The sequence below is a fragment of the Cavia porcellus genome, unplaced genomic scaffold (genome assembly GCF_034190915.1).
Source record: "Cavia porcellus strain 051 isolate PalLab524CR breed Dunkin Hartley unplaced genomic scaffold, mCavPor4.1 scaffold_53, whole genome shotgun sequence".
Classification (NCBI taxonomy): domain Eukaryota; kingdom Metazoa; phylum Chordata; class Mammalia; order Rodentia; family Caviidae; genus Cavia; species Cavia porcellus.
Window position 1 is genome coordinate 3,432,643 of NW_026947536.1, and position 72,089 is coordinate 3,504,731.

At 41.6% G+C, this 72,089-nt stretch overlaps 1 long non-coding RNA gene across 1 annotated transcript; it reads left to right on the forward strand.

The window, feature by feature from the left end:
• The first annotated feature begins 24,505 nt into the window (after positions 1–24,505).
• LOC134475076 (uncharacterized) lies at positions 24,506–54,310 on the forward strand. The gene is made up of 3 exons (XR_010046032.1): positions 24,506–24,619; positions 53,572–53,671; positions 54,217–54,310. It is a non-coding gene; the product is annotated as an uncharacterized LOC134475076 (long non-coding RNA).
• The last annotated feature ends 17,779 nt before the right edge of the window (positions 54,311–72,089 follow it).

A 72,089-nucleotide genomic window follows, 5' to 3' on the forward strand; every position in this document is an offset into this window, starting at 1 on the left:
AGGGGCCCAGAAGACAGATTCTCCAGCATGGCAATGGTGTAAGGCGCAGTCGGCCCAAAGGTTGTAACTGCATTTTTAAGTTCTCTAATCTGCTTTATCTCAAAAGGCTCCCATACATTGCATCCCTGGCCCATAGCTACTTGTACAGGAAATATCTCGTAGGGGCCACTATCTATCCCAGGTGGATGTACCTCATGAGACAAGCGTCCCCCCTGCCAAAGCCGCCTGTGAAAATACCGACCCGCCGGCGGCGGAGCATAAGACGGCAGCCGTGATTGGGCGGAAAATGGGGGCCCGTGCATCACTTCCTGTTCTGGCGAAAGGGGAGAGAGCTCCCAGGCGGCCGCCTCGTGGCGAGGGATCGCCTCCCTCTCACGCCGGGGAGCGCTCAGGAGCTCTCTACTCCTCCGCAGACCAGGTTGAGCAGAGCGCAATTCGCGGCGCGACGCTGGAAAAGAACCCTGCGACTCCTTATTGAGCGACTTAGGCTCCTGACAGCTGGTCTCTTTGGCCTCCCTGCCATTCAACTTTCCCTCGTCCTCGGAGTCAGACGACTCCGAGGCTAGAGCCCCGTCCTCCTCCTTAGCATCCTTGTTCCCCTTGACAGACCCCTCTCGGGAGCTCCCTGACTGGGCCTGCTCAGATACCCTGCGTACTTTTGTAAGCTCTTGAGAGCTTTCTCCACAACCACCCTCGCTCTTAGTGTTGCTACCTAGCATGTTTCCCATTTTTTAATATGTTACTCACCGCGTGAGGCCCAAGGAATCCGCCACTTACGCGTGAGCCTGAGGGGAGTCTAAAAGCCCTGTAGGTGCGCACCACCCAGAGCCCAGGCTTATCCCCAACTCACCTGTCTCGCAGCTCTGTACTGGAGCGTTGTCCACTTCCACGTCGCGGGGGTGATCAGTCCCCGGGCGGGCCTCCAAATGTCGATGTCCGCTCCCGGCCGGCAGGAAGGACACACGACAAAGTCTGGTAGTGGACAACCTTTTCTTTTTATTTTCCTTCTCCGTACAGCCTGCCCTGGGTTCTCCCAGCTGAAGCCTCCTTTGGTCCGCTCCCCGCGGCTCCTTTTGTGCTTCAGTCTGCCCCAAAGCCTCTACCGGTCCGCTCTCCGCGGCTCCTTTTGGGCTTCTACTTCCGGGCTTCTACCTGGCTTCTACTTCCGCCCAGGGGTGGCACCGGTATATATACGGGTACAGTGTCCAATCATGTTAAAGTAAGCAAGGCAAGCTGATTGGCTAACATCATCAGTTGCCAGGCAGACTATATTGTTGAGCGGGTTGTTTACGCGGTAAGCAGGAAACTAACATATTCGATGGGAGGGGTAATCTACCTCAGGCCTCACTCTTTACTACAGGCCTCACGTCCGCCAAGTGAGGCGACCGGGCTCGGGGCTGCGGCTCCCAACACAAAACAATTCCTTTGATGTGAGTCATACCTGTTCTGCTGCCAAGGTTCACTTTGTGGCCTCCAAAGAACATTGAAAGTCAACAGGGAAGTGCTTGCACCTGCTCTGATTACTGGATCATGATCAATATTCAGAAAAGTATCTGCACACAGTGTGTCTTCATGTACCTTTGTGGGTTGATGACAACTACCTGCTCTTCCATGACATCTGACAGCCATGGATGCTTTGCCATAGCCAAGATTTCTTGTTCTGAACATACCCTGAACCCTGTAGAGTGACTCTCCAATCTCTTTTCCAATGAACGGAGCATCTTCCCCCAAGAAGGGGTCAATGAGAGGTTGGAAAGTCATCCTTGGGAATCAGCACTGACTCTGAAGAATTCTTCATGGGGCCAAGGACACAGCTACCCCTTGCTGTGGAGCCCCCATTTCACCTTAACTGACTCTGCAGTCTCGATCCACTCATCACTCCAGAGTTCAGCACTGAAAACTGAAGCTGAGAGAGGCTGTGCACATGGCCAGGACCTGAATCTGCATGTGACCACGTCCCATAGGACTGCTAAGGTAAGAACTAACCTTCCCAGCATTGGGGCATGTGGGGTGGAGATTTTGACCCTAGAGGAGTCCAGGGAGGAGAGTCCAGTCCTGGAACAGCTGTTCAGGAAACCCAGCTCCAGAGGCTCCATCAGGCTGTGAGGCCCATCTGCCTGTACCGTGCTTGCTGTACAGACCTCTGCCAGGTTTTCTGCAGGCTGACTTCCAATCTGTGATGAGATATTGGGGAAACATGGAATTGGTGTCCTGCACATGGCTTCTCAGCAGGGTTTGGGGTTGAAGCATAACCCACACTCCAAATAGTCCACAGAGGCTTGTGGTACAGGGGTTACAGGGGGCCCAGCAGAAAAGGGATCTCATATTAACAGTTACATTTCACAATGGACACTAAGGAATTCTAGCATGCTCAGATCACCTTGATAAAAGAGAGGCTGAATAGAACTCTATGCAGGAACAAAACTTATGAGTCCTAAGACAGCCTCCCGTTTTAGGGGTGAGAAAAGGAGGCTCATTCTGGATATCCATGTCCATTAATGAGGCCCCACAGAATGTTCCCCAGGTTTCTGATGAAAAGTTCCCAGGAAGGAATTAAATTCCTCTTCCATAGCCATGGAAGGTGAGTAGCTGTGTTCTCTGCCCTCTTCTGGAATTCATTTAGCCCAGAAGTTCCTGCAATAGGAACTGAGCTGCATGGAAAAATTCTGCGAGACAAGTGCCAGAGAATGAATAGAATAGCATGGACCTGACATTTGAGGTGAGCACATCTCTGGTGAGGTCACATTGTGTAAGAGTAGAAAGACGCCAGCTAATGGTCCATGGACTGAGCCCCAGAACTGACAATGAAGTGCAGTGGCAGAACTAATCATGAAAGAAATGGAGTCACTTTGTGCCTATGTCCCCATACTCCTGCTCCCACAGATTTGTGAACAAGGTACTTTGCCTGTGATAAGGTAGCGGCTGAGTAGAGAGGATATGGCAGTTGAGGACCTGCAGTCCAGACTCCTTGGAAGCAGGACCATGGGCCTAGTGTTTGCTCAGCCTTGGAGGATGGTGCTGAAAGGGTAATCTGACCCCAAGGTCCTCTCTGTCATTTGTGGGTCCCTATAGTCCTTTCTGCCCACACACGAGCCAGCACCTGTTGTGCATCCTAGAGTCTGGGGCAGGACCATGGCACCCAGGGCCCAGCAAGCAGCTCCAGATCAATTTTATTTTCCTGTGTCCCATATTTCTACCCAAATGGACAGGAGATGACTGGAGACTGTGGATAAATGTGGGCACTGCCCTTTTCCTCCTGCTAGCACTGTCCTGGGTGGGAATGTGACAGTGGCCCTGGCTCACAGCTTCCCAGCCCCTGCTCTTGCCTAGAAATATCTGCCCTCGGTGCCTGTCCTCAGAACCCCGCACACTGATGCCCTAGGGCAGGTGTTATGCAGGGGGACTCACAGTGGTGGCCAGGCCTGACAGTACCTGTGCTGGTCTCAGTGTCTTTGAATGGCTGGCGACTGAGCCTAGCGACAGCTGTCCTGGGCTCCCTCTTGTCTCTGGGAGCCTGAGGGATGGGGACAGTGAGCCATGTCCTTTGCTGCCCTTGTCAGTTGGACATTTCCCAGCAATCATCCTGAAGCCTCTGGGATGACTGAACCATTTTTTCAGCCTTTCCCATGTGGTGGGATGCAGGGGACCTCAAGTCCTGTGAAAACAGCACAACATGTCCCTGTTCACTCTCTATAGCCAACTGTCTGTGAAGGTCTGTCTTTGCGAGACCAAGGTGTATGGTGACCTGAGTCTTCAGCATTCGGTTTGGACCTGTCACTAAGGAAGTGAGGTCATACACTGAGGTCCACAGTTGGGCGTCCCTCTCTGATGCCCCCTTTCTTTTTATTATGGAACAAATCTGTGTCCTCCTTAGAAACAGCAAGTTAAAGAACTAGAAAACTCTGTGTGGTTTTGCTGCACTTTGAAGATTTTAATGCAACAAACCTGTAGATACTTCAGATGTGGCAGGCTGGGTGCCAAGCACACATTTTCCATCCATAGGGTCCATGGTCTCAGAGGATGAGGGACTCAGTGTCTTCACTTACAGATCTGCCACATGGTGACTTTGGTTCCTGGGATTATGTTAGTTTCATTTCAATTCCAAAAGTGAGCATGGAGATGTTCCCAGAATATCCATAATAATGTTCCTTGAATGTTTTATGTTATAGCCCCTGTAGGTCTAGAGGAGCAGGATTCATAGCAAGTTTTACTCTCATGTGCCCATGAATGATTTCTTATTCATCCTTAGATGTTCAACTCAGCCACACACTGGAGTGCTCCATAATTGACATCCTGTGAGGGGGAGAGCAGATGGTGAGTGCAAGGGGAGGCTTTGCAGGGCTGTGGACATTGTCACCCCATGCTGATGAAGGACATATGCCAGTCACTACTGAGGAACTTGTTTCTTAGCCACTGCTGTCACTTCCTGTCCTCCCATCCCAAAGTGACCATGGGCTTTGTGTCCCTGCTGGGTAGTTTGCCTTTCCTAGAGGTGATGGCGCAGAGCCTGTTCAGTTGCAATGCTGTTTGGTTGGTCTCTTTCAAGTGGTGTCTCCTTGCTGGGCTCCCCCTTTGCTGCCACCACATGCTATTATGGGGCTGAACCAACCAAGTGTGAATTGTTTATGCAGCAGGCACTCATCTGCTGATGGCCATTTGTTCTGTTTCCAGGTCAACCCTTGAAAGCAGGCTGCCACAGCCATTCTTACATGAGCTTAAGTGTATACAGACCTTTATTTTAAGGAAAAAGTTCTTAGATGTGAAATTACTGGATCATATTGCTGGTTTATGGCTAACAGAAATTTTTAACGTATCTTTGGAAGCAGTTGTTTTGAGCAGAGTTAGGTGGTTGCTTTTTTTGTTTTGTTTTGTTTTATTATGCTACACTATGCTATGCTCTGTTATGTTGCATTATGTTATGTGTGAGTGAGGATTTTGAAACTCCTTCAGTGTGTTTGCAGTGTTTTTTGATTTGATTTTGTGTAACCAACCTGAGAAAATAAAAGAATATCACATAACTCTTAATAATTTTGTTCTGGGGTAATTTAAAAAGGAAAACACATTCAGGGATATTGGTGCACACATGGAATTCCAATATTCAGAAGGCTGAGGCAGTAGGATTGTTGTGAGTTTGAGATCATCCTGGGCTACAAAGTAAGATCAAGGCCAGCCTGAATTGCATAGCAGCACCCTGTCAAAAAAAAAAAAAAAAAAGAAAGAAAGGCAAGAAGAAAGACAGAAAGAGAAAATAAATAAGTTAAAAATGAAAAGTCACAAATCTCCTGTCAATTGAGAAATCAAATCATTGTGAGGTTTTCTTGCACATGTACTTCAGTCAACAGAACTAGCATAAAGTTTACCATAATGTAGACAGTGATGTGCTGCCAGGTTTGCACTGTTTCAAGTTTTTGAATGTTTTACTAAGATGACTCCAGATATGCTACTGAATACACCCTCTTAGGATTTGGGTAGCTCATTAGGAAGAGAATTTTACCACATTTTTTGTCCTAAATTTATATTTCGAACAAGGATTTTTTCAAGGGGTTACTAGTTTTTGAAATAATAGTAAAAACCATATAAATATTTTCTTTTTGACTCTATGAAAAGGTAAAAATAATTGTAGACTAATAGTTGTTAATGTACCTTGCACCATGATTTTTGAGTGATCGATATTTTCACACATTTATAAAATCTGTTTTTTTTTTTTTTTTTTACAAATTTACTCAAATGGTCTCACTTATTTTCTAAGTTTCCCAGGCTAGGCTTAAATCTTTCCTCATCCTTTCTCACCCTCTCAGAGTGCCAGGATTACAGGTACACATTATCCTGAGATGGCAATTGCTTGCAGTTTTGTGTGTTCACTGGATAAAATGTTCGGCTTTGCTTCTCGTACACTTTGGAGAATGAGTTGATCTAGTTAAGCAATCTACCACCTTCGTAGCCTGCAGTTTCTTTCACAATGAGTAGGACTGAAAATCCCATTAACCCTGTTAGTAGATTCTCTGCTTTTCTAACTGTGGCCAGCATGTGCTTCAGAAGATCACTCCAAATGCCTTCTGCACTGGGACTGAGGCTTGGTGTCTTTGAAGCACATTCTCTTTCCCTCTGACACCTCATGGAATTTGATAATTGTTTGAAGTCAAATCCCAAGAAAGGCATGAAGTTTAAAGCTACTTGGGGCACACAGCTTTCCAGAAGGCCAGGCCAGTGTAAAACATTATTTTCTCTCCCATCCTACTTTCCAAGTTTTATTTATTTATTTTTTTGCATTCATTTTCTAGGGATTGAATACAGAGCTTTGCAGTTAGCTCCATTGCTTTCTACTTTTAAAACTCTTCTTATTTTGAGACGGTTTCTAACAAAGTAATTAAATTACTGAGGGTACCTTTGAATTTGTGATATTTGTGCCTCAGCCTCCCAGATGCTGGCATTACAAGCCACAGCACCAGACCTGGTCTCATGATACTGTTGTTAAAAATTCATTGGCTGAGCAAGGAATGGTGAAAATGCCTGCAATGCCTGCACTCAGGAGGCTGAGGCAGCAGGACTCCTGGGAGTTCCAGACAAGCCTGCAACACACTCTGAGTTCAGCTCCAGGCAAAGGTACACAGGTAGACCCTGACCAGAAAACAAAAAAGAAAAAGCCAAAGGAAAAGAAAAATGAAAGAAAGAAAAAAGAAAAGGAAAGGAAAGGAGAAACAAAACAAAATTCCTGGTGACTGTATGAGTTGGTTGTATCTGAGCTGGCCGTCTTAATCTGCAGCCCTGTGCTTACAGTATAAGACCTTTTTGACTGCTGTCACTTTATAACATACCTCAAAACCAGGTATTTTGATGCCCCTAGCTTTAATCTTCTTTCCATGGCTATAGGATGGCCTTTTGTACTTCCCTGTGAATTTTCATGTTGTTTTTTACATTTCTAGGAAAATAGCATTGATATGTTGACAGCAATGACATTGAAACACCTGGTTGCTCTGCGTTGCACGTACATTATAACACCATTAATCCTTCCCATCCTTCATCACAGTCTGTCTTTTCTTCTCTTACTGCAGCTTCACATATTTCATCAACTTCTACAATTTTCAAATAATATGTGAGTGATTTTGAGCTGGGGTTTCTCTTGAATTTTGTGGCCATCAGCACAAGAAAGCAATGATTTACTGACCACCATCTTTTGGTCTGCTCTGAAAAATGCATCTGAGTGCATTTCCTACCTTGTAGAACTTCTGCTAATATCACATCCAGGTCAAGCATGCATATATATGTGTATATATATATATATATATATATATATATATATATATATATTCTTGACTTTATTTTCCTAAACGCTTCACAAACAACTAGATATGATGCTGATTTAAATATGCCAGGGGGACAGCATAACATTAAAGTTGTTTCAGTCTCTTAATTAAAACATCTCTTTGGTAAATCTTAGACGTTAAGTTCCAATTTTTCATAAAAATACTCAAAGTTAAAAGCTTTTTATTAGTAAAAACAGTGAGAGTGAGTAAAATTCATCCTCAATATGAGCAGAGTCACAGGCCAACAAGGGTAAAGTCTCTGTGACAACAGGCAGAGAAAGAAGTGGAGCAGGTACAAGTCAAGAGGTACACAGGAGATCAGCAGTCACAGGAAGAGCTGAAGAATGGGTCTCCCTTTGTGAGCTGAAAGGGAGGATGACCATGCTAACACCTTGATTTCTGATTTTGAGTGCCCAGCCCTTTAAACAACACATTTCTGCTGTTTTAAACCATTTCATTTTGTTACTTTAAGCTATCCCTGGTAAGCTAATATAACAATTCACTGTGTGTTAGGCACTGTACTGAGTACTGCAGGTGATAGTAGAAAGTAGCAAAGACCCTTCAGTGGTAGAGACAGACCTGTCCCCCTCTGTCCTTGGTGTGAAGAGAAGGCTCCTTTTCCCAGGCAGTGCATGGTCAGGCATCGTAGCTCAGCCCCACACTCAAATCCCTGTCAGCTTTTGCACTTTGACTTCCCTCCACCACATTTGCACTTAAAGATCTGGAAAACCTGAAGACTTTGAGGTCACCACACAGTCCATGGTGCTCTGTGCCTGTGCTGAATCACAATCCCAGTGGTCAGGTACACACCTGCACACCTATCTTCCCTCTAGGTTGTGAGGACCAGATGTCATGGGTTACTAAGCCGAGGGCCCTGCACATGCTATGGAAGAGCTCTCCCACTGAGTGATGTGCCCAACACTATCAGTGGGCACTTTAACATCACTTGTATTACTTAGCAAGGTGCCTGACACAAGTGCCTAAAAACTACTGAAGAAAGAGGTTAAGGACAAATCTAACGTGGCATGCTACTACATGCCTGGAGATCCAGCTGCTCAGAAAGCTGAGGCAGGAATATCATTCCAGCTTATGAGTTTAAGGCTTGCCTTTCAAAAAACAACAAATCTCAAATAAGCACAAGAGATGACTCTGAGATCATGAATATACTCCATGGCATGGGAAATATATTGACAATATCAGGTAATGGGGCAGAAATATGTATAACCTCAATTTCACTCAGGTGTATAGCCCCAGCCACAGAACTCATAATTGCTCCAAAGGAGCAATTATCCAAAATTGATCAACCTGTGAGTAGAAAAGACCAGCCAGGAGAAGGGACAAATCAAGGTGAGAACCACAGAGCCATGAGAACAAATCCATCTACAACTACATGAAACAGGACATAGATGTAATGGCTTGTGGATGGGTCAGTGTGTAAAACTCACAAACATAAAGATAAGTGAAAAACTCAGACCCTCAAAAAGCACAAACTGTAAGAGCACACACGTGGATATAAAGGCATATACATATGTATAACTAATAAAAACAGGGCAAATTAATCTCTGGATGGGATTTATCTTGGGGGAGGAGAGGAGAAGCAGCATAAAAGAGCACAAGAGGTAGATGTTCATTTCATTAATGAAAATTCATTGAATTCAACATTTTTCTTTATTATTCCTTGTTACCAAAGCTTCAATTTCCTTGTTGTCCTTTCTACAAAACTTCTCAATATTGACTCCCTTCTCCCTCTCCACCTCCTGGCCATTCTGTGAACTACAATGCTCTGCTAGAGACAGCTTCTGATGCAACTGGGCTGAGTAAGAGGGATGCTGGTTAATACTTCGTGCAGAAGACAAAGCCAGCCAACCAGCCAAGCCCTTTCAGTGTGCAAACATCACTGTAAGGTCCTTTTGCACACAGCATCTCTCAGACTCTAAACCTGCATGTGCACTCAAGTGGAGTGGGATAAAGTCATCAACCTAGTCACCTCCCTATGGTCCTCATCTCTCCTAGGCACCCAAAATCTCACCTATAAGTGTAGCTCAAAGTCATTCAATGATAAGATGACTTTCTCACATCCTACATCTTAAAAAAAAAAACCTATACTTTTGGGAAAACAAATGTATTTAATATACCATGAGGTTAGCAATCTCTAATTTCAATGCTGTATACAAAACTATTTTGAAGGCAAAATTTAAATTTTTAACAGGTGTATACAGAATTCCTGTCAATTCTGTATTTACAAGAATTAAAGAACATCTCTAGAAATTTAATAAATTTAGGAAACAGTGTTAATGACTATATATAAAGACTTTTTACCCAATACAATTGTATCTCCTTTACGTAGTAACAAAACACTTATTTAATAAATTCCAGTTAATGTAGATCAACTTTTAATTTCAGGGCCAACTTTAAGAGATGTTGAAATATTTCATGGCTTTGTTTAACATTTAGATATACATTGGTGGCAAAGAGCACCTGTTATTTTTGTATGCATTAAATGTATGCAGCCTTAACTCAGTACCTGAGATTCTCCTTGTCATGGTTTATGTCTGTGTCCGCCAGCCCTCATGAGTTTGAATTGTGCATTTGTTATTTGTTCATTGTCTAGTGCTTGGGTTGATTGTGTCAGTGCTCCACCCACATAGGGGTGGAGTCAGGATGTGATGTAATGGCAGGAAAAAGATGTGTCTTTCTCTTTGCTGGTTTGAGCTTGCTGTCGGCAGTCGGCATGAACTGTGGTCCAGCCATTCCCGCCTGCCTTGGAGCCAACTGAGTGTGGACTGAAACCTCCAAAAACTGTAAGAAATAAACCTTTCCGTACCCAACTTTGGGCTTCAGGTATTTTGTCTCAGTGATGAGTAAAATGTAACTAAGATACTCCTTATCTCAACCAAAATTGTCCTGGGATGGGGACAGAACAACCAACCACCAAAGCAGTAGGCAGCTGCTCCCATGATGTTTCTTGCCTTGGTTCATTCATTAAGTTACCACAGTCCTCTTTGCCCCCCCTTTGGGCCCTGTTTGTGTTGTCAAGAATTTCTCACAATATTGGGACTATCCTGAGAGAGGCAGGTGCCACTGTGAGGGGTTTAACTGTGGAGGAACGAGAATTCACACACACCTGGGAAAATTAGGGATGCACAGCTGCAGAGCAGGGTCAGGTCAGGGAGCTGACAACAGTAAGAGTAAGCAGCAGATGGATGGCAGCTGCTTCCTCACCCAGCCTAATGGGATGCTTGCAGAGGACAGGCCAGGCTAGACAGGCATGAGCTGAGGGATGGTGGAGGATGAGGAGCCAATCAGATGTGAAGGGTGAGCAGATATCAGGAATGAAGGCTTCAGCCAACTGACTTAGCAGGACACTTGTTAATTTGGACAATGCAGATATGAACACAGAAGCCAAAAATGAACTCAGAGTGAGGAAAATGAAATAAATATAGGTGTAAAATTAAAACAACACTGAGATTCCACCTCGCCCTGAAAAGAATGTCTATGTCAAGAAATCAACAAATAAGAAATGCTAGAGGGCCTGTGGGGAAAAAGAAACCTTCTCCACTGATGGTGGGAGCGTAGACTTGTGCCTCCACTGTGGAAATCAGTGTGGTGATTCCTCAAAAAACTAAGATTGCTGGTACCATTCAAACCAGATGTGGGTAATAGATCAACTTAAACTAGATTAACTTCTGGGCACCCCGGGAACTTTGTCTATACTAGGCCATATGACTGTTTGTTCTGGAGGAAGTCTTACAGATGCATTGTGTTTAAGGTAATGAATGCAGAACCTGGAGTTTCAGTGGAATGCTGCTGGGACAGCATGGCCTGCTTTGATAAGATGTGTGCCAAGGCCACATAGAGCCAGAGATCATCCCTGGGAATGTTAAACAATTAGTTAGCACTTATCTGACCTTAATTACTGTTCTCACATCCACTTCTGTTCTTGTTAAAGAAAAGACTTTAATAAAAAGCCAGAGAGATCTGTACTTGAGGCTCAGTCCTAGAGGCTGCTGCCCCTCCCTCATCCCATAACTTGGCCTCTTGTTTTCTTTTCATCACCACACCTTGTTTTTGGGAACTGTCTCCTCATAGAAACAAACAATAGCTATTCCTCTTCTGTATTCCCAGAAGAATTAAAAGCATCACACCACAGCACTATATGTGAGCCCATGTTCATAGTACACTATTTATGATAGCCAGACCTTGGAAACAACATGAATGCCCATCGACTGAAGAATAAACAAAAACATGTGGTATTTTTATATAATAGAGTAGTACTCAGCCATAAAAAGTATTAACTTGAGAATTGTATAAGTAAATGGATGCAACTAGGGACCATACTCATAAAGGAAATAAATCAGACTTACATATATATGTAGATGATAGCTAATTAACATATTACTGATATTTTTGAGATCACTAAAGAGAAAGGTTTGTGCTAATATTGTTCAGACAACTAAATGCAGACATCTTGAATTCTGAGTCACTAATTTAAAGATGACAATATGTAATGTATTAACCATTGTTACATCTATCATGGTAACATCTATCATGTTTTGAAATTTTGTTTTATTTTTTCTTATTTAAAATTAAAAAAGAAAAGTATAGGTTGAAAGGAGACCCCTCCAAAAATCATAATTTTAAAATTGCCTGTACAGAAAACAACTTCATTGGCCTGGTGATTTGCCTCAGTTGCATAAACGCCTGCCTTGCAATTGTGAGTTTGATCCAAGGTACCAAAAAAAAAAAAAAAAAAAAAAAAGAAAAGAAAATGAAACCAACTACAGCTTTAGGATACAAATGATCCAAAGTTACAGTGTCTTTTTTCCCTTCCAAAAAACTTACTCAAAAAAAAATCCACTGTCTTAAAGATAAAAAAAGGCCTAAAAATGGGCCTTCTCTTGCCTTTTACCTAGAAAATGGGCCTTCACCTGTCACCTGCATGTTGAGCCCCTGCTTTCTATAGATTCACAAATCCACAGATTTCCATCCCTCAGAAGCCAGAGCATAATGGAAGCCCCCAGGCCTAGACCATAATGTGCCTCATTCTCTGAGCACCTGCACTCTGTTCTGACTGCAAGTATCTTTGATTCTTCCTACTAAGTTTACTTGTGCCTCTCACAGGGATACACAGCAATTCTCCTCCATGACAAGACAAGGAAACTGTGCACCAGGCCCAGGATGATTGGAGGTCCCCATCTCGTCTTTGTGGAGACTCCTCAGACCCTGTCAGGGGTCCAAAGAATCCTGACTAGGGTTTGGACAAGGAGGGAATAGTTGTCAGACACAATTGCAAATGACACATGCCACTACCCCCTAGAAGCCTTAAGAGTCAGGGCTGTGAAAGAAAATAAGATGAAATCAGGAAAGCTAAGACTTTCTGAGGTAAGTCAGGAAATGGCTGCAGGAGAGTACACAAACCCACTGCAGGTTAAACTGCAGAATGTTCCCTAGACTTAGAGAACAACTGAATCTTTTCTTCTCCTCCTCCAACACCTCTCACCCAGGAAGATCCTTGTTAACTAACAGTCAGATGCATGTGTGACTCAGGTGTCTGCCTAGCCAGGGAGCTGTCTCTGAAAATAACACTGTGGGAATCCCCTACAACAAACCTCACAGCATCTGCCTTATGGGGCTGCTTTGAGGGGGTGCACCTGAATTGCAACAAGGTTTCCCATGTACTATTTATTTTGACTTCTGTTTTTTGTAGTTACCACTGATTAATTAGTAAAAATTCTTTTTGCTCTGCAGTAAGAAGAGCAGTGTCCCATTGAGGTGAAGGAAGTGCAGGCGATGTGAGATAGACACCACTCTTGGTCCATGAAGGACACACACATGAGAAATCCTTTTTGTTTGTGTGTGTGTGATGGTTTGGATTGTAATTGTCCCTCAGAGATCCTTGTGTTAAAGCCTTGGTCATCATCCTGTGGCACCACTGGGAGGGGTGGACCTTTAGAAAATGGAGCCTAGTGAGTGGAAGTTAGGCCATTAGGGGTGTTCTCTGGAAGGCAATGAGGGACTATAAGGACCCCAGACATCCACCCCCCCCAGTTTCTCTAATTCCTAGCCACTAAACCTTGAGCAGTTTTGCTCTGCCATGATAGTCAGCCTTGCCCCAGTTGCAAAGCAAAAAGGCCAAATGACCATGAACCATGATACCACAGGCCACAATAAGCCTGCGTTCCTTGAAGTTGATTATCTCAGGTATCTCACTATAGGAGTGGAGAGCTAACACAGTGAGTGCTAATATTTGGCAAACAGAGGAAACTTGATTGCTCTTCACAGTGCTGGCTCCCTAAATGAGTCAGCCCTTGTGCATCAGCTCTGCCAGGTTCCTGAGATCAAGAAAAGGCCTGTTTCTCTCAGCCTCTGTTTTCCCTGGCTGCCTGCTGGCATTGAATAGGACCCAGCTGTTCCTTCCATAAACTGAACTTGCTACAGTTTGTGGGCAGAGGGACTCCTTGAGGGCTTTCACCCCTGGCCTCCAGGGAGAGTCCACTTCATCTGGTGAAATCTTTTTACAGAAGATCCTGGCTTATGATTGTTTCAAAGGAGTTAATTCATTTTTGATATATTTGCAGTGCTAAAGCTGAAACTCAGGATTTTGCCCATGCTAGTCCAATGTTCCTAACCTCTGAGCTACAGCCCCAGATCCTAAAGATCTTGGTTTTTATTTTAGACCTAAAAATTGTTATTACACCCAAAACTTTGGAAAGCCCTGAAAAATCAAAAAAAACATATGTATTTATTTAAATGCCCACAAAATGTAACCCTTTACTCAATTTCTTTATGGTTAGATTTAGTGTTCATAAAATTTTCAAGACAACAAAAAACATGTAGCTTAGACTTTTTTTATTTTGCAAGAAGTCTCCAAAAAGCAACATACAAGGTAATTGCTTAGAAACTACAGTGGCTCTGAAATTGAATGAATCACTTGTAACCAAGTGATTTAGGAATTGATATGATAAATGCAGCAAAGAGCTATATTTTTTGCACTGGGGGGTATGTTTGATACATTTAATAAAGGATGTGAAGTACAGTGTCTAAAGGCTATGTGTGAAGCAAGGTCTTCACGCTGTTTGTGGGCCTTTGTGAGACATGGGTTGCTGACTTTCCTGTCTCTAATGGAGTTGCCAAGTAGCCCCCAATGTCTGGTCCTCTTTCTCTTTAGAAACAGGGCTCTGAGATGATGACTCTTGAAGTGCGGTACCTAGACTATAGCATAGCATCAACTTGGGTCTTGTTTTAGAAACATCAGTGCTCATGTTTCACTCCAACCCTATTGAAACAGGAATCTGACAATGGGCCCAGCACTGCATTTTAACAATTTTTAAAAACATAAACACAGTGCTTCCAATTCATACAACACTTCTTCCAGTTATTCCCCCACTGCTGATCTTCTCATGGGGCAACAATGAGCACAGGAAAATACTTCATTTCCCAGCATCCTTTGCTTCAAAGTGTGGTCATGGAAGTGAATTTTGACAAAGGAGAGGGAAGTCGAAGTTCCAGGAAACCCCCTGGAAAGGAAGAGATGCCTCTCTGGACTTCTTCTCAGGATGCTGGGCTGGAATGGTCACTCAACATGATGTCCTCACAAGAGGTGAACAGATGCCAGCCCTATACTCTGAACCCCTAGCATTATGAACTGAATAAACTCTGTTTCCTCTGAAGTATCCAGATACAGATATTTCATTATGGTAATGCAACATACACTTATACAGAGGGAGTGAGGTGGGACAGGTGAGGTGACAACTGACTGGTCCACATTGTCCAGTATGCAGGGCACATGATGTGTTTTTCAGACATGGCAGATTTTTAAAATAAGCTTTATAGAGTGATGATTTTTATATATCATAAGTTGTGATGCCTCTACATGCAATATCTTGCTATTTGAGACTAAAGAACTTTAAATCACTGAAAATTTTCCCTGATTGTTTGCAGGTGTAGGCAACTCTACTTTCTGCCTCCATAGATTAAATTTATGTTTTCTATAATCTCATATAAAGGGGTTGCAGAATGTTTATACAGTGATTTCTGTCATTCACACAATTTTTTTTAGAAGAATCCATGGGTCAAATTTTATTTTATTAATATATTACACTTTGTTCATGCATTTCCTAGGACATAGTACAAGGACATTTGGACTATGTCTGATTTTTGGTGACAATATTTAAAACAGCTATGAATATTGACATATAAAGTTTGTTGATAGAGAATGTTTTCATTTCTTTAGGGTAAGTGGTCTAGGAGAGGTTTGTGGATTGTACTGTAAGTGTAGGTTTGATTTGATAGGAAATCACAGACTTGCTTTCCAAAGTTTACTGTTTCAAATTCCCAATGACCATCTATGTGAATTCTCATCCCTTCATTTCTATACCAACAGTATTGTTGCTTGTTAGATGTCTATTATGGTGACAAAATACCTGGGACATTCAATTTAAAAAGCAGGTGATTTGAGCTCATGGTTTTACTCTATGGTCACTTGACTCTTGCTTTGGGCATGTGGTAGCACAGCACATCATTGTAGGAATACAATGGAAAAAAACCTGTTCATGTTATGGCCACTGGGATGCAAAGGGAGAAAGAAAAAGAGAAAATGATAGGGTACTATTTTCCTTCAAGGGCACATCTCAGTGATCTAACTTGCTCCTATTTTGCTTGACCTCCTAAAGGTTCCACCACCTTCTAGTAGTAGCATGGGCTGCAGACCACAGTTCTAACACAGAGGGAATACAGTTCATGAACCATAGTACCACTGTACATGCTCAGTAGTAAATCACTGAGCTTTAATTTACATTTTGCTGAAGACTAGTAATAGTAAGCAGCTTTCACTGGCTGGGAATTGTTGGTTCTTCACATGCATAATTGGAAAGTTAAGTCACCAGGAAGCAAGGCCCAGGGCCCCTGTCTTCTGTCTTCACTAGCAGAGGTTTTCAGTGCATGAAGAAGAAATACTCTGTAAGTTTATAGCCAGGAACTCTGCTTCTCAGATAGTTGTAGGGTAGGTAGAGGAGGAGATTGGTGGGCTTCATAGACTCCAGCTCAGGAGGAGGTATTTAGAGGTTCAAGCAAGAGGAACGTGATTTGGGTTTGTTGGTGATGATTCCAGCTTAGGGTCTGGGAGATGATGGGCTCTGGCAGGGAAGGAGATCCAGCAGACTTGTGCTGGGAGCAGTGCTGCCTTGATTGCACTTTCCAATTATGGATATAAAGAACCAACAATTCCTGAAAGGTGGATTGCTGCTGTGACTCAACAGTACCCAGAATAGCTGCAAGGAAGATCAATCATTGTGTGTGGCTTATCTCAACCTCACTGTGGCTTTGGTTCATTGCCAGGTGCCATAAATTTATGGTTCAAGGCTGGTTCCCAACATTCTTCCACTAGGTGCATGGCACTAACTTACTCATAGATGAGGAAACTGAGGGTCAGGGAAGATCACCAACTTCTGAAGTATTATAGCCAAAGACGCTGACACAATTATCATCATTATAATGAATGTCATATGGAGAAACTACTTTAAAACAGAGAAAATTTTAAAAATTGTATTTCTAATACTAAGCATATTTCTAAGGCTGTTCAAGGATGAGACCAGGAAACACAGCCCATTCACATGTTTAGAAAGCTACAGACTTAACAAGCCTTGATACTCTGGGTGCCAATTACAAGATAGGAGTAACTCAGCCAGGAAGAAATATTTCTCTTAGTTCCAAGCCCCCGAGAGTAATCACTTCAAGACACCTCTGCCCGATCTCAACCAATGATGGATTTTTCCTCTGTGTTGCACAATAGTAACCTCATTTAGTTGCTATTTCTGAAAGAGTAAATTCTGCCTACAACTTAGTGACAAAGAAATGTGTAACCAACATAGGTATTATGCCATCTCCCTTTTGTCTTTCCTTTTGCAAACACAGAGAAGTTATTGGAAAATTCCAGTCAGTGCTGATGATTTGGAACTGAGATTCCCGTCAGTCCACTACTGTAATAAAGCTGTCTTCTAAAGTCTCTGGGGTACCGTGTCTCCATTTGGTCTGGTGCTGAATTCCACATCAATATAAAATAATCATATTATTGATAAGCTTAGAAAATAAATGTTATACAACTGCTTGTAAGTACTGGTCATGTGTAGTACAGTTTACAAGGTAATAAATCAGCATTTTGTTAACTGTTTGATTTGCAGTGGCCGGCCCACAGGGTTGTCTTAGGAAGTGAGAGCTTTCTGGTTCCTGCTGCAATCCCAGCTCTAAGCCCCGCCATATATGAAGTACTCAATATCTGATGGGTGGGGGAGAAAAGATGATATTCATCTGGCAGTTTGGCCAGCATAAGAAGGGACAGCTTGATTTGGACATTAATTTTAAAAAACTGAGAAACATTGACCATCAACTCAGGTAACATAAAAACTTAGTGTTTCCAAGGTTGATGAGAAAATAGGGATATTCTGGTGAGAATATAAATTAATTCAAAATGCCTAGGTAACCAGATTGGAAAAGGTCACACCCTCTTGGCCCAACAAACTTACTTCTACAAATTTATGATGAAGAAATAATTGGTTAATTATACCAAACATGTTGTACAAAGTACCTAGAATTAGGGATTAGTTTTTAAAAATCATGACCCCTCCAGAACACAGTAGTCCTAAATGTGGCTAACAGAAAATAGTTGGTCAACTGCGCATAAGGTAAAATTCACTTGGCTGTCATGACAGCCGCATGAAGTAACTGCTTCATGAAGTAATGATTGTTCCCATTTCCTCGATGAGAAAACAGGTCCAGAAGACTTAAGGAACTCGTTCTGGTCACATAGCTGAAGAGAAGCAGAGAAATGAAGTGGGCCTGGCCACTGTTTCCTAAATTTGTGCTCTTTGTCCACTGTTCAAATAATGATGTTTACACCAGAATGTGAAGGTTGTGTCCCACAGAAATGAGAAATGAAACCACAGATGGAAGAGGCAGGATGCAAGAAAACTTGCTGAAAAGATACATTATCTAGCAAGTAAAGAATATTGGGAGGAACCACAGCAGATTACAGCAAACCCCAGGGAGTCTGGTGACACTGAGAAAGTGAACCTGCTGTCTAGCACAGGTGCAATGCAGGATACACTTAGGTAACAATGACTTAGCATGAGATGACCACACACGTGCGGGTGAGGCCAGCATGCAAGAATATAAACATAACAACATATACAGAGGCTGGACGATAAAGACACAACTTTCCCTGCCTGCTGCCTGCTGCTGTTGATGTGCTGAGGTCTGCCTCCATGCTGTCTTTGGGGACCTCACAAGCAATTTACCCCTTAGCCTCCTACACACTGAAAGATATAAAGGCAAGAAAGTAAAGTGCCAACCAGTAAGGAAGGGCTTCTGAGTAGGGGAACCATGAGGGAGTCTTTGTCTAGAAGTTGTTAATGGATTTCCAAAAGAGCTACCCTATGGAGGACTCCCTACTTTTCAGAGTCCAATCTATGCAGTGTTGTGGGGAATCACTCAGACTGCTTCACAGTTCAGGGATGTCTAAAGACAACTGAGGACATGACTCTTTGTCTGCACAGGTTACAGTTATGTAACCATGACTTAGCACAGGTGAACTCCCATGCACTGGTTAGAGCACTACAGAAGAATGTAAATATGAGATAACAACCTGTGTAAGAATTATGCAACATAAACAGTGGTTCTTTGCTCTGCTCTGTGCTGCCTACACTGTTACTGATGTCTTGAACATGTACATTCTCTAACCTTGGGACTTCACCCATGAAAATCTTCCTTGGGCCCTCAAAGCAGGCCAACAAATTTTCACACAGTGCCCATGCAAGTCCCATGTAGTCTTGAGCCAATGGCCTGCCTGATCATTCTCTGGAAAGATCCCAAACAGCTGAAGCACAGACAGGAGATGTTTTTGTAAGGTGCAGGATGGTCACAACTCAGCAGGCTCCATTTTGGACTTGCTAACTCCATTTTAGGCTGCTGTCCTTAATGCCTGGTAGAACCCAAACTTCTATTTCACTGATTCCTGTTACAATGAGGGAAACTTAAAATCAGTTACCCTGGAACCATGTCTACAATAAATTGTTAACAGGAAAGGAAAGGCTAAAAATGTATGAACAATATTTACCTCTCTACATAGAAAATTGGCAAATATTTCTACATTTTTCCTTGCTTGTTTGATTTTCTGAAATGTGTAAATATTATCATAATTACTAAAAGATTAATTTAGGTAGAAAAAGAGAAACAAAAACTAGAGGATGGGGAAAGTATTCAATGATGAAACTTGCAAAACGTCCATGTGAGGTGACCTGATTTAGGCCTCTGCTGCTTCCCACTGCAGGACAAGCCATTGTCCTCTTCTTTTCCTTAGGGAAACATGACAGCCTTGTTCTTCATCCTTGATGGCCACAGATGTAAGGGTGAAGAAGCACTTGCAAAAGACTTTTCTCTGGCCACCTCTGACTCATGAACTAAATCAAAATGCTATTTCTCACCTCCAGTTTCTACAGCTGCTAACTTAAGTGATCATTTTGCAGGAAGAAAACTAACTGTGGAAAAGCAACAGGATCTGTTCAAGGTCATTTCTGCAGTAGGAGAGTCAGCATGCAGTCCCTGTTCCTGGTGTCTGATAGCCACCTCCTTGCCATCTGAAGGCAGGAAATCATTCTGCTATTGTACATTGCTTGGAAAAATAAAAACTTCTATCAAATGATAGCAAGATTCTTAGCCTTGGGCCTCTTGATTCATGTTCCACATGCAAGAGTGTGAGCCTTGAATATGGCCAGTGATGTTTTCCCAGCAATCTAGGAACTCCTCTCACATGAAAACTACCAAAGAGACAAGGGATTAGCAAGCAATTCAGCAATGTCTGCATTAGCATGTAACTGCCCACATGCTTTAAATTTTATTCCATCTCCTTTCTGTTTTAAAAACTATAATTTTTGACACATACTAGTTGTACAGAGTAAGGAGATTCATTGTATTTTCATATGCATTTTCATATTTTCATATCCACCCCTCTTCTTTTCCACATATGAGAGAAAACATGCAATATTTTTCTGTATTTGAATTATTTTGTTTAACATACATCCTCCATTTCCATGCATTTTCTGCATATAACCAGATTTTATTCTTCTTTATGGTTGAGTAGGATGTGTGTGTGCATGTGTGCACATGTGCATGCCATATTTACTTTGCCCGTTGACCAGCTGACAGATATGTAGACTGATTGCTTGCCTTGGTTATTGTGAATAGTGCCTCTCTTGCTCCTTTCTTGCTCATTAGCCATTGCTGTATAACAAAGCATTCCCAAACTCAGTGCCTTATTGCAAAATTTTATAATTCTTACTCAATTTTTTGGTTTGTCTATGCTCAGTTGGGTAGTTCTTGATTACAGTAGACTGTCATGAAACTTCAGTCAGCTTGCAGCTAAAACTGCAGTTCCCTGGTGAGTCATTTGGGCTGGACATCCACAATAGCACATTTCCATGGCCTAAACTCCAGGAATAAAAAAGGGAGGGCTGGAATGTATCTTGAGGTAGAGGACTTGCCTAGCATGAAGGAGGTCCTGAGTTACATGCCCAGCATAAGATTGTATAACGGCTTACAATTGATTTCTAAGACCATAGGGTAAATGAAAACTGGATAAAGGAGCATTATTTGCTATAATAAAGCAAAAGAAATGACAAGCTTAGTGCCAGCAGAAAGGAAAACTGATGAGACCTCATTTCCCTGCAGAACCTTGGAAGTAATGAAATTCTGTGTGATACAAATCTAAAATTGTGAGCTATTGCTTACTTTCTTTCTGTCTACAAAACCACACTATTCTTTTGTCAGGCATTGAGTTGGGTACTGAGAAACAGTAATTACAAGTTGTCTTAATTACTTTTCACTGGTTGTTGAGACAAAATATACTGATTCCCAACATGAAAGAAGGAAAAGTTTATTTCTTACTTGTTGGAGGCTTCAGTCCATACTCAGTTGGCTCCAAGGTTAAATGACATGGCTGAAGGGCAGTAGTTTGTGGTGGCTACAAACATCAGGCATGAACAGCAAAAGAGAAACACAAGCCTTCTTTCCTCAGGTACACTGTATGCTGGCTCCACCCTTGGCAGATGTAGTACTCATACCATCAATCTGAGTGCTAGAAAACAACCAATAAGTAAACATAGATATGGTCGCATCCATGAAGGCATGAGGCTTGAGGGGTACTGAGGTTAACCATGATAAAGAGCTTGCTGTCATACTCTCATCATGAAGCCTACAGTCTATTGAGGTGAAGGGATATTTATCCAATCACTACCCAAATGTCGGCTGAACATTCCTAATCTGAATCCTGAAGTCTGAAATTCTTCAAAGTATAGAACTTTTGAGTACTGATACAGTGCCAAAAGTGAAAAATTCCAGAACAAGAAATTTTGTTTCAAACAAAAAATATTTTTTCACTAAGATTATTGGTATAATCTAGGTGTAAATAATGATCGTGTAAGCCATGGGAAATTTGTACCATACATTAAAATCTTGAATGTTTTATTCTCCATTCCCCCAACTTTGCTTCAATACCCTTCCCTTCCTTGTTTATGAAAGCTTTGTTTGCTTCTTTTCTCATAATTTGTTTCTTTTCTCTTTCTTCTTTTCTCCCTCCTACATGCCTAATTCCTCATTTCATTAGAAAATGTTCACAATATCTGTATTATTTTAGTGCTTATCTACATTTTCACTTTCCCACACCAGAGAAACAACACAATACACATGTCAAGCACAAAATTATTAAAAATGTTGTATAAAATGATCTTCAGGTTATGAGTATGAAGTATATGTGAACCATAAATAAATTTCATATTTAAACTTGTGTGCCATCCTCAGTATAACTTATTATATATATGCAGATTTTCCAACAAATAAAAAATATAGAAATTCCAAACACTTCTGGTCACAATCATGTTGTATAAGGGACACTGAATTTGTAGATGTTTAATTAAATCCTCAAGGAAGAAGTACAAGAGGTGATCAAAATATACAGCTAATACTTAAATTTTTTAGATGTACTACAATAGTGATATGTGGCAATTAATCCTTCTTAAAAAGCACCTATTTAAACAAATAAATTAAATAAAATATACATCCTCACTTCAAAAACACTTCTCCATTTGTTCTTGTAAATAAAATACACATCCTCACTTCAAAAACACTTCTCCATTTGTTCTTGCAATTTCTGAAGCAGTTTGGAAGTCTTCTTTTGTGAGCGTCTTTAGATATTGGAATAAACATTATAGTTAGTGCTGCTGTCGAGTGCCATCCAATGGAAAGGAAGGCTCATAAATACATTATTGTGTGTCCTCTTCCACCTGATTCACCAGATCTGGACCCCTGTGACTCTTCTGAAAATCAAAATGACCATGAAAGATGAATATTTTGAATTAATTCAATACATTGAGGCAGCCACAACAGCACAACTAAAGATACTCATAAGAGGACTTCCAGAACTGTTTCAAAGAAAATGGCAAAATGATGGAATAAATGCATTCAAATGAAGGAGAAACTTGGTGTAGGGGTGCATACCTGTAATCTCAGCACTTGGGAGGCTGAAGCAATAAAATCTTTGAGTTTGAGACTAGCTTGGGCAACACAGTGAGTTCAAGGACAGCATGAACTCCATAGCAAAAGCCTGTCTCACAAAACCAAAAACCAACAAACAAAGAACACCTAGCTGATCGTTTCAGCACAATTTTGTGTTTGTGTGTAGATTACTGACTCACTGAAGATGGAAGACCTTCCCTGTGTGTGGTGGGCAACCAATAGGCCTGCATCCTGGATGCAGTATAAAGGGAAAGGAGAAAGTCTGGCTTCTGCCCCTTCAGAAGAGTTCGAATCCTTGCCATTAACTTAGGCGTCCATTTCCAGGCACCTAGCACAGATTCTTGGCTCCCTGCCAGAGACTCTCCAGGGACTTTGCAGTGAGCTCCAGGCCTCAGACTTGTGATTGGAGTTTTTGCATCTCCAAGGAGCACCTGACCCTTTTGCGCTGTTCTCCACCTGACTCTGCAGATGGCCATCCTAAGCCTAATTTGCAAATCCTTTCTATCACACACACACACACACACAGAGAGAGAGAGAGAGAGAGAGAGAGAGAGAGAGAGAGAGAGAGAAATTGAATCTGATCCTATAGTGAACCCTGACAAACACTGCCTCTACCTAGCTGTGCAACCTCCCATGAACAGTTTTATGCCTCACTCATGTGAAAAATCCAAAGCAGAACTGCAGCGGTGCTGTGTTAAGTATGGGTTAGATAACAGAGATGTTGGTGTAAGGCCCGCTGGGTTAAAACTCTGTCTACTGCTTTGTCATTGGAAAAGGTATTTATTTTTGGTGTCTAAGCTCACACAGTAGTGAAAATGAAGATAATTCCTATCTCACACTCTTGTAAGAATTAACATATGTAAAGCGCCTCAAAGAGGCCCTGGCCTGACACCGTTAAGTGTGAACGAAGTTTGTTAGTACGTTATATTAACATGTAAACATACTTTTAAGATATGAAAATATCAGACAATGGATTCCAGAAGGACTCATTTCTCTGTAATAAAAGAAGGGCAACAACGCAAATAACAATGGCATCTGAGCTCTTGCTATATGCTAGGAACCATGGGAAGAGCTCTGCAGGGCTTTCATTGGATCTTCACAGCAGTGCCAAGAGAGGAGTATTGCCATTCATCATGTGGGTTTTTTTTTGAATGGAAAAAAATCCACAATATTTCAAAACAAAGTAATAGGAGAATGACAGTAGTGGAAATTGAGGCTCCAAGAAGAGAAGCAGTGGGCCCAAGGTTTCAGAGCTACAAGATTTGAGTCCAGACACCAAAAAATTCTATGTCTGGGACACAGGCCACTCCTCTGCTTCCTGTCATAGTGGGCCTGGGGCTCGAGTCTCCCAGAAGCTTCATCAGAGACCTCCACCGCTGAAGAGGGTGTGCCCTCTTCAGCGGGACCCTAACCCCAATTGCCACGCCCACTGCCTCATTCTTGCCCCACTGGCAGGCTTAGCACCTGCTTTGTCCCAACTTCTAGCCCTGCCCCTTACCCTTCCCTCACACCCTTCGCCCCACCCCCTTCCAGGACCAAAGATTCTGCTGCCCCGCCCCACACCCGGCGGGCCACGCCCACGGACGGCCTGAGCATGAGCCTCCACATCCCAGCTCAGACCTGCCGGCCCCCGGCCTCGCCCGGTCTTGTGCTTGGAGTCGCCATTTTGCCGCTAGAGATGCTGTCTGAAGACCAGTGCTCTCTTCCTTCAGCGGCGTAGGCTGCGTCGGGGCCTGAGCTGGGGTCTGGGCCAGGTAGGCTGGAGGGAGCCGGCAGCGAGCAGTGGCACGGCCTGGCGGCCCCTACGTTAGTGGGCGCAGGTGCCCGGGCAGGGAGTCCTTATGGCGGGGTCACGGGCCAGGGCGGTGGCGGGCACGGCGCTGGGGGCGACCCGGCCTCCGCCGACAGGGCCCCTCTCTCCCTTCCTCCCTCCTCTCCCGTCGGGGTTCGGCACAGCCAGGCTATTGGAAGCCCAGCCCTGGTGTGGGACCTGCAGGAGGCGGCTTGGGGTCTCACATGGCCTCTGCTGTCAGTGAGCCTGGCCATGCTGAGCCACGGATATTTACCCCCCAAAATGACGATTTCATTCGACTAGGAGCTCCTCCCTGCAGGAACCAAGAGAGGACTGAGATGTTACAGTAAGATAGCAGTTATTATTCTACCTGCATGTGCTGTGGCTCCAGTCCGTTTCATTGATAAGGGGCTTTCTGCTTCTTTTAATATTGGCGCTACTTGGGTGTTTAGGTTTTGTGAGGGGTGTTTAGATTTTCTGAGGAGTCTGAATGCGGCATGGGGCTTTGAGGCATGAGGAAGGGTGATTCCACAATTTAAGTCCACAAAAATAATGCACCCACATTGTTGAACCCTGCTGCAGAATATCCTTCTTGTTCCTATTCTGCTGTCTCTGACCATTACTCTCCAGTTCTACTCACATCATTTATATATTTGCATAGTGTTGAATATTTATATTATATGCGTAGGTAGAGTTGTACTTAGTTATCCTGTTACTGACCATGTATACAAGTCTAGTTCCTCTTAGAAAACTTTAATTTAACATATATCATTTTTCCTTGGGATAAATTCCAGAATTTGGAAATACTAAGTCAAAGTTCTCTGCTCTTTTCCTGCCACTTGATATGAATTGGTGCCTAAACAAGACACGTTTACATCTTTTAAAATCTAGGTATTTGCCCAAATTTCTTGGCAAATTTGGTGTTCAGCAAGAGGTTGAGACATTTTCTGTGCAGGCTGAGAGACAGGCCACACAAACTACTGATGGACTTTCTTTTTAAGTCATGTACCATGTTCATGTTTTTGTTTTGATTGACTCTATTCTGTTTTGTTTCATTTCATTTTTTTCTCTTTAAAATAAAAAATGAAATAAAAAATATTTTCTTGCTGGCATGGTGGTGCATGCCCATAATACCAGCACTTTGGAGGGTTAGACAGGAGGATCACAGTGAATGCCAGGCTAGCCTGAAATCCTTGCTGAGTTCAAGATCAGGACGCAGTATGTATTGGGACCTTGTCTCAGAAATAAACAACCCCTTTTTTCTCTTTTCTTATTTTAATTTACCATAAGTAGATACTAATAAAGAAAATATGAAAACACTTTTATGAATAAAGTTTTCATACTATGCAGTTTGTATACTATGAAACTATATAGTATGCTTTATACACTATTGCATACTTCATATAAATTTATATACTGTAAAACTGCATAGTATGAAACTATGAAGTTTTTGAGCTGAGCATGGTGGCTCACACCTGTAATCCCAACACTCAGGAGGCTAAGGTGGGAGAATCCTTGCAAGTTTGAAACCAGCCTGGGCTAAAATGTCAAGTCCAGCCTAAACTGCATAGCAAGACCACGTCTCAAAAAGACCAAAAAAACAAACAAAAAAAAAGGAAACTATGCAGTTTTATACTATGCAGACACCATTCTTACACACAGATTCTTACAGGTCTATGTGTGGATGCACATTGATGTCAGAGACATTTCCCCTTCAATACTGAGATACTTGTTCTCACATCCATGTATTATTTCATGATCAAATTCCTTGGCTTCTTTCCCTGTGGACCCAGGGAGACCAATCTCAGCATCCCTGCAGCTTTCCCTGCTTCCTATGACCCACACTGGTACCACATACCCTTTACGTGGAAGAGAGTGATGGTCCCAGTTCCTTCCTGCTTCAAATAGCTGTGAATCAAACACTTTCAAGGAAATCTTGCAAAGTTGTGCAGCTCTCTGTAAGGAATAAATGTCCATTGTTAACCCTGCCAGGTCCAGTGACAAATGTGTGTAGTGCTCTGATGTGAGCTGCCAGACAGGGCTCTGCTCTTCCCCCATATTCTCCCCAGTGCTATTCAGCACCTGCCTTAAAACCTGCCATCAGATGGAGATTCAACACATCTCAGGGATGTGTGCCTGCATGAATCAGTTTTGGAGGCTCAGCGTTTTCTGCATTTGTTGGCCAAATGTGGTGATTCTGTTTTTTTTTTTTTATTAAAAAAGAAAAACAAAACAAAACAAAACAAAACAAAACAATAAGAGGGTACAAGTAATACAGAATTTCAAGAAAAAAATACAGTAAGAAATCACTAGTTACTACATTATATATTGCCATCTCAACAGTTGTCCGGATTACAAAATTAAAGCATACAAAGTGGACAGTGAAGTTGTAGACAGTTCTGTTCAATAATCCAACAAAAACTCAGTCATATGGTTTTCTATTCTATACACTTAAATATACATACAGTTATATCCTTTAGATCACTTTCTTTTCTTTTCCTCTTTTTTATAATAACAATTACACATTGGAGTTTTATTATTCCCACAGTTCTTATAACTTTTTCTTTGAAGGGGAAAAAAAACAAAAATAAAAACATAACAAATGAAACAAAACAAAACAAAAAACCCAACATGACAAAGCAAACCAGAGTCAGTTAGAACAGGAGGATGGACAGAGTACATAATGCAAAAAGAGAGTGCCAGGTGATCAAAAATGGTTACCATTGTGCCTCTTGCTATCTTAAAAAGAGTTGCCTTTATCATCTGGTATAATAGATTTGAACAAAACAGTACAGAACAGGGCCAATAAAACCCACATTGGAGACCTTATGGGACTTCCAAAGAAGATAATAGTCAAACCATAATGAGCATCATAGAATATCTTGTTGCCTTCAAAGTGGTTGCCTATACCCTCAAACTTGATGCTATTAAACAAAACAGAATGTAGTAAAATCAGTCAGGACAAGATGTGGAGAACCATACGGGTGTTCAAAACAGTTAATAAGAAAACAAAAAAGTTACTATAATGTATCATGCTATTTTTAATTTAGTTTTCCCTTTAAAATAATAAGAAATTAATTTTTAAAAAAAGAGAAAAGGGAGATTGAGATAAAAGAGGACATATCAATAGGACAACACAGGTCAGAACTGAACAATTTAAGCATCATTGTGTTTCACCACCAGATAGCCTGACAAAATAGTTGTTACCATAGTGTCTCTTTTCTTGAAATATTTCAGTATAACTTTGTGTACTGCAGCATCAATCTTATCAAGACAGTGTGAAATCATTCAAGAGAATGAAAGTATTGCAGGGTATTTAGAGCCAGCTAACAGAAACCGAACAATGGTTTCTATACTATCTCTGCCTATAAAAAATTTTGTTTATACTATCACATATATTAAAATATGATATAACATGTTAAAACCAATGGAAACAGATGAACAACAACTTGATGGGACTTCAAAACAAGATGATATTAAATCAGCAATAGCTATTATGCTGTCAAATTTTCTTCAAAATAGCTATTCGTACTATCACAGACAGTAAAATCGAACAACCCAGATTAAAACCATTCCAATTAATGAATGAAAACATTATATGGCTTCAAACCAATATGATGGGAATCATGATTACCATGTAATTTTATGTATTCTTATCATTTCTTACACTAGGGTAACTATTTGGTATTTATACTCGTGAGTTTGATTTATTTCACTTATGAGTATGTTCTCAAGCTGTATCCATTTATTTATATCTCAATGTGATCATCCTTTATAGCTGAGTAGTACTTCATTGTATAAAAATACCACAACTTTTTTATCCATTCCTCAGTTGATGGACACTTAGGTAGTTTCCCAGATCTGGCTATTACAAATTGTGCTGCTATAAACATGGGTGCAAATATGTCACTGTGGTATCATGCTTTCAGTTCTTCTGAGAATATGCCTAGAAGTGGTATAGCTGGGTCAAATGGGGCTTTCAATCCTAGCTTTCTGAGAAATATCCACACTGACCTCCACAATGTTTGCACCAGTCTACACTCCCACCAACAGTACAGGAGAGTTCCTTTTTCCCCACAGCCTCTTCAACATTTGTTGTTGGTGGTTTTCTTGATGTTGACGATTCTTTCAGGAGTGAGATGAAATCTCAGTGTGGTTTTAATTTGCATTGCTCTAATGACCTATGATGGTGAAGATTTTTTCATGTATTAATTTGTTATTTGTATTTCTTCATCTGAGAATTGTGTATTCATCTCAGATGACCATTTTTGTATTGGGGCTTTGAATATTGGGGGTCAGATTTTTTTTAATTCTTTATATGTTTTGGAAAGAAGTCCTTTGTCTGAGGGACATTTTACTCAGATTTTTTCCCAGTTCATAGGTTTACTTTTCCCTATGTTAGAAATTTTTTTTGACGTGCAGAAACATTTTAATAAGTGGTGATCCCACTCATTGAATCTGGGAAGTATTTCCTGTGCGGTTTGAGTCTTGTTCATGAATTCTCTACCTACCCCTATGTCTTCAAGGTTTTTACCCAGTTTGTCTTCCAATAGATTTAGTGTTTCTGTTTTAATATTTAGATCTTTGATCCATTCAGATTTTATTTTAGTATATGCTGATAGGCATGGGTCTAATTTTAGTTTTTGGCATGTGGAGAACCAGTTTTTCACCACCATTTATTAAAGAGACTGTCGTACTTCCAGTGAACATGTTTGGCCCCTTTATCAAAGATGAGTTGGTTGAGTGTGTTTGTAGTTGTGTTTGTATCTTCTCATCTATTCCACTGATCTTTAGCTCTGTTTCGATTCCAGTAGCATTTTACTACAGTTGCTTTGTCAATTTTACTACAGTCAATTTTACTACAGTTGCTTTGTAGTATAACTTCAAGTCAGGGATTGTGATGTCCCCTGCCTTGCCTTTGCTGCTTAGAACTTGCTATTCTGGGTCTCTTCTTGCTCCAGATGAATTTTAGGGTGGGTTATAGCAGGAGAGAATAGGGGTTTGGGTGGCTCCAAAACTGAGCAGAAAGCTGGAACTCAACTAATGTGGAAATTGTACAAATTGATTATGTGCTTATTTGTTACTGAATTTAACATTATGAAACTAATGTTATCTTAATTTTTAATTTAAATTGTACTAGAATTTAATGTTTAGAATAATTAAAGACTTAGGAGTAGAAATATAAACTGAAAATAATACAAGGGATACAAGGGATACAAAGGGAGGGGAAAGGAAAGGCAGTTGCTTTGCAGGACTGGCCCTGAGTGGAGCTCAGGATGCTTGCTGTGGAGCCAGTAAAAGCCTCAGCTCTAGAATTCCTCAAGAAAGGGTGTGTGGCCTTAGTTTTCACTTTGCTACCAAAGCTGAAGAGGTCACTGGAGATGGATCTAGCATAAATTCTGCATGTGGGACTTGGGCTCAGTTAGGTACTACCCTGTATTAGCAGGAGAAAAATCACCAACTGTCCTTGTTCCTTGCAGGCTCTAGAACTTGCCAGTGCCTGTCACAGACAGTTCTGTGCACAAATCTACCCCAGGAAAGCTTCCCATTCTATGACCCGCTCACTTCTGCTTGCCTCAGTGTTGCTGTAGGTCACAAGTCTTGGAGTCTTTGTCTATATAAAATGTCCCATGGACTTCCCAGAGGCGCACAGATCCAGGCCAAATCTCCTGATTGCAGTTCTCATTTTCAGTGAGCTTAGGTTTATTGAACTCAAATGGGCATCTTGTAGAGTTGGACATCAAACTCCTGTGCCTGTTGCAGAGATCCCAGCCCCAGCCTTTTCATTGCCTGGAATGTGGCAGTGCTGGCCCAGGTTGTCCTCATGTGATGACAGAAGTCCCTAATAGTGCTATGACCACCTTTCCTCCATTCTTCAGTGAAGCCTGACATACACCTAACTTTACCACCCTTGTGGCCTGATGTTTCTGTGAGGAGGAGTGGTATCTGCAATGTTACTCTACTCATAGTCACTGTATAGGGGTGCTGTACTATACCACCCAATTCTATGTGCATTAGTGGGACTCTCCTTACCCTATTAGGTGTTCACATGTACAGAGGCACAGAAGTTAGGTGCATTCATAGTAATGTGGGTAGTACTTTGTCTGCTCTGCAGGGTGACTGTGTGGCCTGCACAATATTGAAGCACAGGACAACAGTGTTTATGTTGAATCTGGTCATTACATCTGTCAGAGCCTAGCAAATTGATGATTAAAGGTACCCACACACTCCCTCCATGATTTCTGTGTGGACCTGGTTGCATGATATCTCGCAGATATTCGTGGTCAGGATAACATGGAAGCCCAGAGAATGAATCTCCATTGTCCTTCACAATAAACAACTTCTTCACCCAAGTAATGGATCCATGGAAGGATGCTATGCTTTTCCAAGGCTAAGGAAATACAGCAGTGCAGGCAGGGTCTCACCTCTGAGGCAAAAGTCTGGGGTTTGGATTGAACTTGTCCTCCTGACTTTCTACATAAACCTAGACATGACACCATGCTTCTCGGGACCTTCCCAATGTGTTCCTATGCTCTGTGGAGGTCATCCTGGCATCTACTACCTGGGAACATCATCTGTGGTGTGAGATAACGTTTATAAAATCTGTGGGATAGTATCACATATACATAGAGCACAGAACTAGAAGTAAAATCCAGGGAGGATTAGGATGGAGGTGGAATACAGTGTACACAACGCTGGATCCTGCTGTATGACAGTAGAAATGAGACTTAACTCCTGTATATGTTTCCCTGGTGGCTTCATGAGGGGGTGGAAGTGCATCGATTCAGCCATCCTTATTTTTCCTAAGCATCTCAATTTCTTCTATGTATTGGTGCTGTGGCCTCAAATCAGGATCTCACACAGACTAAGCAAGCATTATGGATGGAGCTACATCCCCATGTCTATGTCCATAGCTCTTGTATTCACACCTGTGTGAGCCACCAGGCCTATTGCCTGTGCTCCTGCTCAGTCACAGAAACCTCATCTTGTGATGGCCATATCCTGAGTAGCTGTTCCCGATATTATGGGATTAGCTTTGTGGCTTGTTATTATTATTGTTATTATATTTCATTAGCAGTGCTGAAATTGAGCCCAGTGCCTCATGCATGGTAAGCATGTGTTGTATCCTGAGCTCTTTCCCTAGTTCCTGACTCAGTCTTAAATAACTGGATATGGCAGAGGTTATATGTTGGTACTATTAAGGTTCACACAAAATAACTGTGACCAACCTCCTCATCTTTTCATTTGTTCTCCCCAATATTGTGGGTTATTTTTTGGGGGGATCTCTGGCTCCAAATAAGTCACTCCTATCTCTGCAGCTTCTTTGAGGACAAGCTGATGAACGTTGAATTAGAAAAGAGAAAACAGAAAGAGGAGACACCAGGCTTTTGTCCTGAGTCCTGCCTGTATACAAGGGACAGAGCCTGAGAGCAAATTCTCCCCTATTTGCAAGTTCACTGAGTATGTAGCTCTGTGCACTGAGCTACTATGGTAGCAGCCCCAGCAAACTCTCCAGGATCCATACACAGCGACTCTTAATACAACAGCATATTTTCTCTTGTATCAGGTAGGTACAGACTGACCCGCCTTCTATCACACATGTGTCTTGTCATATTTTGCAAATGTATGTAATGAATAGACAAAATTTGACCTTTCTACCTTTTTTCACCAATCAGTCATTCTAAGGTTATTGCTATGTTTTAGCAGACTTTCAATACATGGCTTGCTGTGGTTTGTTTATTCATTCAGGTTTTACTGGATATTCACATTGTAGTTTTCAGTTTAAGGAAAACAATGTTTATGTGAATATCTTGTAAAATTCTCTTTATGACATAGAGAATTGGATGCACAGAATGTTAAGGTAGTCAGATGTGTTACTCTTAATTTAACTACCAAAATGATTTCTGAAGTGAATGTACCACTAGCAAGGCAGAAGGAGTCTCATTCCTACACTTCCTCACCAATGTCAGTGTACTTTGATGTAAAAGACAAAGTCTGCTCTTTACTGCTCTTCAAAACATGTGCAAGGTTTCTCCTTGTGTGATGAGTATTCACTTACCTGATTACTGATAATAATAAGAGACATGTGCATACTGGGAATGGTTCATCTGACTCCCAAGAGAACGTTGAAGGCCTTCAGAAGTGGTAGACACTTGGACCCCACAGAGGCCTTGGAATCACTGCTGGCTCCTGCATAAATCACACTGCATGACCCAGAGAACACTGCCTCCTACTGAGGGTAAGGCCCAATGACCAGGATAGTCCCTGTGAGAGTTCTCTAGTATTTCGTGATAGGCCTGCTCCTTGACAGAAGGTGGAGGTGGAAGAGCCCTTAGCCTAAGGATGGGGACTTGTGGGAATGCTTGTCTCTACCCATAATGCCCTGGAATATGAGACTTGGTGAAACAGTTGAAGCAAAATGTGAGTGAAATTGTCCCAACATGGGTTTTATAGCTATGGGAAAATGGTGCTGATAACATAAAGTTGTGCCCACAGAATGTGTCCCAAATTTACTCCAGCCAGCACTCCCTATATGTGACAAGTTCTACAGAATGTGCAAATGACACCCTGTGAGCAGATAAGCACACTCTCATAACCTTGTTGATAATATCAGCCTGGGATCAGAGATGCCAGGCAAGCAAGGTGTTGATTTGTAGAACATGACTACACCACAGGGACTGGGGCCTGTTATGTACAATGTCTGGGGTTGGGTAACAGGGAAGTAAGGAGCATAACTGGATGCAGCCCCACATTTTATGCAACAGGTAAATTCAGCATTGGGGCACCCAATTGTGCAGTGGATACGACTTGACATGTGTAACTGTGTATCACTGAAAAATGATACAAACATTTGGAGTGGCAACAAGCTCATCAGGGTGGTGCCCACTGATTGGCTTACTGTGGAAGCCTCTTAGGTCTGTGTGAGCTAGGGATGATCATAACTATCGCAACAATGACTGGGACACCACCTGGGTTTTCCCATATATCCAGGGCACCATCAAACACATTATATTGGACACTCTGCAATATTGTGAAACAGTTCTATAAGTGCCACAATACTCAACAGGTGTCACCATATTGTAAAGGTGGCCTGGGGGATTTATCTGGTAGCAGTGTTGCTACCAAGGGCAGGAATCATGGACCTCACCATCCAGATTGAAACCTTTGTCAATGCAGGGCCCAATCCATGAACCTCACTTGATAGGCTTGGTGTTGCTCATGGATGAAACATCTCAAATGTGAAAGTTGGTTTTGCAAAACCACATGAGCCTTGATAGCACAAGAAGGTACTTGTGCCATCTTGCATGTAGGATCTGGCATTTATATCACTGACAAACAGAGATAGGAACAAGAATCCTTGCAAGAAATGGATGTACACCTGAGATGCCTGGACTGCCACCATGGGCCACTGCTCTGACCGACAACCAAGGACCCCCTGGACAACCACTCAGGCCCACCCCATGGAGGAACTCCCCCACCTGCTGGACCTAGTATTGCCATTGATCGTTGACTCTAACCCTTTCTCCCAAAACCTTGGAATATAATGGATTACCATTCTGGCTCAATGAGAGACTCAGGAGCCCCTCATGCAAACAGAAGCCATCATCAGGCTCCAGTCAATGTGTTGAGTTTTCCCCTAAAATAGAGGTCTTTAGTGGGTAAACAGGAGCAGAAATGAAGCTCTTTCCAAATATAAGCCCTTGTCAAACCTGACAAGAGGATCAAGAATCACCTTCTCCACACAGAGAACATTGGACAGGTTGAGGAGTGCCCCAATAAGGTCTCCTCCAAATGGAGCAAATTAAAAGAGCTTATAAGAAACCCAGTGACACAGTAGGGCCTAGGCTGACATGAACAATATAGACAGGGAGATCTGGTGACCTGCAACAACCTGAAGACATAGCAATAGCAGGAAGTAAGAGTTGACCTACATCAATACTTCTAGGCTATTTAGCCTGGGAAGAATATAGGACTCACAAAACAGGCTCTGCAGGAGGAATTCAGAGTGACTCTCCTTTTCATTTTGTTACCCAGCAATTGCACAAACATCCACCACACAGTAGGACCCTAAAGGTCAAACTATGTTGGGATTTAAAGACCAACTATGTACCTCAATTTTGAAAATGACAAGCAAATTGGCAAAGTGCAATCTCAAACATTAGTCAATCAGGAGCAATAACAGGCAACAGTGAAACAGAGGATCTTAAAAGTCATACACCAGAAATCTCTCAAAAGAGAGCAACTGAAGTAAAGAAACCAGTCCATGAGGCTATATCAGAAATCAAATTAAAAGACTGTCTCTTGTAGAGACAGAAATACCAATCTTATTAAACTAGTTGCTCAACATAGCTAGAAAAGAAATAAACTTAAAAAAAAAACAAAAAAAAACAAAACAAAACAAAAAAACGCAGGAGCATGGGAAATTGAAACTTTTCGTGAATAACACAAAAAACAAGCAGAATCCATGAAACAAATGCAAAGAAATATCCAAGACAAAAAAACTACTGAAAGCTGGCAAAAACATTTGAATGAAGTTGAGGATACCTTGAGGACAGAGTTGCACATAGTGATCATGATAGGGTTGAACTTTTAAAATCAACAAAGCAACATGAAGTGAAAATTCAGTAGCTCCAAGACAATGACAAGAGAAACATTGTAAGAGTAACTGGCATCAGTGAAGACACAGGAGTTGATACTAATGACATAACTAAATTATTTACAGAAAGTAATAGCAGAAAATTTCCCAAAGGTAAGAAAAGTCTGATATACAAATAAGTGAGGCGTGGAGAATGTCAAACAGTCACAACCAACATAAATCTACACCCAGATATATAATAATTAAGATCCCAGACATACAGCATAAAAACAGAATACTGAAAGCTGTTAGAGAAAAGACACAACTCACGTATCAATGAAAGCCTATTAGAATCACAGCAGAATTTTCAGCATATGACTTCACGTTAAGAAGAGCTTGGAGTGAAGCATTTTAAGCCTTTTAAGAAAACAATTTTCAGTACAGACTAATGTATCCAGCAAAAATTTCATTCAGATTTAATGGAGAAACAAGATACTCCCATGACAAAGTACAACTGAATCAATTCATGTCCATCAAAGCAACCCTAGAAAGAATACTGAAAGATATGCAAGATAGCAGTAAACATGACCACAATCTCCAAAACAACAGAAAGAAACCACCAGGCTGGACAAAATACTAAATAATGGAAAAAAGCAGGAAACCAACAACAGGAACACAATATGGCAAAGTCAAAGCAGTATATATTAGTGATATCCATAAAAGTAAATGGGCTCAATTCACCTATTAAAAGAAACAGTTTGACAGAATACATCAAGAAATAGGATCCCAGAGTACGTTGTATACAAGAAACACATCTGACTCAAAAAGAAACTCAGATTAAAAGTCAAAGCATGGAATAGAGTTTCCATGCACCAGGAACCCTGGAAAGAGCAGGGGTAGCTATTCTTTTGCAGACAAAGTGAAGTTCAAACATATAATGATTAAACGAGATAATGAAGGGCACTGCAAACTTTTACATGGATAACTACAAGAGGAACAACTAACAATTATAAATATATATGCACCAAATACAGGAGGACCCAACTATTTTAGACAAAAACTAATGGACATGAAAAGCTAACACACAAGAACACAATTGTAATAGGAGACCTTAACAACCCACTGTCACAAAGAGATAGATCAACTTAGACAAAAATTCAGCAAAGAAATAACATAACTGAATCATACCTGTGCATGAATAGACTTAGTGCATGTTTACATAGTATTCCACCCAACCATATCAGAACATACATTCTTCTCAGCTGCACATGGGATATTCTACAAAATTGACCATATATTATCCCATAAAACATTTTTAAGTAATTACAAATTTTTTCACAGTGACTGGGACTGAAAATCCCATTGTTTAGGAGTTTTGAAATCTATCCTTCTCAGTTAACTGTAGTCACCATACAGTTTAGTAGAGAACTGAAAATTTCTTGTCCACCATGACTGAGATGTTGTATTTTTGGGTGACTATCCTCCTTTCCCCATTCCTCATGGAAATGATCATTTTTTAAAATAAGAGTGCTCAAGAATTGTGTGGAGGCTAAAGGTACTTGGGGCACACTGCTTTTCAGAAAGACCAGGCAGCAGTACTCTGTAGCCCTTCACCTTGCTCCCAATTTTTGTTTCTTTGTTTGTTTGTTTTTCCTTAACTGAATTCTAGGAATTGGATGCAGGGCTGTCTTAGTTACTTGTTACTGGTTGCTGAGACAAAAATCCTGATGTGAAAATTTGGGAAAGGAAAGGTTTATTTCTTATAGTTTGTGGAGGTTTCAGTCCATACTCAGTTGGCTCCAAGGCAGGGTGGCATGGCAGGGCCTCAGTTCATGGCAGCTGCAAAGAGCAAGGAGGAAACAGGCAAAACCATCAGTCACAACTTCTTCCTGCCATTACATCACATCCTGGCTCTACCCCTAGGCCAGTGTAGCACTCACACCCCCAATGCAAGCTCTAAACAATGAACCAATCAGAAATGCATAATGTAAAGTCATGATCCTGGGGGCCACAGACATAAACTATGACAATGGACTTGCACTTAACTACATAACTTCTGTTTTTAAAATTCTTTTTTATTTTTAGCCAGGGTCGCCATAAGTAACTACACTGCTGAGACACCATTCTTACACACAGATTCTTACAGGTCTATGTGTGGATGCATATTGATGTCAGAGACATTTCCCTTTCATAACTGAGATACTTGTTCTCACATGCATGTATTATTTCATGATCAGATTCCTTGGCTTCTTTCCCTGTGGATCCAGGGAGACCAATCTCAGCATCCCTGCAGCTTTCCCTGCTTCCTATGAGCCACACTGGTACCACACACCCTGTATGTGGAAGAGAGGGATGGTCCCAGTTCCTTCCTGCTTCAAATAGCTGTGAATCAAACACTTTCAAGGAAATCTTCCAAAGTTGTACAGCTCTCTGTAAGGGATAAACATCTGTTGTTAACCCTGCCAGGTCCAGTGACAAATGTGTGTAGCACTCTGATGTGAGCTGCCAGACAGGTCTCTGCTCTGCCTCCTATATTCTCCCCAGTGCTATTCAGCACCTTCCTTAAAACCTGCCATCAGGTGGAGACTCAGCACATCTCAGGGATGTGTGCCTGCATGAATCAGCTTTGAAGGCTCAGCATTTTCTGCATTTGTTGCCCAAATGTGATTCTGTTGTTTTTATTTAAAGAGAAAAACAAAACAAAACAGTAAGAGAGTTCAAGTAATACAGAATTTCAAGAAAAAATACAATAAGAAATCACTAGTTAATAGATTACATAATGTCATCTCATTAACAGTTGTCCAGATTACAAAATTAAAGCATACAAAGTGTACATTAATACAGTGAAGTTGTAGACAGTTCTGTTCAATGATCCAACAAAAACTCAGTAATATGGTTTTCTATTCTATACACTTAAATATACATACAGTTATATCCTTTAGATCACTTTGTTTTCCTCTCTTTTTTATGATAATAATTACACATTTGGGGTTTTATTATTCCCAAAGTTCTTATAACTTTTACTTTGAAGAGGAAAAAAATAAAAATAAAAACATAACTAATGAAACAGAACAAAACAAAAATTCCCAATGTGACAAAGCAAAACAGAGTCAGTTAGAACAGGAGGATGGACATAGTATATAATGCAAAAGAGAATACCAGGTGATCAACAATGGTTACCATTATGCCTCTTGCTATCTTAAAAAGAGTTGCCTGTATCATCTGTTATAATAAATTTGAACAAAACTGTACATAACAAGGCCAATAAGACCCACATTTGAGACCTTACAGGACTTTCAAAGAAAATCACAGTCAAACCATAATGAGCATCATAGAATATCTTGTTGCCTTCAAAGTGGTTGCCCACCCTCAAACTTGATGCTATTAAGCAAAACAGAATGTAGTAAAATCAGTCAGGACAAGATGTGGAGAATAATACATGGGTTCAAATCAGTTAATAAGAAAATAAAAGAGTTACTATAATATATCCCGCTATTTTTAACTTAGTTTTTCCTTAAAAATAATAAGAAATTAATTTTTTTAAAAAGGGAGATTGAGATAAAAGAGGACATATCAATAGAACAACACAGGTCAGAACTGAACAATTTAAGCATCATTGTGTTTCACCACCAGATAGCCTGACATAATAGTTGTTACCATAGTGTCTCTTTCCTTGACATATTTGAGTATAACTTTGTTTACTATAGCATCAAACTTATCAAGACAGTGTGAAATCATTCAAGAGAATGAAAGTATTGCAGGGTATTTAGAACCAGCTAATAGAAAATGAACAATGGTTTCTATACTATCTCTTTGCCTATAAAAGTTTTTCTTTATACTATCGCACGTATTAAAATATAATATGATACAACATGTTAAAACCAATGGAAACAGATGAACAACAACTTGATATGACTTCAAAACAGGATGATATTAAATCAGCACTAGCTATTACGCTGCCTAATTTTCTTCAAAATAGCTATTCATACTTTCACAGACAATAAAATCAAACAACCTAGATTTAAACCGTTCCAATTAATGAATGAAAACATTATATGGCTTCAAACCAATATGATGGGAATCATGATTACCATGCACTTTTATGTACTCTTATCATTTCTTACACTAGGGAAACTGTTCAGTATTTATACATGTGAGTTTGATTTATTTCACTTATGAGTATGTTCTCAAGCTGCATCCATTTATTTATATCTCAATGTGATCATCCTTTATGGCTGAGTAGTACTTTATTGTATAGAAATACCACAACTTTTTTATCCATTCCTCAGTTGATGGACACTTAGGTAGTTTCCCAGATCTGGCTATTACAAATTGTGCTGCTAATAAACATGGGTGCAAATATGTCACTGTGGTATCATGCTAAAAAACTGTCACTGTGGTATCATGCTTTCAGTTCTTCTGGGAATATGCCTAGAAGTGGTATTGCTGGGGCAAATGGGGCTTTCAATCCCAACTTTCTGAGAAACATTCCCACTGACCTCCACAATGTTTGCATAAGTCTACACTCCTACCAACAGTACAGGAGAGTTCCTTTTTCCCCACAGCCTCTCCAACATTTGTTGTTGGTGGTTTTCTTGATCTTGGCGATTCTTTCAGGAGTGAGATGAAATCTCAGTGTCATTTTAATTTGCATTTCTCTAATGACCAATGATGATGAAGATTTTTTAATATATTTATTTGTTGTTTGTATTTCTCCATCTGAGAATTGTATATTCATTTCAGATGCCTATTTTTGGATTGGGTCTTTGAATATTGGGGGTCTGATTTTTTTCAATTCATTATATGCTTTATAAAGAAGTCCTTTGTCTGAGGGACAGTTCACTAACATTTTTTCCCAGTTCATAGGTTTTCTTTTCACTATGTTAGAGATCTCTTTTTACGTGCAGAAATTTTTTAATAAGAGATGATCCCACTTATTGATTCTGGGAAGTATTTCCCATGTGGTTTGAATCTTGTTTATGAATTCTCTACCTACCCCTATGTCTTCAAAGTTTTTACCCAATTTGTCTTCCAATAGATTTAGTGTTTATGTTTTAATATTTAAATCTTTCATCCTTTCAGATTTTATTTTAGTATATGGTGATAGGCATGGGTCTAGTTTTAGTTTTTGGCATATGGAGAGCCAGTTTTTCACCACCATTTATTAAAGAGACTGCAATACTTCCAGTGAACATGTTTGGGCACTTTATCAAAGATAAGTGGTTGAGTGTGTTTGTAGTTGTGTTTGTATCTTCTAAATCTATTTTCTAATATATCTTCAGCTCTGTTTTGATTCCAGTAGCATGTCGATTTTATTACAGTTGCTTTGTAGTCTTCAAGGTTTTTACCCAGTTTGTCTTCCAATAGATTTAGTGTCTGTTCTAGGTCTCTTCTCACTCCAGATGAGTTTTTAGGAGTGATTTCTTGAGATCTATGAGGTGTGTTGATGGTATATTTATCAGGCTTACATTGAATCTATATAATAGTTTTGAGATAATGGCCATTTTCACAATATTTATTTTTCCTATCCATGAGCAAGGGATGTCTTTCCATTTTCTGAAATCATCTTCAATTTCATTTTTCAGTGTATAATTTTCCCTGTATAGGTCTTTCACTGTTTTTGTGAGAGTAATTCCTAAATATTTCATTTTTTGATTGCTAGTGTGAAGGGTGTGGCTTCTCTTAGTTTTTTTCTCTGTGACTTTGTTGTTAGTGTATAGGAATGCTATTGATTTTTGAGTATTGATTTTGTCTCCAGCCACATCGCTGAATTTATTTATTATATCTAGGAGTCTTTCAATGGAGTTTTGGGGGTCTTCTATGTAGAGTATCAAATCATCTGCAAATAATGATAAGTTAACTTCTTCTTTTACAATCTTTACACCTTTTATTTCTCTCTCTTGTCTAATTGCTCTGGCTAGTATTTCCAGTACTATATTAAATAGGAGTGGTGAAAAAGGACATCCTTGTCTTGTGCCTGATTTTAAAGTAAAAGCTTTCAATTTTTGGCCATTTTGTATGATGCTGGCTGTTGGTTTGTCATAAGTGGCCTTTATTATGTTGCAGTAAAGACGATCTATTCCAATTTTCTGCAAGGTTCTTATCATAAATGAATGTTGGACTTTATCAAAATCTTTTTCTGCATATATAGAAATGATGATATGATTCTTACTTTTGACTCTATTGATATGGAGGATTACCTTTATTGATTTATGTATATTGAACCATCCCTGCATGCCTGGGATGAATCCCACTTGGTCATGGTGTATGATCTTCTTGATGATTTGCTGCACCCTATTTGCCAAAATTTTATTGAGGATTTTTGCATCTGTGTTCATTAGGGAGATTGGCCTGTATTTCTCTTTTTCAGTTGGATATTTCTAAGTTTTGGTACTACAGTAATATTTGCTTCCAGGAATGACTTAGGAAGGATTGCTTCCCTTTCAATTTCATTAAAGATTTTGAGGAGTGTCAGCCTTAGGTCTTATTTGTATTTCTTGTAAAATTCTGCAGTGAATCCATCTGGGCCTGGACTCTTCTTTGTAGGTAAGGATTAATTACATTTTCAATTTCATTAAAAGAATTTGGGTTATTCAGCAGTTTTACATCTTCTTGACCTAGCTTTGGTACTTCATATGCTTCTGTGGATCTGTCTATTTCTTCTGTTTTATTAAGTCTTTGAGAGTAGAGGTTTTTGGGCTAGGGATTTAGCTTGGCAGCATAAGCAACTGCCTTGCAAGCAGGCAGTTGTTAGTTCGATCCCTGGTACTGAAAAAAAAAAAAGACAAAAAAATGAAAGTAGAGGTTTTCGAAACAGGTGTTGATGATCTTCTGTATTTCTATTGGGTCTCTAGTGATTTTGCCTTTTTCATTCCTTATTGCATGAATTTGAGATTTTTCTTCCCTTTTTTAAATAAGGCATCTAGGGGCTTATCGATTCTATTTATTCTCTCAAAGAACCAACTCTCTGATTCGTTGATTTTTTGGATTGTTTTCTTAGTCTCTATTGCATTGATTTCTGCTCTAAATTACAAGAATTTTTCATCTCTCACAGAATGAACTCATTCTGTATCTGGGGTTTTCTCTTCTATCAAAGAGCAATAGCAGCCACTGTTGTCCAGCAAAATTTGAACAGAATCTGATAAAAGGTTATTAAATACCCAGAGTATTAAATCACAGTGAGAAAAAGGACAGAGTTGGGTGAGTTATAGCAGGAGAGGATAGGAGTTTGGGTGGCTCCAAAACTTAGCAAAAAGCTGGAACTCAACAAATGTGGAAATTGTACAAATTGATGATGTGCTTATATGTTACTGAATTTAACATGATGAAAATAATGGTATCTTAATTTTTAATTTAAATTGTGCTAGAATTTAATGTTTTGATTACAGACGTAGGAGTAGAAATATAAACTTAAAATAATACAAGGGGTACAAGGGGAGGGGAAGGGAAAGGCAGGTGCTTTGCAGGATTGGCCCTGAGTAGAGCTCAGGATGCTTGCTGTGGAGCCAGTAAAAGCCTCAGCTCTAGAATTCCTCAAGACAGGGTTCATAGCCTTAGTTTTCACTTTGCTACCAAAGCTGGAGAGATCACTGGATATGGGTCTAGCATAAATTCTGCATGTGGGACTTGAACTCAGTTAGGTACTACCCTGTATTAGCAGGAGAAAAATCACCAACTGTCCTTGTTCCTTGCAGGCTCTAGAACTTGTCAGTGTCTGTCACAGACATTTCTGTGCACAAATCCACTCCAGGAAAGCTTCCCATTCTTTGACCCACTCACTTCTGCTTGCCTCAGTGTTGCTGGAGGTCACAAGTCTTGGAGTCTTTGTCTGTGTAAAATGTCCCTTGGACTTCCCAGAGGCCCACAGACCCAGGCCAAACCCACCTGACTGCAGTTCTCATTTTCAGTGAGCTTAGGTTGGTTGAACTCAACTGCGCATCTTGTAGAGTAGGACATCAAACTCCTGTGCCTGTTGCAGAGATCCTAGCCCCAGGCTTTTTATTGCCTGGAATGTGAAAGTGCTGGGGCAGGTTGTCCTCGTGTGCTGACAGAAGTCCCTAATAGTGCTATGACCACCTTTCCTCCATTCTTCAGGGAAGCCTGACATACACCTAACTTTACCACCATTGTGGCCTGTTGTCTCTGTGAGGAGGAGTGGTATCTGCAATGTTACGCTACTCATAGTCACTCTACAGGGGTGCTGTACTATAAATATATTCAAAGTGTTTGGACAGAGAGTAGGGGTCCTGCCTGCCTTTCCTCCATCTTCAGTGTATATAATGATACATCATCCCATTCTATGTGCCTTAGTGGGACTCTCCTTACCCTATTATGTGTTCACATGTACAGAGGACAGGAAGTTAGGTGCATTCACAATAATGTGGGTAGTACCTCATCTGCTCTGCAGGGTGACTGTGTGGCCTGCACAACATTGAAGCACAAGACAACAGTGTTTATGTTGAATCTGGTCATTACAGCTATCAGAGCCTAGTAAATTGACGATTAAAGGTACCCACCTGCTCCCTCCATGATTTCTGTGTGGACCTGGTTCCATAGTATCTCACAGAGATTCCTGGTCAGGATAACATGGAATCCCACAGAATGAATCTCTATTGTCCTTCACAATAAACAACAACTTCTTTTCCCAAGTGATGGATCCTTGGCAGGATGCTACGCTTTTCCAAGGCTAAGGAAATACAGCAGTGCTGGCACGGTCTCACCTCTGAGGCAAAAGTCAGGGGTTTGGATTGAACTTGTCCTCCTGACTTCCTATGTAAACCTAGACATGACACCATGCCTCTCAGGACCTTCCCAATGTCTTCCTATGCTCTGTGGAGGTCATGCTGTCATCTACTACCTGGGAACATCATCAGTGGTGTGAGATAACATTTGTAAAATCTGTGGGCTAGTATCAAATTTACATAGAGCAGGGAACTAGAAGTAAAATCCAGGGAGGGTTAAGATGGAGGTGGAATACAGTGCACGCAATGCTGGATCCTGCTGTATGGCAGTAGAAATGAGACTTAAATCCTGGACATGTTTTCCTGGTGGATTCATGAGGGGGTGGAAGTGTGTCAATTCAGCCATCCTTATTTTCCCTTAGCCCCTCAATTTCTTCTATGTATTGGTGCTGTAGCCTCAAATCAGGACCTCACACAGAATAAGCAAGCATTATGGATGGAGCTACATCCCCATATTTATGTCCATAGCTCCTATATTCACACTGGTGTGAGCCACCAGGTCTATTGCCTGTGCTCCTGTTCAGTCACTGAAACCTCATCTTGTGATGGCCGTATTCTGAGTAGCCTGTTCCCTGTATTATGGGACTAGCTTTGTGGCTTATTATTATTATTATTATTATTAGTGTTATTATATTTCATTAGCAGTGCTGGAATTGAGCCCAGGTACTTATGCATGGTAAGCACGTGTTGTACCCTGAGATCTCTCCCCAGTTCCTGACTCAGTCTTAAATAACTGGATATGGCAGAGGTTGTGTGTTGGTACTACTAAGGTTCACCCAAAATAACTGTGACCAACCTCCTCATTTTTTCATTTGTTCTCCCCAGTATTGTGGGGATTTTCTGGGGGGGATCTCTGGCTCCGAATAAGTCACTCCTGTCTCTGCAGCTTCTTTGAGGACAGGCTGATGAACCTTGAATGACAAAAGAGAAAACAGAGAGAGGATTCATCAGGCTTTTGAGTCCTGCCGGTATGCAAGGGACAGAGTTGGAGAGCAAATTCTTCCCTACTGGCAAGTTCACTGAGTATGTAGTTCTGTGCACCGAGCTACTATGGTAGCAGCCCCAGCTAAGTCTCCTGGATTCATACACAGCAACTCTTGATACAACAACATATTATCTCTTGTATCAGATAGGTACAGACTGACCTGCCTTCTATTACACATGTGTCTTGTCATATTTTGCAAATGTGTGTAATGACTGGACAAAATTCGAACTCTCAACCTTTTTTCACCAATTAGTCATTCTGAGGTTATTGCTATGTTTTTAGCAGACTTTCAGTGCATGGCTTGCTGTGGTTTGTTTATTCATTCAGGTTTTACTGGATATTCACATTGTAGTTTTCAGTTTAAGGAAAACAATGTTGATGTGAATATCTTGTAAAATTCTCTTCATGACATAAAGAGAATTGGAGGCACAGAATGTTAAGTTAGTCATATGTGTTACTCTTAAATTAACCAAAATGATTTCTGAAGTGAATGTACCACTAGGAAGGTCGAAGAAGTCTCCTTCCTACACTTCCTCACCAATATCAGTGTACTTTGACGTAAAAGACAAAGTCTGCTCTTCAAAACATGAGCATTGTTTCTCCTTGTGTGATGAATATTCACTTACCTGATTACTGATAATAATAAGAGACATGTGCATACTGGGAATGGTCCATCTGACTCCCAAGGGAATGTTGAAGGCCTTCAGAAGTGATAGATACTTGGACCCAACAGAGGCCTTGGAATCACTGCTGGCTCCTGCATAAGTCACTCTGCATGACCCAGGGAACACTGCCTCCTTCTGAGGTTAAGGTCTAATGACCAGGATAGTCCCTGTGAGAGTTCTCTAGTATTTCGTGATAGGCCTGCTCCTTGACAGAAGGCTGCGGTGGAAGAGCACTTAGCCTAAAGAGGGGACTTGTGGGAATGCTTGTCTCTACCCATAATACCCTGGAATATGAGACTTGGTGAAACAGTTGAAGCAAAATGTGAGTGAATTTATCCCAACACGGGTTTTACAGCTATGGGAAAATGGTGCTGATAACACAATGTTGAGCCCACAGAATGTGTCCCAAATTTATTCCAGCCAGCACTCCCTATATGTGACAAGTTCTACAGAATGTGCAAATGACAGCCTGTGAGCAGAAAAGCACACTCATAAACTTGTTGATAATATCAGCCTGGGATCAGACATGCCATTCCAGCAAGGTGCTGATTTGTAGAACATGACTACACCACAGGGACTGGGTCCTGTTATGTACAATGTCTGGGGTTGGGTAACAGGGAACTAAGGAGCATAACTGGATGCAGCCCCACATTTTATGCAACAGGTAAATTCAGCATTGGGGCACCCCACTGTGCAGTGGTATGACTTGACCTGCGTAACTGTGTATCACCGAAAAATGATACAAACATTTGGGGTGGCAACAAGCTCATCAGGGTGGTGCCCACTGATTGGCTTACTGTGGAAGCCTCTTAGGTCTGTGTGAGCTATGGATGACCATAACTATCCCCACAATGACTGTGACACCACCTGGGTTTTCCCGTATATCCAGGACACCATCAAACATATTATATTGGACACTCTGCAATATTGTGAAACAGTTCTATAAGTGACACAATACTGGACAGGTGCCACCATATTGTACAGGTGACCTGGTGGATTTCTCTGGTAGCTGTGTTGCTACCAAGGGCTGGAATCATGGACCTCACCATCCAGATTGAAACCCTTGTCAATCCATGAACCTCACTTGCTAGGCTTGGTGTTGCTCATAGATGAAACATCACAAATGTGAAAGTTGATTTTGCAAAACCACATGAGCCTTGATTTGTGAACCACAGCACAAGAAGGTACTTGTGCTGTCTTGCATGTAGAATCTGGCATTTATATCCCTGACCAACAGAGATAGGAACAAGAAGCCTTGCAAGAAATGGATGTGCACCTGAGATGCCTGGACTGCCACCACAGGCCACCACTCCTACTGACAACCTAGGACCCACTGGACAACCACTCAGGCCCACCCCATGAAGGAACTCCCCCAACTCCTTGACCTAGTATTGCCATTGAACTTTGACTCTAACCCTTTCTCGCAAAACCTTAGAATATAGTGGATTTCCATGCTGGCCCGATGAGAGACTCAGAAACCCCTCATGCAAACAGAAGCCATCATCAGGCTCTAGTCAATGTGGTGAGTTTACCCCTAAAATAGAGGTCTGCAGTGGGTAAACAGGAGCAGACATGAATCTCCCTCCAACAATAAGCCCTTGGAGAACCTGACAAGAGGGTCAAGAATCACCTTCTCCACACAGAATATTGGACAGGTTGAGGAGTGCCCCAATAAGGTCTCCCCCAAATGGATCAAATTAAAAGAGATTATAAGAAACCCAGTGACACAGTATAGCCTAGGCTGACATGAACATTATAGTCAGGGAGATCCGGTGACCTGCAACAACCTGAAGACATAGCAATAGCAGGAAGGAAGAGTTGACCTACATCAATACTTCTAGGCTAGTTACCCTGGGAAGAATATAGGACTCACAAAACAGGCTCTGCAGGAGGAATTCAGGGGACTGGCTCTCCTCTTCATTTTGGTACCCAGCAATTGCACAAACATTCCCCACACAGTAGGACACCAAAGGTCAAACTATGTTGGGATTTAAAGACCAACTATGTACCCCAATTTTGAAAATGATGAGCAAATTGGCAAAGTGTTTTCTCAAACATAAGTCAATCAAGAGCAATAACAGGCAACACTGAAACAGAGGATCATAAAAGTCATACACCATGAATCTCCCAAAAGAGTGCAACTGAAGTAAAGAAACAAGTCCATGACATCATAGCAGAAATCAAATTAGAAAGACTGTCTCATGTAGACACAGAAATACTAATCTTATTAAACTAGTTGCTCAACATAGCTAGAGAAGAAATAAATTTTTTAAAAAAACAGTAGCATGGGAAATCGAAACTTTGCATGAATAGTGTAGAAAACAAGCAGAATCCATGAAACAAATGCAGAGAGATATCCAAGACAAAAAACTATTGAAAGCTGGCAAAACCATTTGAATAAAGCTGAGGATACATTGAGGACAGAGTTGAACATAGTGATCATGATAGGGTTGAACTTTTAAAAACAACAAAGCAACATGAAGTGTCAATTCAGTAGCTTCAAGACGATGCCAAAAGAAACATTGTAAGAGTAACCAGCATCAGTGAAGACACAGGAGTTGATACTAATGACATAACTAAATTATTCACAGAAAGTAATATCAGAAAATTTCCCAAAGGTAAGAAAAGTCTGATATACAAATAAGTGAGGCGTGGAGAATGTCAAACAGTCACAACCAACATAAATCTACACCCAGATATATAATAATTAAGATCCCAGACATACAGCATAAAAACAGAATACTGAAAACTGTTAGAGAAAATGTACAACTCACCTATAAAGGAAAGCCTATTAGAATCACAGGAGAATTTTCAGCACATACCTTCATGTTAAGAAGAGCTTGGACTGAAGCATTTTAAGCCCTTTAAGAAAACAATTTTCAGCACAGACTAATATATCCGCAAAAATTTCATTCAGATTTAATGGAGAAACAAGATACTTCCAAGACAAAGTACAACTGAATCAATTCATGTCCATCAAACCAACCCTACAAAGAATACTGAAAGACATGCAAGATATGGGTAAAAATGACCACAATCTCCAGAACAACAGAAAAAAACCACCAGGCTGGACAAGAAATTAAATAATGGAGAAAAAGCAGGTAACCAACAACAGGAACACAACATAGCAAAGTCAAAGCAGTATATATTAGTGATATCCATAAAAGTAAATGGGCTCAATTCACCTATTAAAAGAAACAGTTTGACAGAATACATCAAGAAATAGCATCCCAGAGTATGTTTTATACAAGAAACACATCTGACTCAAAAAGAAACTCAAATTAAATGTCACAGCATGGAAATGAGTTTCCATTAACCAGGAACCCAGGAAAGAGCAGGAGTAGCTATTCAGTTTGCAGACAATGTGAAGTTCAAACATAAAATGATTAAAAGAGATATGAAGGCCACTACAAACTTTTACATGTATAACTACAAGAGGAAGAACTAACAATTATAAATATATATGCACCAAATACAGGAGGACCCAACTATGTTAGACAAATTGTAATGGGCATGAAAAGCTAAACACACAAGAACACAATTGTAATAGGAGACCTTAACAACCCACTGTCACAAAGAGATAGATCAACTTAGACAAAAAGTCAGCAAAGAAATGACATAACTAAATGATACCTGTGCATGGATTGACTTAGTGGATGTTTACATAGTATTCCACCCAACCATATCAGAACATACATTCTTCTCAGCTGCACATGGGATAGTCTACAAAATAGACCACACATTATCCCATAAAACATTTTTTAAGTAAATGTAAGTGGAGCGAAATTTTCTCATGCATATTACGGGACCATATTGCACTAAAATTGGAAATTAATGGCAAAAATCCTGGAAAAACCTGCATAAATACATGGAAATTAAATAACAATCCTGAACAACCAGTGGATTACAGATGAAATTAAAGAAGAAATAAAACAATGTCTATAATACAATGAAAATGCATAAACAACATACCACAACCTATGGGACACAATGAAAGCAGTCCTAAGTGGGAAATATATAGTAATAAGTAGTCACATCAAGAAAATGGAATGAACACAAATAAAAAACCTAATGCTATATCTCAAGCTTCTAGAAAAGGAAGAGCAAGTCAAACCCAAAGTTCATAGAAGAGTGGAAATTATAAAGATTAGAGCAGAACTTAATGAAATTGAAACCAAAATATTTACAAAGAATTAATGAATCAAAGAGCTGTTTTTTTTGAGAAAATAAAATTGATAAACCTCTAGCCAAGCTTATCAAGAAAAAAAAATCCACACAATATGGACTGAAAAGAGAAAAATTACTGTAGATCCCATGGAAATTCAAAACATCATGAACACCTTCCTTGAAAATCTCTACTCACATACGGTGCAAAACAGAGAAAATAGATTTGTAGAAATATGAACTATCAATGACCAATCAAAATATATAACAATTTTGAGTAACCAAATATCAGCTGCATTAATAAAAAATGTGATTAAAAACTTAACCAACAATAAAAGCCCAGATCCTGCTGGATTCAGGGATGAATTCCATAAGAAATTCAGAGATCTGACTGCAACACTCCTTAAACTCTTCAATGAAATTGAAAGAGAATTAGTCCTCCCTAACTCATTCTTAGAACCAAGTGTCATTCTGATTCCAAAACCAGAGAGAGATCAAACTAAATAACAGAACTATAGACTAATTTCACTAATGAACAACGATGCAAAATTCTCAATACAATATAGGCAAATAGAATGCCACAAATCATCAAGAAGATTATACAACATAACCAAGTAGGATTTATTCCAGGAATGCAGGGATGGTTCAATATGCACAAATCAATGAATGTGATACACCACATCAACAGAGCCAAAAATAAAAATCCCCTAATCAGTGCAATGCATGCAGAAAAAGCTATTGATAACATACCACACCTGTTCATGATAAAAACCCTACAGCAACTCAGAATAGACGATATGTACCTCAAAGTCTAAAGACCATTTATTGCAAACCTACAGCCAATGTTATACTAAATAGACAAAAACTGAAAGCCTTCACACTAAAAACAGGAATCAAGACAATGATGTCCACTACCACTCCTAGCCAATAGAGTTCTGGAAATATTAGCCAGAGCAATCAGACAAGAGGGAGAAATAAAAGGAATAAAAATAGGGAAAGAAGTTAAATTATCATTATTTGCCGACAACATGATACTCTACATAGAAGACCCCAAAATCTCAATTGAAAGACTACTAGAGGCAACAAACAAATTCAGCAGCATAGCTGGATAGAAAGTCAACACTCACAAATCAATAACATCCCTGTACACAAACAAAACACTCCATGAGAGAAAAATTATGAAATATCAGCTTTCACAATAGCATCTAAAAAAATGAAATACTTAGGAATCAACCTAACTAAAATTGTAAAACACCTATATGCTGAAAATTATACAACTCTGAAAATGGCGATTCAAGAGGAAATTGGAAAATGGAAGGATATTTCTTGCTCTTGGTTAGGAAGAGCCACTATTGTGAAAATGGCCATACTTACAAAACTGTTATACATTTCAATGCAATCCAAATCAAAATATCATTAACATACTTCATATCTAGAGAAAATAATTCTGAAATTCATCTGTTAACAGAAGAATTCTAGAATAACAAAAGCATTTCTGGGCATCAACAGAAAGACAAGACATCTCAATTCCTGACTTGAAATTATACTACAAAGCCACAATAATAAAATCAGCATGGTACTGGCAAAGTAATAGACCTGAGGATCAATAGAACCGATTAGAAGATGAAAACACTACTACAAAGACACAGAGCCACCTTAAATTTGTCAAAGGGGCTAAAAATGTTCACTGGAAAAAGATAGCCTCTTTTAAAAATGGTGTTAGAAAAATTGACATTACATGCTAAAGACTGAAACTAGACCCATACCTATCACCATACACTAAACTACAGTCAAAGTGGTTCAAGTATCTGAATATTGAAAAAGAAACAAAAATCTACTGGAAGACATGGTAGATAGAAATTTTGGAGACATAGAAATAGGCAGAGAATTCATTAATAAAATACAACCACATGGAAAATACTTCAAAGAATCAACATCTTGGATCTCATATTACTAAAAATTTTTGTACATAAACAGAAATCAAATAAAGTCAAAAAACCCCCACAGAGTCAGAAAGAATCTGGATAGATGACAAAGGACTTGTATGCAGAACATATAAAAAATTGAAAAATGTCAAGCCCTCAAATTCAAAGATTGTTTCCAAAAATGGGCATCAGAGGTAAGTACACAGTTCTCAGATGAAGATATATAAATGGCAAATAAATGCATAAAGAAATGTTCACCATCATTGGTGATTTGATAAATGCAAATTAAGACAGCACTAAGATTTCATCTTACTCTGGAAAGAATGACTGACATCAAGAAATAAACTGAAACAAATTTTGGCAGCATGAAAGGAAAAAGGAACACATGTCCACTGTTGGTGGGAATGCAGACTGATAAAAGCAGTGTGCAAATTAGTGTGGAAATTCCTCAAAAAACTAAGATTTGATGTTCCATTCAATCCAGCTATTCCCCTTCTGGGTATTTTCCCAGAAATTTGAAAAAAAATATTTCACAGTGATATATGTGCAATGATATGTGCAACACAGTTGTGATAGCTAAATCTTGGAAACAACAAAATGCCGTCAACCACAAGTGGATGAAAAAATTGTATTTTTTCACAATGGAATACTACTCAGCTATAGAAAAGGATGATTTGAGGCCTTTATAAGTAAATGAAAGTAACTTGAGAATATCCTCTCTCATTGTGTCTCTAGTGTAAAAAATAATAAAAAACTGACAATGAATTGGGATCCAAAAAAGTATAGTATATATTGTAAAAGCAAAAGCAAAGAAACGGGCTCTAAATGATATAATGATATGTATAGTATGAAAGATAGATGACCATATTACTAAATTTCTGTTAGATCACTGAAAGGAAGGGTTTGCCCATCAATGTTTCAGTATTTAGTGACTTTTTATGCTTTGTTTTTGTAACTTTAACAACTGTTTTTAAGATGAGAATATGTAATGTATCAACTAGTAATTTTAGGAGTTAATTTTTTTGAATTCTATATTCTACACTTCTTTGCTTTTTTGTATTTTGTTTCTTTTAATTTTATTTTCTATCTTTAAATTTAAAAAATTTAAAAGAAATGGACATGGAGTTTTGTGTCCTTGATGCCTTGCAACAGGACCTGCTCATGCAGTGGTGGGAGTCCTTGGGATCCACCTGGCTCTGGGTGGCCATAAGCTGAACTGTGGCATGATTAGTGGTATTATTTTTTACATTTATTGTTGTCATGCTCTTTGTGTGCATGAGTCCACCCTATAGGTCACTTACAATAAACACAATTTCCCTGATATTTGAGGTGGTGAAATGTGAGAAACCACTGCACACTGCTTCAACACCAAAAGGTATGAGGACCTATGGGATCTGACCCAACCAATTAGCATGTGCACACCATGGACATAGTTATATAAGCATGAGTTAACATAGACAGCCATGGATGTGCTCAGGCTTGTGACACTATGCAAGAATTTAATGCCTGATGACGGCTGATATATACAGGCTGGATAATAAAGATGCTTGCTTACTGCTGTTGCTAATGTTGGCTCCATGTGGTTTCTTCTCTCTGGGGATCTTACCCACTAAAATACCAATTCACCTCCCTAACTCTGAGAAAATTTCATGCTGCAGACATAGGGCACTTTAATGCCCCACAAAACTAAAGTCTCTGTGCCTTGTTCCAAGCCATGCATCATATCCTAAAGCCAAAATCTCTGTTGGGGTACAGCTTTAGAAAGGACAACAAGTTATATACCTGTGCCATGGTGATCACTTCCTAATCCCTGTGATGGACATTTTCCCCACTTCCATTCCTTTTCTGTACCCCACAGGGCATGAAAGGTCTCAAATGTTCTGACGTGGACCTGGAACGCAGCTCCCCAAGCAGCAGACATGTAGTTCTTGAACAGACTGCCCGGACCATGGTCTGAGGTGAGTCAGTCCCAGGCTGGAGGCTGAGGACAATAGTTTCTGTAGGCCCCACTCTCACACAGTGGAGCTACTTACCAGCATATCTTAGTCTCCCTTGATCTCTGAACCCATGGGGAGTCACTTTTCCTATGTGTCATGATGTGTTAAAATCAGGCACAGCACTAATGCTGGCAGGGAGATCCCTTCCCCAGCACAAACCCTTCTGAACATGACTCCCTCCAAGTACTCTTCAAGCCATGTTCTTAAAATGTGGCATCATGTTGTAGTTGAGTGCCATGAGGGAGAGCACAAAACAAGGGCAGGAGCAGATGCTATGGTACCCATAGATTTGGGCAGCCCTTCTCTGATGTGTGTGGACCCCAGGGGGGCACTCTTGAATGAGCTATGGAGATCCATGCCTGAGGGTGTTGGGTCAGGGAGGCATTTGGACCCTGGCTGTGTCAAGTAGCCACATTGAGCAACACAGAGTGTTTACCACTACCACATGCCCAGGACATCCTCTCACGCTGTCTTTGTCATTCCGCTACAAACCTTTGTCTACACAGGGCCCCCACTGCCCACTCCAATCTTCCCTGGACCTTTGAATGGAATCACAGGAGGAGGCAGTGTATGTGTAGCTTCCCAACATCAAGTGTCACTGTTGTCTGCTGTCACCCAAAAGGTATGGTGGGTGGAGGCTGGGGATTTAGCTCAGCGGCATAAGCGCCTGCCTTGCAAGTGTGTGGTCCTGAGTTCGATACCTGGTATCGATAAACAAATGAAAAAAAAAAGTATAGTAGGTAACAAAATCAGTCCCTCAATGAGTAACTCAGGGCCTTTTTCTACTGTTATTCCATCTTCCATTCCCTCATTCCTCAGGCACCCCTCCTTCCTCCTGCTATATTCCATTCTCCTCCTAAAAGTACAAAGCTGGCTGGCCTAGGGGCTGTTTTGTGCCCCTCCCATCCCATTCTGTCTGAGAGAGAATCCTGTTCCCACAAGTATGGCTGATTGGTTATCACATAGGACAAGTTGGGTCCAGCCTGTGTTGCACTTGGTCCAGGGCTTATGACTGAAGAGCCCCTAATTTTAGCTCTCAGCTCTAGAAGTTCTCCTCAGAACATGGTGCTCAGAATTGAGGTCTCAAGGTCAGTCTGGAAATCCCTATCTGTGGAGCATCTAAGGAGCTGACTTAATCTGTGGGTTACCATGTGATGCATGAATATCTGGATATGTGGGGAGACAAATGCAGATGCTTCTGTCTGGCACAATCCAAGTAGAAACAGTAACTTTGAAATGGCTCCTGTGGGATGGGCAGAATTGGATCTGGCTAGGGAACAAAGGCTATGTGCACCACACATAGAAGCAGGGCCCTGAAATCTGGACCACACATTGGAAGGAAGGGAAATAAGGGTGCCCCAGTGCAACAGTGTCTGGGGATAAATTCTTCCCAACTGTTACCATCCATCTCTGTTCTGTCCCAAACCAAATGACCATGTTATAAAGGCATGACAGTGTCATCACCCTGCTATTTGTATGTCTCTGGGTCCTTCAAGAGTGGAGAGTACCTGGAAAGGAGATGGCCCAAGGCTCACCTGTGCATAATATGCCTCTGTATCAGTGACTGACCCTCAGGTAAGATGGTCATGGCCACTGTCATCTCTTTTTTCTGTCTGGCCATCTAGTTGCCAGGCACCACTGTGTTCCCACTTTCCTGCCTATTGGCTCCAGAACCAAACACCTAGTTTTCTGGTCTTGGTGTAGGTGAGGATTTAGCCTAGTGTGGTGGGGTGGGGCAGGAATCAGTGTAATCAGCAATGGGACAGCTGAGTTTTGAGTGGCCACGGAGTGGGGCAAGAACCTAATATATTTCCTCCCCCACCACATTGATGTGGGGCCTTTGTGTATAAAGCAGGGTTCATTCCAGTTAGCTGTCACTTTTTACTACATCTTTCTATCTCAAGACCATTTACTGGAAAGCTGTGTGTATGTGACACAGTGTGTCACATATAAAACTATGCTGATAAAACTATGTTGAAGGCCCTGCTGAGCATCTCCACCCAGACAGCTGGGCAGCAGCTCAGCCTTTGAAATGTAGTGAGAGAGGCAAGGGAGGAAGGTGGAGGAAGACCAGAGTCTTTCTCCAAGACAGCGGTTACAGAGGGGCCAGGGCACCTCCAGCTGTCACTGTTAGACCCACTTCTGAGCCTGTATCCTGAGGCCAGAGAGGAGACAGCAGTTTTGATCACTTTGATAGAAATTAGGGGTCTAAGGAGAGTTACAAATACAGGACTTGGGAGCCAGACTGAGTGTTCCTGCAGAAGATCTGCCTGTGTTTGGTTTTCACCTTCTGTCCATGACTTAGTCATCACCAGCTATTGGCAGTGTGAGTTTCATTGTCTCCCCAAGTGTGATCTGCATCTGGAGAGCTCTGGTACCCAGCACACAGTGAGTCTTCTATGTGTCTCTATTAGGTTTTGGATAGAGAAAAGTATAAAAGTGCATGTTCCTATGATAGGAGGATTAGCCACAAAAATTCCATTAGCAAGGACGTAGACTGAGGACAGCTGATGCTTTGTTCTACAGATTTGCATTTGCACAAAGGAAACATTGCTGGCCAAGGAGAGCGTGCATTTCCTGGGTGAGATTTTTCATTAGTAGCTCTTTTTTTCCCCACATGTCAGAAGTGGATTTTCTTGCTTTGTGTTTTGTTTACAGATAACTGCATATTTTTTCTTACTACATATTTACAGTGTATACTGATTATGTTGGTGTTAGGGCCAGGGCACATGTGGTGCACAGAGTGCATATTGGGCCTTATATTTTGCACAGTGGTACAATCCAGCCACCAGTGACTGCTCTCAAAGTTTTGTGCATTCAGCACACAGCTCAGGGCCAAGCTATTGCCAGCATAAGGCACTGCTTTGTCTCAATTGTCCATTCTTTATGACAAATACAGTCGATAATGATGCAATAATTGGGAGCTTAGTCCAACCCTAACCCTAAGTCTAACATACCTCTAAACCTAACTCTAACCCAAGATAGTCACTACCAACATTCCTGGCCAAAGAAAACTTTATGGCATTGATGTGGGAATTGCAATATAGGTTAAATATGAGGACATACAATCAGTGGTGGCGGGGATGGGGCAAGAGGGGAAAGAAAAGAAAACACCATTGTGTAAATATTTGAAGAATATATTCTAGAAGTGGACTTGGGGAAATTTGCTCAACAATGAGAATGCAATGAATGTCAGCAAGCTGATTATTTTAAACAACCCTAAAATCTTAAAATTTACCTATGTTTGTTCTATCACTAATGTATCTCTGGTAAATAAGTGTAGCTGTGAAAACAATAGTAAGTAAATCCGGAAGAGAGGGGAATGGCAGGTGTGGGTCAAGAGCTGCCTGCAGTTAGAGCTTGACAGATGACTCCTGAGTGCAGCCCTCAGGAGGCTCAGAACTTCAGCTGCTGGACAAAGGAGTCCAGGTACTGGCTCTTGCTCTGGGATCACAGCTGGTTAGAGAGCTGCAGGTAGAGCTGTCACAAGGTCTGCAGGTGCAACTTCTGCATGGGCTGAGCCTGGCCCTATAGTTGCAGGAAATGAAAAGATTGCCAACTTTCCATGGACTTCCTGGGCAAAACCTTCCCACTGCCTGTCAGAGGCAGCCTTGTGCAACAACACAGCCCAAGGAAAGCCTCCTGACTGCATCCCCACACCAACTGCTGAGTGTGTCATACTCCTGGGTCACCCAGCAGGGTACTTTGCTGAGTTGCAAGGCCATCACCTCCCCACAACCCTACATCCTACACTCCAGGGATAGTTACCCTGTGGCTCAGTCTCTGGGACTCCAGCTAGTCCAGGAGAAGCTCAGCCTGGGGATCCAGATGGGCGTATACTTCCAATGTGGCCTCAAGCACAGAAGAACTGGGGCAGACAGGGAGCCAGCAGAGTGAGAGACCTGGGCTTTCCTCCCACAATGCCTGCACAACTCACGTTTAGAGAGGAGTCATGGACATCCTGACCAGTTGATACAATGTCCAGCCCCATCCTCACCCACCCACAATTGGGCAGTGAGGGCCCAAGGAGCCCTTAGTCGCTGAAAGAAGTCTCAGTGGGAGGGAGACCTTGCTTAGTTTTATCATGCATCTACATTCTTCAGGGAATCCTGACACAGTATCTCCCTGCCCCTCCCCAGTGAAAGTCAGCTTGGAGAAGGTAGAAACTGCAATATGCCCTGTCTTTGCGCTCAAAGGCTCAGGGCTGCCACTCCATGAATATCTGAGATGTGAGGGATCAATCAGTGTCTGTCCTGCGTCTTTGCAGTCTCTAGCTCAGGCAGTGATGCATTGCCCAGTTCTCTTTGCCTAACTTTGTATAACTCCTTGTGCATGGTTTGTATCCACAACTAGGGAGGCCTGGAGACTGGAACAATGGCTTTGAGGTGAGCAATGTCTGTTCTGCTGCCAAGGGTTACTCTGTGGCCTCCCACAAACATCAAAACTCAAAAGGGCAGTGGTTCCACTGGCTCTGCTTACAGAATCTTGGTTAATACCCAGAAACGTGCTTGCACACAGTGTGTCTTCATATACGATTGTGGGTTGGTAATACCTATCTGCTCTTCCTATCTGTCTGACAGCCATGGACAATTTGCCATTCTCAAGATTTCCTGTCGCAGAGTGACTCTGTGATCTCCTTTCTGATGAACAGAACTGCATCCACCAAGTGTTGGTCACTGGGTGGGATGGAAGATCATCCATCAGAATTACCACAGCCTCTACAGCAGGTCTTCATGGGGCCAAGGCCACAGCTAACTGCTTGGCATGGAGCCCCCATTTCATCCTCAGTGACCCTAAGCTCTCAATCCACTCATTTCCGACCTCTTTGGCACTGTAAACTAGGGTTGAGTGAGGCCCTTGCATAGGGCCAGGACCTGAATCCACAGGTGACCAATTCCCACTGGGCTGCTTAGGTAAGAACTCCCCTTCTCAGCTTTGGTGCCTATAGGGTAGAGGGTTTAGCCCTGGAGAAGTCCAAGGTGGAGAGGCTGTGCCTGGGGTATCTATCCAGAAGGACAGCTCCTTAGGCTTCTTCAGGCTGTGAGGCCCATCAGCCTGCACTGTGCTTCCTGTACAGACCTCTACCAGTCTCTCTGCTGCCTGACTTCTGAGAATGTGGTAAGACTGCAGGTGTATATTGAATTGGTGTCCTGCATGTGGCTTCTCAGGAGGTTTTCGGGCTGAAGCAAAGCCCACACTCCAATTAGTCCGCAGAGGCTAGTGGTAATGGGCTCACAGGAGGGCCCCTGCAGAAAAGGGATTCTCTTATTAAAACTTACATTTCACAAGGGAAACTTAGAAATACTAGCATGCTCAGATCACCTCAATAGAGAGGTTGAATAGAAGTCTATGTATGAACAAAACCTATGAGTCCTAAGACATCCCACCCATTTTAGAAATGAGAAAAGGAGGCTAATTCTGGATGTCCAGGTGCATTAATGAGGCACCTCAGAATGTTCCCAAGATTCTGATGAAAAGTCCCCAGGAAGGAATTAAGTTCCTCTTCTATAGCCATGGAAGGCTGAGCCACTGTGCTCACTGCTCTCTTCTTGTGCTCATTTAGCCCAGAGGCTCCTGCAAAAGAACCTGCAGTGCAGGAAAAATCCCATGAGACAAGTGCCAGAGAATTGGACAGAGTGGACTGACATTTGAGGTGAGCACACATCTGGTGAGGTGATGCTGTGTAAGAGCTGGAGACAGTGGAGGAAGACACTTTGCTAATGGTCCTTGGACACCAGGCCCAGTACAGAAAATGAGGTACAATGGCAGAATTCATTCATGACAAGAAATGAAACGATTTTGTGTTTGTTCCCTTTCTCCTCTTCCATCAATATGCGTACAGTGACCTTGCCTGTGACAAGGTAGAGGCTTAGTAGAGAGGATATGGTAGTTGAGCACTTGCAGTCCAGATTCCTTTGGAGCAAGACCATGGGCCCAGTGTTTGACCAGCCCTGGATAGAAGTGTTGGAAGGGCTAATCAGACCCAAAGTTCCTCTTAGTCATGTGTGGGCCTCCATACATTCCCTTCTGCTCACATACTCTGCACTGGAGCCAATACCTCCTGTTATTGTGGGTCCCATCTCTGGAGCAGGGATGTGGCACACAGGGCACAGGGTCTATCTCCATGCCAATGTCCTGTGTGCAGCATGGTTGGGGCAGTGCCCAGCAGCCAACAGGAAGCCTGAGACTCTGAGACACCACAGGTTTCACTTTGTGAACCCAGATAACCCTCTCTTCTGCAAAGACTAACAGCTATTTCCTAGATTTCTACCCAGGAGGACAGGAGATGACTCTGGAGGCTCTGGATAAGAATGAGTGCTGCCCTTCTCCTCCAGCCAGCCCTGTCCTGGGTAGGAACATGACAGGAGCACAGGCTCACACTTCCCAACACCTGCCCCTGCCCCAGAGCATCTGCCCTCACTGCCTGTCCTCAGAGCCCTTACACTGATGATTTAGGATGGGGATTGTTTAGGAGAACTCACAGAGATGGCCAGGCCTTAATGTACTGTCCTCTAATTGGTGTCTCTGAGTGGCTGGTGGCTGAGCGTAGGGACTCCTATCCTGGGCTCCCTCTTGTTTCTGGTGTCTTGGGAGTTGGGGCTCTTGGGCCTTGCCCTGTGCTGTGCTTGATTTTAGGCAGTTCCTGGTGAGCTTCCTGAAACATCTTGGCACAGTGACCCATCTTTTCACTCATTCCCATGTGGGTTTCCCATGCAGGGTCAAGAGGCTGGGGCTTCAAAGCCTCAGAAAGTAGCACAGTATATTCACTGGTCATTCTCATGAGCCAAATGCTGGTGAAGGTCAACTGCCACCAGACAAAGTTGCCTGGTGACCAGAACCTTCAAAGTTCTGTTTAGACCTGTTGCCAAGGAAGTTGTGTCATGTGCTGGGGTCCATAGCTGGGCTGCCCCCTCTGATGCCCTCTTTCTTTTTATTATGGAACAAATTTGTGTTCCTTAGAAATGGCAAGTGAAAAGCTAGAAAACAGAATGTGGTTTTACAGTTTTCTTCACTTTGAAATTTTTCATACAACAAACATGTAGATGCTTCAGAAGTGGCAGACTTGGGGTCCATTGCACATTTCCATCCAAAAAGTTCTTTTCATTGAGAATTAAGCTTCACTTAGAGAACTGTCAAATTTTAGGATGAGTTTCTTTCCTGGGCTTATGTTAGTTTCATTTCAACTCCATTAGGGAGTATGGAGATGTTCCCAGAATAACCATAATAATTTTCTTTGAAGTATGTGAAAGTTTCATGTTATAACCTCCTCCTGTCCAGGGGATGAGGATTCCTAGCAAGTTTTACTCTCATGGGCCTATGAGTGATTACTTATTCATCCTTAGATATTTAACTCAGCCACACACTGTAGCTGCATACTCTGACATCCTGTGGAGGGGAGAGCAGGTGATGATTGCAAGGGGAGGCTTTCCAAAGCCATGGACATCATCATCCCATGCTGAGGAAGGACACATGCACATCACTCCTGGGGAACTTGTCTATAGCCACTGATATCACTTCCAGTCCTCCCAATCCCAAACAGACCATGGGCTTTGTGTCCCTGCTGGATAGTTTGCCTTTCCTAGAGGTGATGGCCCTGAGGCTGATCAGGCAAAATGCTCTCTGGTTGGTCTCCTTCAAGCCATGTCTCCAACCTGGGATCCCAGTGTGCTGCCACCACATGCCATTGTGGGGCTGAACAAAACCAGCTGTCATTTGTTCATGCACCCCTCACCCATCTGCTGATGTCCATTTCTTCTGTTTCTGGGTCAACCCTTGAAAGCAAGCTGCCACAGCCATTCTTATACATGTGCTTGAGTGGATGCAGTCTTTCATTTTAAAGAAAAACTACTTAAATTTAAAATTAATGGATTATATTACTAGTTTATGGCTAACTTAGAAATTCTTAAAGTATCTTTGGAAGCAGTTGTTTAAAGCAGAGTTGGCTGGTTGCTTTTTGTTTTGTTTTATTATGGTATACTGTGTTATGCTATGTTATGTTACATTATGTTATATGTTGGTGAGGATTTTGAAACTGTATTTTCTGCAGTTTCTGATTTGATTTTGTATATTTAATCTGAGAAAACATAAGAATATCACATAACTCTGAGTAAGTTTTTTGGAGAAAATTTTAAATGGAAAACACAGTCAGTGATGTTGGTACACATCTGTCATTTCAGTTCTCAGAGGTTGAGGCAGGGGGATTGTTGTAAGTTTGAGGTCATCTGGGGCTACAAAGGAAGATTGAGGCCAACTTCAACTGCGTAGCTGAATCCAATCTCAAAAAAAGAATGAAACAAAAAAAGAAAGAGAGAAATAAAAGAGAAAAACTAAAAAGTTTAAAAATACAAAGTCAAATATCACCTGTGAATCCAGAATAAAAACATATGTGAGTTTTTCTTGCAAATGTACTTCAGTCAGCACACTTAGCATAAGGTTTACCATCATGTAGACATTGATGTGCTGCCAGGTTTGTATTGTTTCAATTTTTTGAATATTTTACAGAGATGACTGCAGATATGCTACTGAAAATATTTTCTTAGGATTTGTGTAGCTCAGTGTGAAGAGAATGTGATCATTGCTTTTTTTCCTCTCCTAAATTTATAGTTAGGAGCAGAAGTTGATCAAGGGATTGCTATTTTTTTGAAATAATAATAAGGACCATATAAAAGATACTCTTTTAAGTCTATGGAAAATAAAAATAATTGTAGAATAAGAGTGGTTAATGTACCTTGCACAGTGACTTCTAGGATTACTTAATGATCAATAATTTCATACATTTGAAAAATTTTGTTTTTAAACATTTTAAGACATAGTCTTAGCAGTTTTCTGAGTTTCTGATGCTAGGTTTAAACCCTTCATCATCCTTCTTCATGCTGTCAGAGGGCAGGGATTACAGGTGTACATTATTCTGAGTCGGCAATTGGCAAACAATTTTGTATACTCATGGAATAAAATATTTGACTTTGATCTTTAGACTTTGGAGAAAGAATCCATCTAGTTAAGCTATCTACCACCTTCCTAATCTGCAGTTTCTTTCACAATGAGTAGGACTGAAAATCCTATTAACAATATTGGTAGGGTCACTGCTTTTTAACTGTAAGTGTGGTCACCATGCTCTTCAGAAGATCACTCCAAATGCCTTCTTCTGGGGGACTGAGGCTTGGTATCCCAGAAGCACTTTCTCTTTTTTCTCTGATCACTCATGGAAATTGATGATTGGGGTTAAATCCCAAGAAAGATGTGAAGGTTAAAGCTACTTGGGGTGCACTGCCCTCCAGAAGAGGCCAGGATAAAATATTGTTGCCTTCCCTTCTACTTTCCAAGGTTTTGTTTTGGGTATGGTTTAGGTTTTCCATTCAGTTTCTAGAGACTGAATACAGAGCTTTTGCATTTAGCTCCATTACATTCCACTTTTTAAAGTCTTCCTTTTGGTCTTTTTTGTTTTTATCCGTACCAGTGATGGAACTCATGATCGCCTGCTTGCAAGGCAAGTGCTTATGCCACTGAGCTAAATCCCTAGCCACAAAAGTCTTCCTTTTTTGAGGAGTTTCTCAATAAGTTGCTAAATTGGTGAGTCTATCCTTGAATTTATTATGTTCCTGCCTCAGACTTCCAGATTGATAGCATTACAAGACACACCACCAGACATGTTTTCATCTTGGTGTTATTAAAAACTCCCTGGCTGATCAAGAAATGGGTGAAAATACCTGCAATGTCAGCATTCAGGATGCTGAGGCAGCAGGATTCCTGTTCCAGACAAGCCTGCAACACACGCTGATTTCAGCTCAGGGCAGATCAACAGAGCGAGAACCTGAAAAGAAAAAGAAAAGGAAAATATAGGAAAGGACAGGAATGGAATGAAGAAACAAATCCAAATTCCTGCTGACTCTATGAGTTGGTTTGTCTCTGGGCTAGTCATTTTCATCTATGATCCTATTCTTTCGGTATAAGACCCTTTTGACTGCTGTCACTTTATAATATATTTGGAAACCAGGTATTTTGTGCTTCTATGTTTAATGTTCTTTACATGGCTAGAGGATGACACTTTGTACTTCTTTGTGAAGTTTCATTTTTTTTTGATTTCTAGGAAAATACCAGTGGTATTTCGACAGGAATACTTTGAAAGGGCTGGTTGATCTGGGTAGCATGTACATTTTCACAACATGAATTCTTCCCATCCGCCATCATGATATGTGTTTTCTACTGTTAGTGCTATTGTACTGCTTGCATCTATTTCTACAAATTTTAAAGAACATGTGAGTTTGGTTAAATTTTTCCTGCACATTCTTTTTGATGAATTATGAAATGAATTGTATTCTTTGTATTTGAGGTTGCAGTTTGTTTGAAGCACAGAGATATGAATTATTTAGGACATGTGAATCTTGTACCCTGCACCTTATGTGATTTTTAAATTTGTTCTAAAAGGTTTTCAGTGGAGATATAAAATGAAAGGATAATATGAAAGGTTGTGTCCTCAGGAAACAGAAACAGTGCTTAATTCTTCCTTTCTGATTTGGAAGCCTTCATTTCTTATTATTTAGTAAATTCTAGGGCCAAAACTTGGAGTACTGTGTTGAAAGTTGCTGCAAGCCTTGTCTGGTTCCTGATCTGAGAAGAAAATCTTGCAGCTTGTCAGCCTCGGGGAACGATGTCAGGGATGGGCATCTCATGTATCATCTTTGCTGTGCTGAGGTCCATTCTTCCTATACATGGTGTGTGAGTAGTTCTTACCATGACAAAATGTTGAACTTCAGAATTTCTCAAAGCTATTTTTCCCAATCTATTGAAGGGTTAGCTCTGTCTCATTCTGTGAAAGTGGCAAGTGATGCTCAATGGTTTTTATAGTGGGATGATAGTTGCATCACTGAGATGGAGCCGAGTGTTGATCATGGTGCTTAAATTTTGCATGTGCTTGAAAATTTAGTTGACAAGCATTTACCTGAATAATCTTGCTTATGTTCATTAGGAATATTGATCAGTAGGGTGTTTTCAATTGTTTTTATTTTATTTTTCAATACATTATTGTCTGGCTTCATTCTCAGGGTTACTTTGTCATCTAAAAGAAGTTGGTGTTGGTTCTTTCGCTTCAATTTCTAGGAAGAATCCAAAAGTTATTGCTATTTATTCTTTATTATACACTTGAAAAAATTCACTGAGTCATTTATCTTATCCTGGGTTTTTTTGTTGTTATTAATGAGTTTTGATTGTTGACACATTGCCTATATTCATTTTTGCTGTATTCATCAGTGTGTTTGTTCCTGATGGATGTGGGTCAGTGACACCAAAGGAGACCACATTCCCAATAAGGGTCACATCTCATTTTAACTTAGGGATGCAGCCATTTCCTTTTGTATCTTCCAACTAATCCTACAGTATATATTTTTGGCAGTAACTCCTTTCAGTTACTTAGACTTTTAATGCACAGTGTTCTTGTTGGGTGGTTACTGCTGAAGGAAACTGGAGCTGATCAGGTGCCCGTCTCTTATTTCAGGCTTCATAAACTGACCTGTCTGCAGTGTCCCCACCTCCTAACCTTCTCCCTGTAAACACCTGTCCTGCTCCACAGCTGTGGTGCATCCACATTTTGAAGTTGAGATCCGCACCTGGATGGAAGACATTCAGCCTGTATTGGATGTGTAACAGACTGACCTTTTCATATTGTGCTTCCCTGAGTGAGTCAGGGGGCCTCAGGCCTACAGGGAGGAGTTCTGGTAGCAGGGTCATTCCAGCCCTCTTCTGTCCAGTGTGCAGTGTATGCTGCTTTGCTGAGAAGCTGACTTGTGGATCAGGAGGCCTGGACCTCACAATTTCTTGCCTCTGGTGCCAACGTGTCCTCTACCACTGCCTGGCCCATTTTCCCCTGACATAAGATCTCCGCAGAGATCTGAGCACCCGTGGACTTCCTCTTCAAGGCTCCAACTCAATGCATAGACTTCAGGTTTGAAATCTGTGACTATGATATCCAACATGTATACTTTTAACCTGGAAAATGTACTGATGTCTTCATTATAAAAAGTGAGATTGAAAGACACCCGTATTCTTTTTTTACTCAGTTAAGGTGTGAAAAATTAGAAACCATGAACGTAGCACACAGCAAAACTACTAAGTGAATTATAAACTTACAGGCACAAAAAATGCTGAAAGAGGGCCATGTTCTAGGCCATGTCCCCAGTCTTACTGGAGATGACAGAAAGCTTATAGCTTGGCCCTCTCTCCACTCAGCAGTGAAGAGACACAGGTCCTCACAGCAGGCAAGGACAGGAGAGAGGAGCTGGTGGATGGCAGACCACTCATCCTAATGGCCCTGATAGGTGCATTGTGATCCCCTCTCACACTGCTGAGCCCTGGCTCTCTTCCTACCCAGCCTTGTACTCTGTGCTCCTCCCCCCACCTTGGGAAGAGGTGGCATCTCTCTTTGGTTTAAGTAAGTAGTCTCAGGTGACATTTTTTTCACCTAAGGGAAAATGCCATTTCCAGCTTTATATAGACCTAGCTCTGCTTCTCCCACCCTTCTTCTGTCTTCTGAGCCTGCTAATGACAAGCCCATGGAGGACTCTGCCACTGGAGAACTATTTGTATGCCATTAATATATGCTCTCTTATTACAAATGACAGATTTAGAAAAAGAAAAAAAAGAAAATCTTGGTATATTTATCTATGTCACCAGGTTTGTGTTAGTTCCCTGTGCCACTTCCCCACCCAACGATGACATTCTATGATAAAGGAATCTGAGAGACAACCAAGAAGAGCATTCACATTTCCAGTCCTTTGCAGCTCCATTCATTAAGTGATGGGCAAGTCTCCCAGGCTCTGCCTCACTCTGCCTCTGTCCCTCTGGTTGTCTCATGCACATCTCTGTGTGTAAGCACATTGATGACAGAGATATTTCATTGTAAAAACTGAGATCTTCCACACACAAATCCATCTTGCATCAATGGTAATTTCATGATCAGATTCCTTGGCCTCTTCCTCTGTGGGCCAAGAGATACTGAGCTCAGCTTCCCTGAAGCTTTCCCTGCTTTCTGTGGCCTACACTGGTGCCCTGCACTCTCTACCTGCAGGGTAGGGAGTGTCCTAGTTCCTTCCTGTTCTAAAAGTGCTGTGAACAACAATCCTGAAAAGAAAGTTAAAATGTTATGCAGATTTTTCTTTATTTATTTGTGTTGTTGTTGTGCATCTCTCTGTGTGGGAGAAACCTCTATGCTTAGTTCAGAGAGGTCCAGGGAGCCTGTGTAGAGCTTTGATGGGAGCTGAGGGAAAAGGTTCTGCTTCCCCCAGCCCAATTTCTCCCCACTGCTGCTCCCCACTTATCTTAAAGCCTGAAGTCAAATGTCGAGACAGCATCACTCATCGACATGGCCCTGAATGTATCTTCAGTGGGATACTGTGCATTTTGTACACTTGTTGGCCATATGAGCAAATTCCCTTTTGCACTGCAAGTGTTTTTCTCTTACTTCACAAAACAAATTGAAAAGCAATTCCAACCTCAAAGATTAATGTATTTAAGTTTTATTTATAAACTGGGATCTATCTGGGACTGTCCTCTTTATCAAAGAAAAATATCAGTTAGTCTCTTCCATTAATGCTTGGCCAAACACAGCTGTGATGCACTGATGTAAAAACCTAGAGTACTAAATCAGAGGCAGAAAGATCAGTGTGGTGGCTGGGGCTGGCAGGGAAGAGAGGGAATTGTGTCCAAATGGGAATGAAGTTTTGGGAAATGTTCTGGAACTGGGCAAAAATAAAGATTGTTCGTATTGAGAATGTGTGCATTCCCCTGCACTGTGTATGCTAATGAAAGTGAATGACATCCTATCATTTGTTTAAAATTAATTTATAGCATAATATTTAAAAGGAGTATAGAGGTAAGGGCAAGAAAATGGAAAAAATAGTGAAGGAGATGGGAAACTCAAGTTTTCAGCAGGAGCTGGCCTCAGGGCAGTTGAGGAGCTGCCCCCTGCTGTGGAGCCCCTGTTAGTCATACCTCTGAGCTGACAGATGGGCTTCCTGGGGCTGGCTCTTCCTGTGGTCCCAGAGCTGGTGAAGGCACTGGAGATGGATCAGATGCAGACTCTGCAGCTGGTCCTTGAGCTTGGTGTGCAGCTGACTCTTCAACAGCAAAAGGGGAAAAGATCATCAATTTCCTATGCAGTGCAATTTCCTTGCAGTGCAAACAAATTTCCCAGTGCCTGTCAGAGACAGCTCTGTGCACAAATGCACTATCAGGAAGTTTCCCACATTGCATCCACCCACTGATTCCTGTGTGTCTCAGAGCTGCAGGGCAGTCCCTTAGCCTTGTCCTGCTCACATACCCACAGACCTTACCAGTCCTCCTCACCCTTGTTTCTGCCTCAGTGTGTTCACAATGCTCAAGCTCAGCAAGGTGAAGTTGTATTGGAGGGTTCATATGGGTTTGCAGCTGCTGCTTAGAGCTAAGATGCAGGGCTGTGGTTCTGGAGGAGACAGGTGTGGGGAGCTCAGTGTGAGGTCTGGTCCTCAGTCCCAAACTGCTTTCCCAAGGCAACCTGCTGAGTTAGACACCTGCCTGCTGCTCCAGCTGAGGAGAGCCCAGTTCCACTCTATCTCCACCGCCAGTGAATCAGTCTTGGTCCAGACAGCCCTGAGAGACTGACAGATGTGTACACTGGTGTGACCATCTCTCCCTTCTTCAGGGAAGCTGTACACACATCTTTGTAGTGCTCTCCAGTGGCATTTTGCCTTCATGGGGGATGGAAAACTGTCTGCTGTGGTACAGGGGTTGTCTTACATAATTATGTTAGAAGTGAGAGGACAGAGAGATGTGTCCTGTTTCACCTCTCCTCAGTCATTTGATTGCTCAGTGACTTGCCACCCAGTACTCTGTGCTTCCTCTGGACTCCTCTTTCACTGTTGTGCATCCATGTCTAGGGAAGCCAAGAGGGGGTCTCATGTACTATAATGTCAGTGATACATGATCTGCCCCCTAGGGTAGCCCCCACTAGTGTGGAGGGTCAAGAGGGGAGTACATACATGTTTCCTGGTCACTGGATCATGGTCAGTGCCTGGAAAAGTGTCTGTGCATGGTGTAGCTCTACTGTATATTCATGAACGCATGTTACCAACTGGTTCCTGCCCTGATGTATGAATGGCCCTGATGCCTCTGCCAGCCCTCAGAGATTCTGGCTCTGAATAATACATCCCAAAGCCCATAGAGCAACTATCCAATCTCCTCTACAATGAAGAGAGAATGTTTACTCAGTGTAGGGATCAGTGAGGGAGAAACAACCTTTCCCATGGAGAGGGCAGCTCAATGGAGAATAAACACAGCTACTCCAGCAGGCCTTCCATAGAGCCTTGGTTGGTGTCAGCAATTGCCTGGAAACCCCACTTTGTACCATAGGGACCCGATAAGCTTGGCTGTAGGTACAATTCACTGTTCTGGGAATTGCACTATTACTGGGTATAATTCTCAGTTCTCAGTGAAGTGAGCCTGAGAGATGTAAGCACATTTCAAAGACAGCTTTAGGTGGCCAAGTCACACTGTACAGCTGAGAGCAAACTAACTATCCCCCCATCAGGGCTTGTGGGGTGGAAATGTTGGCCCTTCAGGGACATGGGAAGGAAGAGCTGTGGATAGGGCAGCTGTGCAGAAAGTCCTGTTCCAGGAGCTCCATCAGGCTGTGCAGCCCTTCTGCCTGTGCCACCCTCACTGTGCAGACCACTGCCAAGTTCTACACTGAGTGATTTGCAGTCTGTGATGAGACAGTAGGAAGCCTAGAGTTAGTGGCCCAGCCATGCCCTACTGTGAGTGCTGGAAGCTGTAGTAATACTCAAAGGTTAAATTTCATAAGGAGCAGTTAGAAATAATAGCATTTTCAGATCAGTTGTGAGCAAATAAGTCATAAAGTCCCTACATGAAGAGTATCATCCCATGTGTCTCATTCTAGAGATGAGAAAACAGGCTTGTCCTGGGTGTGGGAATAGGGACCGGTATGTGATGACTCACAGAGTACTTCCCTGTGGTGCTGCTGAAAAAATTTGGTCCAGTTTTCTTAGCCATGAAAGGCTGAGTGGCTGTATTCACTGTCCCTGGTACAATGTCATTTAGCCCAGTGGGCCCATAACCTCTGACCTGAGGGGCTGGATATTTACCCTGAGACATGGGCAAAGTAGCAAGGGCCTAGGTTTTGGATGAGTGCACCTCTTCTGATGTGATGATGTTTCAGAGCTGGGGATCTGATAGAAGCACAGTCATGCCAGTGGCAAAGGGATAGCTGGCCCAGGAGTTACAGTGAACTAAAACAGTGGAAGTAAATCATGACAGGAAGTGAAGTGACTCAGTGTCCATGTCTCTATTTTGATGCTCCCACTAATATGTGGACAGTGACTTGGCACTTGGCTGAATTAGTGGCTGAGCAGAGAGGATGTGACAGTTGAAGACGTAGATCCCAGTTTCCTTTGGAGGCAGTACCACAAGCCTGCTGTTTACTATACACTGAAGGGAGGTTCTGAAGGTGTAATCTGATCCTGAAGATCCCCTGTTCTCCTGTGGCTTCATTACAGAGTCCCCTCAGCTCACACTCTCCCCCCTGCTGGCATCTGCTGTTATTGGGAGGCCCCACTGTGGTACATCTATGTGTATTGCAGCCCTGCAGGGACCTGCTCCAGGCTGACGTTTGGCACAGCACAGTTGGTGCAGTGCCTAGTAGTGTGTGAGAAGCTTTTGAGATCTCAGACAAGCAGAGAAGGGGGCCATCAGGACTCCCACAAAGCCTCCCAGAGATGTGAATACAGCCCAGAGACCTGGCAGCTTCTGGAAGCACAGGCTGCACATAGAGCTGCAGGGTCTGCCCTGCACAGTGCACTTGGAAGGGTCCCAACCTGTCTCATAACCCTGCTCCCCCTGCTCCCTTGAACTTATGGTCAAGGTTTGGTATGGATGGTAGGGACACCCAGACCCACTGAGTAGGTAGTCATTAAGAGGTGTTCACTAGCATTTATGATCCAGGAAGCCCTCAAAGCCACCAGCCAGCCAGGTAGCAGACCAGGAGGTCTCACTTTGTCTCCTTTGGATTGCCTAAGTGGGAAAGGATTCACTTTTCTAGTGACAGCACAGAAGCCACCAGCCATATGATGCACCAGGTTCTTTATTGCAGTTCCCCATGGCAGCCTTTCAGATAGCACCTGGGGCTTGCTGGCCTGGTGGGAAAGCCAGGCTGGATCCTTCTGGAAGCAGATCTCATCCACATTCTCCTCCCCATCTAGAATTTATTCTTACATTGTGGTTCCCAAAACCCTGGACCAGCTCAGGCTCACTTATCAGCCCCCATATGGCTTTCCTCAGAGCCCTAGTGAGATTCCCCCTACCTGGGTTGCCTGGCCTCTGCTCTGCATCTAAAGTCTGAAACACCACCATCTCTATTCCTGTTTCCTGCTGATGACTCATTGCCACCTGAGTGGGCTCTTGGGCAGCAGAGCTTCTTATGTACACAGGACGGTTCTTGAGAAATTAAGCACTGAGTACCTAGATTCTGGATTGAAGTCCCTCCTTTAGAGCCAGGTCAGAAGGCTATACCATCTCTCACTGGCAGTATATATATTGCACATGTTACATTTTGTGTCTGGATGTACCCCCAAAGGCTCATGTAGTCACAGGAGCACGGTTATTCCAGAAGTTGCTGAAACTAAGTTTGTGATGGGTTCATGGTCTAATGCTGAGATTAAGGGTGCTTGTGGCACACCTGCCCTAGGGTTGGTACCTGCCTACATTGTAAGGGATGGAAGGAGACTTCCTCTCCCCTCCTCACCTATTGTTTTTACAATTTTCCACTGCCATGGTCTGTTGGCCTCTGCCATGTCCCTTCCTGCCTTGAAGCCAGCAGGTAATGGACTGAAACCTCTCCAAACTGTGAACTAAATAAACCCTCCCCTTTTAAAATCTGGGTGTCTGTTATTTTGTTTTGTATTAGAACACTTCTGAGTGGAGAACTAGATATTATAATGTGTGCATAGCTTTTTCCTATTTAACACCTCTCTCTCTCTCTCTCTTTCTCTCTCTCTCTCTCTCGAGTATCCATATTCTTCAGTCTAGGTTTGAACTTTTGATGTTCCTGTCTCAGATTCCTACAGTATGGGAATTGCAGTTGTGCATAACTATGCCAGTTTCAAAGGGTGATTTTAACAAGCACTGTTACTCTAAATGACTTACAAGTGTGTGTGTGTGTGTGTGTGTGTGTGTGTGTGTGCGTGTGTGTTGTTTTGTTTGGTTTAATGTACTTTCTCATTTTTCGTTTTTGTTTTTTTGGTAGAATGGATCAAACTAACAACCTTGCATTTTCGAGGCAGGTGCTGAAGCTGCTGAGTGAAGTCCTCAGCCTAAAGCAATGACTTCTGTGGTTCTC